The sequence below is a fragment of the Ahaetulla prasina genome, chromosome 14, assembly GCF_028640845.1.
Source record: "Ahaetulla prasina isolate Xishuangbanna chromosome 14, ASM2864084v1, whole genome shotgun sequence".
NCBI lineage: Eukaryota > Metazoa > Chordata > Lepidosauria > Squamata > Colubridae > Ahaetulla > Ahaetulla prasina.
In genome coordinates, this window is record NC_080552.1 from 2,668,314 (window position 1) to 2,728,521 (window position 60,208).

Here is a 60,208-nt window from a genome sequence, read left to right on the forward strand (position 1 = left end):
ACCAAACTACCAAAAATGCTCTTGAGGAAGTGGAGGGAAAGGTTCGGTTTAACTGGGAAAGTGAAAGGGGGGGATGCCCACCCTCTTGGCAGACTGGAAGCTGGCATGGAGTTTGGTAAAGGCCCCGTCCCAAGCTGGAAGAGTGGTTAATGCAGAGGGCAGATGAGGGCCCCAATCAAGAACTAAAAAGCCACACACAACCAAGCACTACACCAATACCACACACAGAACAGCCCAAAGCACACACTCTGCTAGAGAGAACTTCCCCGAGGATGGGCTCCAGCATGACTGAAAGCTTGGAAGACGAAACCTCTGGTCCAGGGGACTGACTCAATTGAAGGGGCAGCAGTTTGCCCTTGCCCTCCAGCTCCATTGCCCAGGGAGAGGCTTTCCTCTGCTGGCAGCACAGGCTGGCAGCTGCTCTGCCCCGAGTGCCAGGTCTTCAAAAGAGCCACCTTGCTTGCAGGCGTACCGTCACCTTCTGATGTCAGATGTCCTACCTGTGTTGAGGATAGGAAAGCTGGGGACAGAAAGGCCAAACACCTCCCCCTCCCCTCAGACGGAAGAGTCACAAAAATCCCCCAAGCAATTTTGGCCCAGCTCCTGTCAAGGCTGCCCCACAGAAGTTTCAAGTGAGGAAAATCAGAGGGTGTGTGTGTGTTCCCGTGCATTGCCTTGAGCTCCCGGAGGAAAGATAAGGAAGTAAAAGTAAAAGAAATAAAGTTACTAAAGAAGTAAGTTTACTGGAAGTTTGATGAGATCATCCGTCACCATGGACTGAGGTGTCATCAATATGCTGATGATACCCAGCCGTATGTCTGTCCATGTCTGTCTTGGCCGTGGTGAATTAAGTGATGCCATCTCCTCCCTCTCGCAGTGCCTAGGGGCTGGATGGGAAGAACGGGTTGAAACTAAACCCTGGCAAGACTGAGTAGCTCTGGGTTTGGGGCTCGTTGGCTCAGGGAGAATTGCCACCTTTGGTCTTGGATGGGATGGCACTACCCCAAACAGACCCTGTGCGTAATCTGGGGGTTCTCCTGGACTCATGACTCCTGCTCAAAGAGCAGGTGGCGGTTGCGGCCAGGAAGGCCTTTGCAGGTTATGCGTCAGTTATGCCCTTTCCTGGACCAACAATCCCTACTCACAGTCACTTATGCCCTAGTCACTTCCCGTCTTGACTATTGCAACACGCTCTACATGGGGCTGCCCTTGAAAAGCATCTGGAAGCTCCAGTTGGTGCGAAATGCAGCGGCCCGGATGGTTTTGTGCAGAGATCCCAGTGGGCATATGTATCACCTCTCCTGCAGGAGCTGCACTGGTTGCTGATTTGCTTCCGGGTGCAATTCAAGGTGCTGGTTGTCACCTTTAAAGCCCTTCATGGCTTGGGACCAGGTGAACTGAGGGACCGTCTCTTGCCGGTCACATCTACCCATTACAGCAGAGGCAGAGAATGCTGTGGGTCCCATCCCCGAGGGAGATACACCTGGTGGGACCCAGAAGAAGGGTCTTCTCCATGGTGGCTCCCTCTCTCTGGAACATCATCCCCCCCAGAGATTAGAATGGCCCCCACTCTAATTCTCTTCTGGAAGACGCTAAAGACCTGGGGAATTGAGAGCAGGATGGAGCCCATTAAATGGCTCGTGTGATCTGCTATTGCTGGGGTGGGGGTGGGGGGTGGCAGGTGATTTTATTACATTAATTTATTTGATCTTTTATTAATTTTGCTGTTTTTTAAATGTGGTTTTTATATTCTGTAAGCTGCCTTGAGTCGCCATGGGCGAATAGGCAGCAATATAAATTTAATAAATAAAATAAATAAGTAAAAAACCCGAATAGACGAATAAGGGGCATCAATAAGGGGAGGATTGCAGAGAAATTGCTTTGGGAAGCTAAAATGTCTTGGACTGGCCGATGCGGAGAAGTCACCAAGAGGAGGGGGGGCTCTTTCTGCCACTGCACAGCTGCCAGGATTAGCAGCTGAGGAGCCTCTCCCCCCCCCCCCCGCATAGGTTGGTCACCAAGATCTGCCACCAGGGCCACTGGCAGCTGGTGGTCGAAGCCTGGCTGGCCTGGAGCTTCCGTTCCTGGGTGAAAGGATAGTGAAGCCAGGAGGGGTTGCAGGGATGAGGCTCTCCAAGCGGGGTGGGGGGTCCAGTCTTGGACAACCACAAACTCTCCTGCCTAGATCTGAGCTGTGAGTAAGCTCATAAACCTGGCAGAAGGGAACAAGGGCCTGGCAAGGGAAGCTGTTCTGGGCAGCAGGATCCAGCTCAGGCAGCTTCTCCTGCAGCGCTGGGGCCCCTCCCCCGGGGCAAGAGGCTTTGGCCCACAAGCTGCACTTTGGGGAAGAATACAAGGTCTGCAGCCTGGGTCATCCCCCCCCCTCCCCAGGAGAGGAAAGCAGTTCTTCCCATGCCTGCTTGGGGGGCCCCACGAACAATGCCAGGCTCAGCCATGAAGGAGTGAAGGTCCAGGCTACACCTGGAGAAGCCCCAGAGGGACAACATCCCTTCTTTCCTTGGCTCTGAGCCCATAAGCTGGTCGTTCTCCCCAAATCTCCCCCTCCAAAGCTGCCTCTGGCCAGGTCAGGCTCAGTCCTTTCCCCTGAATTGCCTCACGGGTGGCCTTTCCTCGGCCTGGGCTGGCCACTGGCTTCACCGCCTTGCAGATGAGCAGCCAGGAGGGCAGAGGCAGGAGTTAATTAGGCTTTGGAGAACCCAGACCTGCACACCCAGCAAAGCTGGATTGCTCCGGAGGAAGGAAGGAAGGAAGGAAGGAGCACAACCGCTTGGCTGTACAGAGTTCACTCAGCCTCAGCCTCCCTCTCCTTGCATCACTTGGAGGCCAGGCAGGCTCTTGGCCCTTGAGCAAGGGCCCTTTTCTGGGCCCCTGGTGACCCCATGCTCTGAGGCCAGCCGGCCCCCAGGAGAAAAGGAGCAGCGGAGGAGCAACTGTCCACCCTTCCCCACAGCCATTCTTAAGTCCGGCCATTCTTAGCCAGCCTGGTCAACTTCCGCAGGACCCTGGTTGAACCCCAGTTCTGAGGCTGCCTCAGTCAGGACTCTCCCTCCCATCTTCCTGCCATTGGACTGGATTCCACAAGGAGGCCAGGCTCGCTGACCAGCTATCAGGAAGAGACACCTTTTTTAAAGAGATTTATTGAGTACTTACAAAACTTGTCTGAATACACCCGAGTTTTCTCTGGCCTCTTTCCTCTCTCCCAGGGAAGAGAGAACTCTACCATGGGGGGGAGGGGGGGAGAGGGACATCCCGGGGCCCTTACAGTGTATCTCTGGCCAGGTGCAGCAACGGGGGGCCCTCTTGGGCCAAGAAATCAACAGCTCAATAATCCAGGGCCCTCATGGCGGCAACTTTGCTAGCCAGGCGGCGGGGAAAATTTCTGGCTGCCTGCTTGTAATTGTCAGGCTTGGTCTTCAGGAGGGTCCCTGTGTTCTGCAAGGTCTTAGAAGGCTGGAGGCCCAAAGCGTCCATCACGTTGATTAGGTAATCTGCAAGAGAAACGAGCAGCATCTCGGCTCCCAAATATGAGATCCAGGGAGGCAGACCGGACAGAAAGAGCCCCCGGACCGTGGGGCCACTGAGCCAGTCAGCTGCCCCTCCACTGGAGATTCTCAACTGGAAGCTGGGTGGCCTAATGGCGAGGATGCAGGAATCTGGATTCTGAGCAGGGGAGGGGGCTGGGTGACCCTCAGGACCCCGTCCACATGCAGGACCTAACCTGGGTATCTCCCCCACACCCCAAGCAACCTTCCTCCTCACCAATATCCGTGGCCAGCTGCTTGGTGGAGTGCGGGGTGAGCTCGGGGATCTGCAGGATGACCTCGCAGTAAGTCTGCATCGTGGCCCTGGCAAGAGAGCCCAGCCAATAGTCCGCCATGTTGTCCAGCTCGGGGACCTCATCGCCTGGGAGAAAGAGGACCACAAAGTGATGATGCCCTGCACCTGCGGTGGGCTTCTTCCTTCAGAGAGAGAAATTGGGGCGCTGCCCACAGGAGCCTCCTTGCAGCTGCCTCTTCCTGGCCCCGGGTGCCCTTTCCCACCTGGCTCTGGAGGGAAGGGCAGCTTCCCAGCATGCAGGGCGAGTTCCAGCGCTGCGTCTTCCTGGGTCACGAAGGGCTCCAGGTGAAGAGGGAGGGACATGATGTATTGGCCGATCTAAGAGGGAGGGAGGAACAAGTGGTCAGGCAGCCCCAGCCTTTCACTGCAGAAAACGGGGTCTCTGCAGCCCTCCTGATTTCCTCCATTTCTCCAGATGTGACCAGTGCATTCCTCCCCAGGGCACATCCTGAAGCCCAAGCCCTGCTGCGGCCTCTGGGTCACCACAGGTCCCCAAGATTTTTCCTCTCCCTTCGGCCTTTCGGTAGCTCAAACCTCCCAGAAGGACCCCCTCATCCATCCAAGGCCAGATCTCAGAGGCTGCTCTGCTCTGGTTCTCCAAAGGAATCCATCAGGACTCCCAAGGGACTCAGACCGGAACCCCGAGGGGCCACAACTCAGGGACCAAGGAAGTCCCTACCCCTTCCAGGCTTCCCAGGTCTGCCAATCACCCTTTTCTCAGCCGAATCAGGCCGCTGTCGGATGGAGAGCAGCCTCCTCTGAGGACGACTGGAGTCCCAGAGCCCCGGCAGCACCTGCCTTTCCTGGGGGAGCCCTCCACCTACATTGCTGATGTACTCCAGAGGCGTCAGGCTGAAGTTGGGCAGGTCATCGGTGAGGATCTCGCCCGCACTACTTGCACTCCAGCTCTAAGTCAAGGATGAGCAGAAAAGCAGAGGATGACTTGTCAGGCAGAGCGACCTTCCCTCTTTCTTCTCCCCAGTCCTCGTTCAAGGACTCGGTGGGGACCCCCCATGCCCACCTGGCTACTCACCTCCATCTTGGCCACCAAGAGGAGCTGCTGCTTGATGCGAAGGAAGACCGAGTCGAAGGCCAGCTGGTGGGCAAGCTGGTTGAGGCGGGTGAAGGCAGAACGCGATGCTGAGAGCAGATTGTGGCTTGTCCCCTTCTCCTGCAGTGGGGAAGGAGGAGGCAGTCAAGCCGGGCTCCTCTTGCTCCCCTCCACTCCCGGCAAGGAGTCCTCTCCCTCCACAGCAGCTGCAAACCCCTCCCCCTCAGCACCAGCAGGAGAGCAAGGGCAACCCTGAGAACGAAAGGGACACCAGCACAACTGATGTGGCCTCGAAGCTCAGAGAAGCCACAGGCAATGGCTCTGACCGCCATGCTCCTGGGCTGCTTCTCCCCTGAAGGGACCCCCCAGGAGCAGCCAACGGGCGACCCAGCCTGAGGCCATCAAGCCTTTTCATTTCCACAGGAGGCAGAGCCTGGAGGAGGATAATAAAGCTCTGGGGGAAATCACAATCCTCTGCAGGATCAGGCCTCCTCATCCGAGGCTCAGCTGGGTCTCGGGGGCAGGAGGCTTTGGCTGAGAAGCTGCCTGCAAACCGCCCTGGGATACCATATTCCGGAGAAGGCGACCAGGCACATGGTTTTCCTGAGGCTCCACCCGTGTGGTGGGACCCACCAAGGGAAGAGAGTAGTAGTGGGTTTCAAATCCCGTTCCTACTGGTTTGCTTGTGGGCGTGCATGCACTCGGAGGGGTCCAGGTGGGTGGGCGGAGCCTCCCACCACCGCCATTACCGGTTCGACCGAACCGGGGAGCAACCCACCACTGGAAGAGAGGGCAAATTCTGGGTATTTGGCTTTGGCAGAAGCCTGATGCCTGCATTTGGGATTTCTGAGCCCTCCATTCTGCAAGCCTTTCAGAACGGGGCCCCACCTTCTACTTCTATCGGCCTTATGGTACCCAACCTGTTTTTAGAAAAGAGGCGGGGGGTGGGCGGGTCCTGCAAGAGTCCTTGTGAAAGGCAGCGTCCACTGTGGAAAAGAGGGAAGGCCCTCCAGGGCAACTGGACCAAAACTTCTGTGCTTCCATCCTGCCACTTCCAGCCCCACATCCATCTGAGGCGCTGCCTTCTCACCCACCTGTCAGCTGAGCAAGAGCAGCCTGGATCTGTCTCTCTGGCAAATGCTCAGACGGCCAAGAGCCTCTTGCCGACAGTAGCCAGAGGGGGAGGAAGAGGAGGGGTCCAACTCAACCTGCCCCATGCAATTCTTCCTCCCCCCCCCCACTTCTCTAAGACTGCCTGACAAACCAAACTGGCTCAGGCTGAGGAGTCTGCCTGGGAATGGAAGCCCCCCCCCCTCCCCCATGCTGGAAAAAGCAAGCAAGGCGACAGGAGCACTGAAGGGCCCAGGAAGAGCAAACACTCGCAGGGAGGGACCGTCACCTCCAGCCCCTGCCAGAGGCACACTCAGAAAGCTGTTTTTTGGGGAGAGGGTTAAGCAAATGCTCAGGCCAAGGTTGCTCCTCTGCCAACTCCTTCGCGCCCACCTTGAGCGTGTAGAGGGTCTCCAGCAGGGCAGCGTACTCTGCCGGGCTCTCCTGCTGCAGGTAGCAGTACTCCTGCCAGGGGTTCTTGACGTGGCTCTGCTTCTCCGGGCTGCGTTCCTGGAAGCCACTCAGGCTGCAGGGACGGTAGGACTCTGAGAGGAACTTCCCTGCCGTGGAGAGGATCCTGCAACCGGCACCGGCGGCAGAAAAAACGGCCTGAGCACTGAGGGTGCCCCAGACCCTCAACCCTCAAAGCTTCAGGGGTGGAAGAAGGACCGGAAAGGAGTGCCAGGCGCTGGTGGGAGATGGGCCGGGCCCTGCCCCACCCCCCCGAAGAGCAGTCCAGCGAGCCCACCTGTTGGCCAGTTGCTGCTCAAGGTCTCCACACTGTCGCAGGAGCTCCCCACAGGTGGTGATTATTCTGCAGGGAAAGAGATGCTGGTGGAATCGCTGCCCCCAAAGCCCCCACCCTCCCACCCCCCACGACAGCAGTGGGAGAGCATAGGCAGCGGGTGTCTCTTCTCCTGCAGTGAAAAGCCACCGTCTGGGATGGAAAGGCCCAGTCTCTCTAGGAAGAATCTCATGGTTACTCCAATACAGGCAGTCCTCAACATACAACTGTTCATTTAATGACAGTCCAGAATTATGACACCCTTGGAAAGGGTGCTCTGCAACCTTAAAACACTTCAGGCTGTTGCAAAACTCTGCGCTGCCTCCCCCCACAACACTCCAGTAATAGGGTGGAAATCGGAGCTGAAGAATTCAGTTCTGTTGCTGCACCCACCAAAGGAGCTCTCTCCCCTGCACGGAGGAGCAGAGCCCACCTCCTCCTGCAAGCAACACTTTGAGCCAGCCCAGAGTTGAGAGGAAGCCAAAATCCAGGCAGAGAGCAGCAGAAGGTGTGCACTGGGTGCCTTAGGCCAGCAGGGGTGGGGTTGGGGTTTGAGAGGTCTGGCACAGGCAACACGCACTCTCTGCTCAGGGACTGAAAACCCCGAGCTACCTAAAGTGCACCTGAGGGCCTGAGACTACATAAGGGAAAGCCTGGGCCTGCAGCTGTTTTACAGCACCCGGCATGGCTCACTTTCTTGAGGAATCCATTATTGTTTGTGCACAATGCTGAGCTCTCTCCAGAAACGCTTCCCCTTCCGCCCTGCTCGCCTTTTGCACGAGGTCTTTTTCTCACCGAATTGCATTCTGAAAAGCAGTCCAGTCTTCCTGGAAGTGGGAATCTGAAGGGAGGTCATCCAGCCGGCATTTCTTCCTGATTGACTGCAGGGCATTACTGAAGTCCGAGACGTATCTACGGAAGGGTCAGAGATAAGAGCCGGACGGCAGCTGGGGCTCCTGTGGCTGAAGGCTGCCCAGGTGGGGAGGGAAGAGCCAAGGGGACAAAGCCAATTCTTCCCTTCGGCATTGGGGAACCCCTGAGGACCCGGGAGGGTGGGGAAGGGGCAGCAGAGGGTACTGGTCATTTCCTCCTGTGGCCATGGGGAGCAGAAGGAACTCCACGGGGCACCCGAGTCCCACTCATCTCTCAACCTGTCCTTCTTGGAGCAAAATTCTCTGCTCACAACCCTCTCAGGGGTGGGGATGCTTAGAAAGCCCCCCCTGCCCTGGCCCAGAGGCTGGATGCAAAGAGTTTTCTTCACGGCCCAGGACTTACTTGCTGAAAAGGGCTTGCAAGGCTCCAAGGAGTCCACCCACGCCCAGCCCGTCGGTCAGCGTGAGGCAGTTGTCCACTGCCGCCAAGGCCAAGCCAAAGAGCTTGTTCACCGAATGGCTCAGCTCCTGGACACAGTCCATCACTTCCCCATGTTCCTGCCAGACACAAGATCTCAGCTCATTCTGGAGCGGCAGGGCAGCCGGTCCGAATTAGGCGGAATTGGGAACAAGGCGGCCATTCCCACTGGGGCCCTGCAGGGCCTTTGAAAGGGCCCTTTGGGAGCCTGGAGCTGCCAGCGAAGTCCTCTGAAAGCCCCCTCCCCAATTGTCTGCCAGTGCCCAGAGAACCTCCTGCCCAGCTGGAGCACTGAGGGAGCTTTCAAAGCCTGGGGCTGCTCTGAGGCTTTACAGAGGGAATATTCTGCTAACAGGCCCAATTTCTATGGGGAAATCTGGGGTTCCAAGACCCCCGAGAGCACCAGGTGTCGATGCCAGAAGTGACCTTTTGGGATGGAAAACTCTTCCTAAAACAAAAGTCTTTAACAGGGTTAAAAAGAGGCGGTAAAGACCCCCAACTTCAGAGAATAAAGTAAGAAATCCCGATGCCCCCCACATGTGGAACTCAGTCCAGCCTGTCAGTCACCTTCCTCTCATAATAACAAGGGCTGGGGTGGGGGGGGGGGAAGGCAGATTTTCTTTGCACTCCCTAAATTTAAATTTCCTTTAGAAAGAGAAGCTAAGCTTCCCTCTCCATGAGGCAGTTCCAGGCCCATCCTCCAGAAAAAAACAGGCCTCCCCTTCCCTCTCAAGGCATTCCAGGATGCCCCTGCTGAAGGAACCTCCCAGGCTGAGCTCAGCTTGGGGGCTTCTCCCATGAACAAAGCCCACCAGCCTGGGGGACAGTCCCGCCTCGGCCAAACTTCCTTTTCCTTGCTGTGTATTTTTGCTTACAAAGGCACCTCCCTGTCAGTGCTTCTTCCATTTCAAGCCCACCACACACAGAACCAACAATTAAGCCAATGAATGACAGTTTTCACAAGCTTAGAAAAATGCTAAAGGGAAGCCAAGCACCGCAGACCCCTGGGAAGAGGCTCTCCCATCCAGGAAGGCTGAGAGTGGGGCCGCTCGGCTGCAGAATCTGCCCTTTCAAAGGGATTCAGAAGCTCTGCCCATCACTTCAGAGGTCACAAAACCGGATGGCCGATCAACAATTGTGCCTGCAGGATTCCTTGGGGCAGCGGAGAAAGGATCTTACCAGAGGGACAGCACTCATCTGGATGAGGAGATTCTCTTCCTCCAGGGCCCGGTACTGCAGCTGGAAGGGCTTGTAAGGGCTGAAGACGGCCTCCACCAATTCGGCCACCTTCACCAGGTTGCACTCCCCTGGAAGCACAGGAGCGGCCTCACAGCAGGAGGGCCACGGCGGGGGGGCTCCCCACATGGCCCGCATCTCCCCCTGCTTTGCCCGTTATTTCTATGCTAAAATTAAATCTGGGGCAAGAGGCAAGAAGTTAAAAGAGCCATAAAATTCTCCACCCTGAAACTCTCCTGCAAACCCAAAGGCGCCTCTCTGCTCCCCAAACTCTCCAAGGATCCTTCGCCGGAAGGAAGGAAGGAAGGAAGGAAGGAAGGAAGGAAGGAAGGAAGGAAGGATGGATGAGGCCACAAAGCAAGGCAGGGGATGCTAAGCTTTTTTCTAAAAAAAATAAAATAAAGGCCACTTACTGAAGAACACAAAGAAAGAGCTTTAAGTGTTGACCCTGGAAAACGTGTATTTTAGAATTAAATCCTTCCACCCCTCTATACGTTTACTGCTGTGTTGCTTTTTATTTAATTAGCTGGGAGGGGGAGAACTGAGACATCACCCCCCCCATGCAGCCTATACGGACCCCCCGTCTCTTCCAGGAAAGGCCTGCAGGCAGCCTGGGAGGGCTCACCTTTCTTTCTAATGGGGGGGAGGGGGGAGAGCATCATTCACCTGCCCTCTGTGGCCGTGAGAAGAGAACTAAGGTGGGAAGAAGGGTAGCGCAGGGGAATCTCCCGAGGCCTCCAGGGTGGTTGGGTGGGAAGGAGAACAGCTCAACTTTACAGAAACCAAAAGTGCCAGGGAGTATTTACTCACAATAGAATGCAAATTGTTCTGCTTTGGCAAACACTTTAAACACTGTGTCAATACTGCTCACTCAAGTCAAACACAGTTTGGTACAAGTATTATGTAACAACTGTAATAAAGACCGTCAACGCGATACTAACAAATTGTGTTCTTATAAAACTCCCCTGTAGAAAAAAGGACAAAAAACACCCCAGAACCATTTGGGCAGGGTGTCTAAGTACCAAGGACTTACTCAGGCTGGGCAGCATCGCGGCCTCCAGCCCGTGTGCAAAGTAGACGGTGGTGCCGTAGAGCCCCAGGAGCTGGCTCAGCTTGCTCTCGGGGCTGCAGCGGTCCATGGCAGCAGTGAGGCAGGCGGGCAGGGAGGGCGTCAGTGCACCCAGCACCTGGAGCAGCAGGACGGTCACCACCTGGTGGGGGTTCTGGAAAACCTGCGGGAGGAAGGGAGGGAGGTAGGAGCAGGCCAGGAGGCTTGGCTGGAGCCCCGGAACTGAGGCCCAGGTGAAAGCGAAAGGCTGGGGAAACATGGAGACCACCGACTGCTGCCAGCAGACTCGCGAGGGGCTTCTAGAACTGGGCGCCAGTCTCTTTTTTCAACTTTTCATGTGGTTTTGGAATATGTTCTGAATATAGAAGGCAACTGGAATAGCTTCATATAGCTATAAAAAGATGTCGAGACTCTAGAAAGAGTGCAGAGAAAAGCAACCAGGATGATGAGGGGACTGGAGACTTAAAACATACGATGAACGGTTGCAGGAACTGGGCCTGGCTTGTCTAGTGAAGAGAAGGACCAGGGGAGACAGGATAGCAGTCTTCCAATATCTGAGGGGCTGCCACAGAGAGGAGGGGGAGAAGCTATTCTCCAAAGCACCTGAAGGCCAAACTAGGAATTATGGATGGAAACTGACCAAAGAGAGATTCAACCTGGAAATAAGGAGAAATTTTCTGACAGTGAGAACAATCAAGTAATGGAACAGAAGTTGCCTTTGGAAATTGTGGGAGCTCCATCACTGGAGGCTTTCAAGAAGAGACTGGACTGCCGTCTGTCAGAAATGGTGTAGGCAGGGTCTCCTGCTGGGGTGGACGGGGTGGACTAGATGACCTCCAAGGTCCCTTCCAACTCTGTTAATCTATGTCTAAGCTTTGAATAGTTCTAGTCTGCAAATTTATTCAGCTGACCCTTGTCTGGAAAACCTCTGCCAGCATCTCCTCCTGTAAGTGCAGCATCCCAGAAGCGACTCTGGCCCTCTGAGCCGCCACAGGCTGAGACCTCAGGTCTGGCAGAGGAACAGGCCCCCCGGGACTCCCCGGCTCTGCCACAGACGGTGATAGGAAGAGGGTTGCAGGGGATGACGGCACCGCTGGACGGGATTGCTCTCCGGACCTTAGAGAGCCAGCAAACCCCAGGCCCATGATTTTTCTGCCCCTCTCCTTCATCGGCAGGAGTCAGCAAGGAGAGTCCTCCAGGCCAGGGGTCGCCAACCTTGGTCCCTTTAAGACTTGTGGACTTCAACTCCCAGAGTCCCTCAGCCAGCAAAGCTATATATATTTGTTTTCGTAGGTTTTCACGGGTATAGGTATGTAGGTCTTGGCATATTCAGGTCTTTTCCCGTGTAAGGTTGAGATTATCTTGGCCAAGATACTCTCAACCTCACACGGGAAAAGACCCGAATATGCCAAGACCTACATACACACACACACACACATATACATATGTCATATATCCCCATACTGCTTTACTGGCTGAGGGACTCTGGGAGTTAGTCCACAAGTCTTAAAGGGACCAAGATTGGAGACCCCTGCTCCAGGCCACAGGCTCCATGCAGGGCCCCGGTATGGCCTAGGAATCAGGAAGCTTGCAAGGCAAGAGGGAAGAAGCTTCTCTTAAAGGAAACCGGGCAAAGGCCATGCTTTAAAACTGCAATGCCCAATTATACCAAAAAGAGGGGCTGAGCCTCTAACCTCCCCCGTATATTCTTCTGGTCAGTCAAGATTGGATCCCAAAGCAGCTGTCAATTAAAATCTGCTCAGAAGGCATGCCAGGTAGAGAAGAAGGGGGAGCCACTGGGGATGCACCCCTCTTTTCTTCTTGTGGAGTTTGAGGCACAACTAATTCCTTAATTGTGTTGTTGAAAAACATAATCAAATCCTGAAACACCTCTCGGAGCTATGGAAGCCTCCTGCCTGCCTACCTTCTTGCAACTCCCTTCTGCCCAAAGAGGGTTAGGGTCCCCTTAAAGCAGCCAGCCCCGGCCCAAGCCTCTTCTGCTCCTTCTCCCAATGAGCCGGACACGAGATGGCTACGCTGCAGCTAAGTCCCTAGTTCACCAAGACAGGGGTCAAGGATGGGGCTTGCAGGCAGTAGGCCAAATTCCACAACAGGGGGAAGCAATGGGTGTAATCCTTATCATTGAGTCCTCTCTGTTTGTTGACTTGTGCATTTCAGACAGTAATCTTCAAAACTATAAAGATGGACACCCAATAACTGAGATAACAGGAATTGTTTTACGGGAGCTTGGATTATTTGTTGCATTTTGCAGTGCTCCAATTCGAACATTGCTATAATTAAGGTTAAAACCAAACCAAACGAAAGACACATGGGCTCTGTCCGGGGAGAAAGCCAATTGCCCTAACTGCTTTGCTTGCAGGAAGAGAAAGACCCCGGCACATTTTAGGGAAGATTTTACATCAGATCATTTCAAGGAGGGATCTAGTCAGGGAGACTTAAAAGCCATTGCCTCTTGATCCTACCTGTGCAGCACTGAAAACAGTAATGAAAAACGTTTCTGCAATTCTGTAACTTTTCCTGATTGACTGCAAAGGTGCATCTGAATCACAGAAATTTAAGGTGTTTATTGCAGACTTTGGACCTTGTAAAATTCCATCAACTAGGCAAGCCGATTTTACCATAAAAAGCTCATTAGGCCCATGCTTCAGGGTGACTTGTCAGCAAGAAAGATGATAAAAATTGATAAGCCCACTGTACATTACCGCACTGGTCCCGGAATATCCTTGTTCTGAAGCTACCAATTCCTTTTTTGAAATTAGCAAATTTTGAAACGAAGCTCTGATTTCCATACTGAGCTTCAGGGCAGAATAGAAAAGGAGGAGGAGGCAAAAGGAGAAAATGTGCTAGGTGTGTCAAGGAAGCAACAGACTACCCAAAGCCCTACCGAATTTCAAAAACTCCACTTTTAATGTCGATGTTTCTGTCATCATTAATCTTTAAAGTATGTAATGAACTTGTCAGCCTTACAGGATAGATGGACCAGGAAACTGACTCTACAGAACAACTAGAGCTACTCTCTTTGGGGTAACAGAATTTTGTAAGCCTCCCATTGTTTCCCTCCTCTCCACCTTATGCCCCCATTGAGCTGGGGGCGAGGGGAGGAGCCAGCCTGAGCCTCTTCCTCAGACCCTCCTGCCCTCCTGAGCTCAATGCAGCTTCTTCTGCACCTGCAACCTTTAAGATGGTGGACTTCCATGGCTGGCGATTCTGGGAATGGTAGTCCATACATCTTCAAGTTGCTGAGGTTAAAAGGAACACTGCCCTAATGGTTTCTGAGTGCCTTCTGCAAGGTGATTTCCAGGGCTCCCTACAGCACTACATCAAACTCCCTTGGCATTTATATTTAGCCATATTCCTGTGCAAATCCCCCGATAAGAAATCTAAACAATCATTATGTCCCATCTAGTATTTTTACAGTGCTTCCGTCTTTCCCATGGTTAATGAAGAATGCTGGTAGATGCTGAGCAGTTGCTGCAGCCAATTTCACCCTGTAGGGCTGGACTTGGTTAATAGTCTCTAAATACAGGTTTAGATTATGTTAGGGGGGAAAAGCAGAATGAGTTGTCCCAAAGGTGCTTTTTCAGGAGGCAACTGAACTTTGTTTTTCTTTGAAGACATTTCGCTTCTCATCCAAGAAGCTTCTTCAGGTCTGACTGGATGGCAGGGAATGAAAGGATTTATATTACTTGTAGACAGCCTGTCATTTGCATTCTTTTTAGAGAGTCATTGAGGCCACTTGGAGGTCTCTGTGTCCTCAGGGTCACCTGACTGGTGCAAATGGGTGTGGAGCCTTCTTAGAACTGCTAAATGGCTGTATTGCAGACTGGAGATAGATGATGTCATATCCCTCCCTCTCTGTTGAGAGCGAGCTGTTAAATTTTGACATAGATGCCTCTTTGACACCCCCTTTCTTTCTCCAGTCTACAACACAGTCCTTTCAGCATGTGACCCTGAGGACACAGATAAACCTCCAAGTGGCCTTAACGACTCTCTAAAAGGATGCAAATGACCAGCTGTCTACAAGGAATATAAATCCTTCCGTTCCCCACCATTCAGAATTGAAGAAGCTTCTTGGTTGAGAAGCAAAATGTCTTCAAAGAAAAGCAAGAAAGTCCAGTTGCCTCTTTAGAAAAGCACCTTTGGGATAACCATGACCTGGTTGACTGAGAATCTCCACAGACAGATTGAGCTGTCAGTGTTAGAGAAGCAGATGTGGTGAGAGAGAAAAGTGGGTGATCACCAATGAGTCCCCACACTTCCCGCAGAAGATCCGGATGAGCAGCCTGTCCCTCAGAAAACAATCCTGCTTTTGGGGATCCTTTCGAGATGGGGTGGACAGCAGCTCTGGCAGAAGGAAACAGTGGGAGAAACAAAGATGGCCAGATCCCAAACCAGCAGGGACACCCTCCGGTCACTGTCCGAGCAGTACCAGGCTTCTTAATGAGGGATGAGCTTCATTTAAATCTTGCACTAAAGAATTTCTGTTTTCTTGGAAGGAGGAGCTGCTCCATGCCTGTTTGTGGCTTTATCCGCAGTTGAGGCTGCCTCATTGGCCACAAGGAGACCGAAGGGTTCTTGGGAAAGGGCCCAGGGGCAGCTCGGTCTGTCAAGGGAGCAAGATCAGCCCAAGATGGCAGGTGAGCTCCTTCCAGGCCTCCCCAGAGATAAGCATCAGTTCTCCCCTTCACGGGTGAAAGCCTCAGGACCTTATCGACCAAACTGGCCGCTGCTTCCCCAAACTCCAGCAAACCAGTTTGCCAGCAGGGAAACCAGTTCCTTTCTGCTGCTAGGGGGTGGGAGAGGCAACAGATCCTGAGCTGCAGTCTGGAACAGGCCAGGGATACACAGCTCCTCTGCCACCAGGGTTATATTGGGTGTCTTCCCACCAGTTCTGGTCACACAAACACACACAAACACTGCAGAAAAGGCACCAGAGTTAAAGGGCAGACACAAGAAAGCTCCATTCCGACACAGAAATCAAACAAGGTTAAAGCGAGACATCGGGTCATTTGCAGTGAGTTGCCAAAGATTCAGCTGAGCATTTTCAAGTCATTCAGGGATCCAGAGGGATTACCACCTATGATCTAGGACCAGCAACAATGACTGGGCCTCCCAACTGCCCTAGTTCAATGTCCTGATGCGGCAGTCTTTGGAATCTCAAAGAACAGCGGAGCTATTACAGCATAAGCTTCTATGGATCAAACACTGCCAATAATAATCAAGTATTAATTTAATGAGACGTCAGCTCCGGGCAGAAACCTGCCTACAACTACCTACCAGGAGATGGTGACGTGGATATCTAATTCTGTATCACACTTCAAGTTCATCTGTTTGGGGAATGGGGAGTATAAGGCAAGCGGTTTGCCAATAATTAGTTTACGTGCAAGCCCTTTTTATGTAAAGAGACGTAAACGGTTTAATCTTGCAAGGAAAGTTCCCGAGGCACTAAATCCAGTTGAGCTACAATGGTTGTTAAGGAAACCCTCAGGGTGATAGGGGCACAACATCAGGTGAGGCCGGAATCTGGAGCTTTGCAGGTCCTGGTCAGGTTGACTGAGCAAGATCAATCTGGCCACATTTCAAGGAGATGGAGGAAGAGATAGAGCTGCAGGGATGCCTGAGGAGGGAAACAGCACCTGCTGGCCTCCGCTGCCTGTGCGGGGAAGAGGCTGGACTCCTCCTGAGCACCAGCATAGGAGGCTCCGGACCCCACGGACCCCTCCCTGGCACAGATGTACCTGCGTGGCCCACTGCAGCTGCGAGTGCCACGTCCCCAGCAGCACTTCGTAGAGCTCTGCCAACTGCCGATCCAGGAAGAGGTCTGACTGGCACAGATCCTGCCACGCTGCCATTAGCTGCACCTGAGAGCAAGGAAGAGGGTCAGGATTATAGCCAGGGTAAAGTCATTTAGGGCGGCACTGAGAGGATGTTTGTTCTTGCCAATAAGCATAGAAAACAGGGGAGGGGGGGACTGGAGGAAACTGACCTCACTGTCAGAGAGGCTCCTGACCTGTGTTCATTTAACTCCCCAGGGGCCAAGTCACAGGGATGCCATAAGGACTGGAGGCCTAATGTCTTTAAGAAGAAGTTGATAAACCACGTCCAACAACAACATCATCTACATTACAACCTCTGTCCTCATAAATCCCTGGGGATTAAGCAGCATCCTCAGAAGCCGACTGTGAACACATCACAGCAGCTCTTGGGCACCCAAGGATTCCTGAAGTCAACAGCTGCCTGGAGCAGCCCCTGAGACTTCTCCTGCAGCCCCACCTGACCAATGGAGAAGAGTGAAGAGGGCCAGGCTGGGTTGGGCCACAGGGGACCAGCGTTCTGCCGGAACACACCTCTTGCCTGGCCGGGAGTGTTGCTTAAGTTATAAAATGGGCAAAGGCCCAAAGTGCCTGGCAAGACTCAAGGTCTGAAAAGGAAGGAGGGGGAGAGGAGGAAGAAGAGAGGTTGCTCAATCTGCTTCTTTCCAAACTTACAGTTTTAGGGCTTAAAAGGAAGAGGTGCCAAATTCGCTCTCTTTCCATTTGCATCATCCAGTGCCCACACAGGCTTGGAAGGACCCCTGGTGGCTCCCAGCGGAACTGAGCAGGAGAGCAAGGGAGCTGGGCCTGAAGACCCGTCTCAGAGGCTGAACCGGCCTTTTAAACCACACTGAATGCTGCTCAACTTGGGAGGGGGGGGGCACACGGAAAAAGACACCCACCTGCACCCCACATTCGCTTGGCATGAAGCACTCCAGCACCCCATTCTCCTGTGTGGGCCTGACGACTGGTGGGATGTGGTGGGCTAAACCAACCCTCGCCCATTGAAGGCATCACGATCATCACCAGCCAGGGGCAGTTTCAGAAACGGTGCCCACGTTTCTCTCCTACAGCCCACATGTTGGGGGGGGGGACTGATTAAAGCAGGCAACCCGCTTCAGCAGCGGCGAGGGGCCCCAATACCTTGTGGCACTTGTAGTAGTAAGCCAGCAGCTGGGGCATCCGGTCAATTTCCGTGAAGACTTTCACAAACAACTGGGCCTGATCTAAAAGTATAGATTTCCTCCATTAGTCTGGCTTGGACAAAAGTCGTTTCAGCCTCTGTTCGACTCCATCCTGATCCTCCTGCACCCACCCAAATGCCTGAAAACCTGAACAGGGAGGCCCCGACCCCCCACCTCTACCCACGTTCCTGTCCCAAGCAGCACCCCTCCTCCAGGGGGAGGGCGTCTCATAGGGAGCATCTGAACAGAGGAGAAAGCAAGCTCTGCTCTACCTGCCAACTTTACGTCCTCCCTCCAACCTCATTTCTTCTGCCCAAAGCCCCGGAGAGCAAGAAGTCAGCCAGGGTATGCTCTTCCATTTGGTGGGGAGAATAGTAAAGGAAAGGAAATAAATAAATAAACAAACAAACAAATAAATACATGGCTCCCACAAATAGGGGTCCACGTTGGGACATGGTCCAAGCACATGACAAACGCTGCTGTGCGGCCTGTCATTTGCAATCCTGGCAACCCCTATTGGAGGGCGAGGAGAGAGGGCCACACTCCAGGCAGGGCCAGCCACAACCAGTGCTTGGCACAAGGCTGCCTCCACCTGGTAGCTCAGTGGCACAACTCCAAGAGACCCCATGGTAATCACAGAAGGCAATCAAAGGACGGCCTTGCCCCTCAAGAAATCCAAGAAGGGGCAAATTCACACCCCCAGCAGGCCTGGAAATACATATCACAAGAAACAGATCTTCAAAAGATACAGAACCCCTTTAAGATGTTTAAGTATGGAACTGCCCATCCCCAAAGAAGGCCTCTCTCCAGCCTCAAATGCTCCAACTCTGCCGGTGGTCCTCGGTCCGTTTCTCCTTCAGAGGCTCTAAAGACCAAGGCGAGAAGGCCCTCGCCAACATCCTGTGCCCCAAAAGGGCCACCATCCACTGCAGGCAGTGCCCGTGTGGGAGCTCCATTGTTCTCTTCAGTGACAGAGAGCTATGACCAAATCACCTCGTGTGACAGAAGAAAAAGAGAGCCCAGAGGCTCTCCATAGGCCATTGATATGGAGTTTTGAGAAAGTACTGAGGGATGCTAGAGCAGGGGTCTCCAACCTTGGTAACGTTATGCCTGGCGGACTTCAACAAAGCTGAAGCGGACTTCAGAAAAGCTGCCTGGGGAATTTTGGGAGTTGAAGTCCGCCAGGCTTAAAGTTACCAAGGTTGGAAACCCCCGTGCTAGAGAACAGACTGCGATAAAGAGTTTCCAGCTACCCCTTTACCCCCAAGAGGGCCAAATGAGGGGGCTCTTGCAAGACATTCCTGAAGTTGAATGGCAGCACCTGAGCTGCATTGCCCAAACGGCAAGATGTGGGTTTGGAAGGCAGCGGGACCAAGGCAGCCATGGGCTCCCTTTCCTGGGTCACCCCAGGTGAATCAATGTCCTTGCCTGCTGAGCCCCAACCCCTTGTCCCACCTGCCACCCGGCATTTGGACTCGACCTACGACCATAATGGAGCTTGCCTATTACGGTCATAAATTGTGATGTTCATAAAGTGGGTCTTCATGTGAACAATCTGATTTGGGAAACTTTTTTTCCCCAACGGCATTAAATGACCATAAAGTAAACACCGCCATCATTAAGAGAACCCATTGACTACTCTGGGACATTTTGCTGAAAACGAAAAGTGAAGTTGCTTGCTGTAAGCCACTCAGGCATCTTGAAACAGGAGATGGATGGCAAATAAATTTGATAAATAAAAATAATGAATAAAAAAGAATGCCAAGTTTTGGTAAAGAAGTTGTACATCATGGCTACATGACCGCAGGATGCTGCAAACGGTCATAAATGTGAGTCTGTTACTGAGCACCCAAAAAGCAGTCACATGACCAAAAGGGAGGGGCCCCTGGAATTTCAAAACCCGACTTTTTTTTTCTTGGTGGGGGGGGGGTCCTTTGTAACTTCAAATGTTTGCTAAGCAACTGGTCATAAGTCAAGGCCCACCTGTTCTGCCTAATCCTCCAAGCACAACAAACTTTAGGTAAGAGACCAAAACCTCCTCTCTTATTTTCTTGGTTGGGTGAGCGATATTGACTTGCGTGAATAGTCTGCAGCATGAGACCAAATTCCTAACCGTGTTATTAGAGGGGCACGTTGAACTTACGTGGCCTCATTGAGTGCAAGAAGACATCCTTGCCAGGACCCTTGACTGCCAAGGTTCCAACATCCCTCTCAAGGCCTGGCTCAGGTGCAGCTTTCTCCAGAAACCTTACGCACAGGAGCCCCGTTCTTTTTTGCAAAGACTTGCTACACCCGCAACCTGCGCTCCACGGGACACTTTCAGGTAGGCTGGCTTAAGCCTTCGAGTCCCAGTGATTTTGGTTCAGCCCAGGGTCCAAGTTATTTTGTGATGACATATCCGAACCTAGTCTGAACTTCCCTCTACACCTGAGCAACAATCCTGTTCCCTGGCAAGCGCCTTGTGTGCAGTTCTGGGCTGGATCTGCAGGGAAAGGCCACAAGGCCTCTCTGCTTTCTAGCCCCCTCCCTTGAAACCCCCCCCCACACACACACACGCACGCTCTCTTACCAACGGACTGGGTGCTGAAGGCAGAGACAATCTGGGGACTAGCCAAGGCTTCCAGGCGGTTCTTGAGCGCCTCCAGATGCACACACTTCTCTGAATAGTCCGGCGTGTCCACCAACACAGCCAGGCTGTTCTGCATGCTGGTCAGCTTGTTAGAGATGAGAGACACGTCCTGGCCCAGGCAGGGGAGGAAGGCCGACTGGTTAGGCTTGGAGCTCCTGAGAGAGACCCTTCCCACTCCCTTCCCCAACCATTCCTGGATATCCTTCCTCCCGAAGAGCAGAAAAGGTGGCCTTCTCTTTCTCCTTATTTTTTATGGGCCTTAGAGTCGGGGGCAACCCAAAAATAAATAAATGAATAAAATATAATTATTAAAAAAAATAACATTTCAGAAGTTAAACTAGAAATCCTGAGGACATAAATTGAAATCATGTGCCAACCATCTTGTAGTCACAATTCCCAGCCAAATGACCCTTCAGTACAGGTAGTCCTCGATTTATGACCATAATTTCTGTTGCTGCCACAGTTGTTAAGTGAATCATTGTGGTTGTTAAGTTAGTAGCATGGTTCTTAAGTGAACCTGTCTTCCTCATTGACTTTGCTCATTAGGTCGCAAAAGGGGATTGCATGACCCTGGGACTCTGCCATCGTCACAAATACGAGCCAGTTGCCAAGCATCTGAATTCTGGTCAGGTGCAACAGTTGTAAGAGTGAAAACGATCGTAAGTCACTTTTTTCAAGGCCATTGTAACTGAACGGTCACTAAATGAGCTGTTGTAAGTCAAGGACTACCTGTATTTTAATGAAATATATACAGCATCATAGTTTTATTCGAAGTTTATTTTGGATCACTCAAAATATTCTAATGGTGACATGGAACGTTTGAGAGAGGAGGAAAAACAACTTTCCTATTTCTGCTTCATGTTTTCTTAAAATGTTCAATAAAAACAATTTTAAAAAGTGAAGCAGAAAACTCCACGGTGACTTTAATTTAAAAACCAAAGAAAAAAAAATAAATCAATAAATTTTCATGTTAAGAAAAAGGCCAAAACATAGAGAATCAATGCAGGTCCTAAACCTCTCCCTGTTTTTTGTTACATTTATTCTCTTTAGTGGTCTTGTTTTTTTGGCTGTTTTGATTGATTGATTTGTTGATGTTGTCGTTCTTTTAACTGCTTATGCCTCCCAGAGTCACATACAATGTATGAGATGGGCGTCAATTCAAGCAAGCGAGCACCTTCACAAGCGCCACCAATGAAGAATTCCAAAAGACCACAGATTGCAGAGGAAACCAAGAGGGAATTGCAATAGCCGATGATCCCTTCCGGCTTCTTGTTCATTTGGGGGCACTTTCCACAAGGCAGAAGCAGCAATTCCGCAGCTGCTTTTGGGGCACGGCCTTCCCGGCTGCTTTTCGGACTATACTGTAGGAACTCCCCAACCCCCAGTCAGGCCTATCTGGCCAGGCAGAGGCCACCTGCTCATCAGAGAAGAAGCCCCCAAAGAGGCCAATTGGCTCTGATAGCAACAGCCCCAGACTGCAGCAGGGCAGGATGGGCAGGAGCTGGAACCAGCCTGGCTGCTCCTGGGGAAGCTGAAGAAAGGTCAGGACCTCTGACCATGCAGGTGGGGGGGGGGAGAGTGACCCCTTTCATTTTCTTCTCTTTTGTTATTGTAATCCGCCAAGAGTAGCCCCACGGGGAGATAAACAGATAGATAGAGTGGCTACAGAGGGCTGGAGGAAGGGCATGGGGGGGGGAGACCTGCCCCACCAACCTGCAACCTTCCCTGCCAGCTTCCCTATTGGCTTTCTGTGGAAGTCGGCAGGGAAAGTTGCAAATGGCAATTGTGCGGCTGTGGATGCTGCAACTTGTTGACAAGCACACAACTTGTGACCACGTGACCATAGAGGTGCTGGGATGGCTGAAACTCCAAGGACCAGTTTTAACCACCATTCATTCAGCATTGTCATAACTTTGAATGACTGCTAAACGAATGGTCATAAGTCAAGGAGTATCTTATATTGCAGGGGTCCCCAACCCCCGGCTCGCAGCCTACTACCAGGCCATGGCCTATTTGGAACCAGGCCATGCGCTGGCCCGCTGCTCACGCAGCCTGGTTCCCCTCTCTCCCCCAGCCGGGCCATCAAGCTGCAAAGGTAGGGAATCACTGTTATATTGTATTTCTGATTTCTGAAACCCATCGTAATTAATAATACCTCCAGCTTCATAGGATGGAATAAATGCAGTTATTCTCCAAGGCAGAAATAAAACAACAGGGAAGAAGATTCAGGCTAGACCACAGGAGGAACTTTCTGACTTTCTGATGAGCTGTCAGCCAGTGAAACAAGAACTAGTGTGCTATCTTTTGTTGGAGGTTTTGAAACAGAAATGAGATGATCAGCTGTCAGAGATACGCCGGTGGATGCCAGACTAAACGAATTGTTGAATTAGATCATCTCTAACATCCCTTCCAATACTAGGTTTCTATCAAATTGTCACAAATTAGCTGGTTTACCTGATCTCTGAGCAGCCTTTAAGCCATTCTAATCTGTTAACAGGATATTGTTTGCAAGTTGTAAACACTGAAATACCTGTGTTTTAAACGTCTCTTCAATGTCTGCACTGAGAGTGCTCCACTTGTCTGCTTCCTGGAGTGAATCAACAGCCAGTTGCATTCGGGATTTCACATGATCGAGTTTGACTAAGACCTGAAACCAAGAGAAGAGAATCCCTGTAGCTCAGGATTGACCTGAGGAATCTCTGTTGCTCTCTGAGCTGGCTTGTTCACCGGCAGCCATTTCATTGCCTGACTAGGTAATTGCCAGTTGCCAGTTACCTAACCGCACCAGTGCCAGGAATGGGGGTTTTGCTCCCTGTTTATAAGATCTGAAAACATAAGAGTCCATATCACAGGAACTGATTTCCCAGGCTCCTCCGCTTTGGACAGGGTAGAAAAGGCCACTTGAAAGACTGTAAATTTCTGGTCATAACAGCCTAAAATGGCATCAACAAACTGAAGCTCAGAGAAGCCGCCCTGAGTCTTCGGAGAAGGGCGGGGTATAAATGTAAACAAAAAAAAAAAAGGGCTACCTGGATGGTGTAAGGCAGTGTTTCTCAACTGTGGCAACTTTAGGCTACGGGGGGCCTCAACTTCTAGAATTCCCATAGCTGGCTGAAGAATTCTGGGCGTTGAAGTCCACACACCTTATAGTTGCCAAGGTTGTGAAACTCTGGTGTAGGGACTAAAAACAAAATCCTCTGAGTGGGGTCAAGAGGAAGTGGGAATATTTAGCCTGCGGGAGAGAATAACGGTCTTCAGACAGTTAAAGAGTAATGGAGTCTTCTCCAGAGACGGGACTAAAATCAATGGAAGCAGATTCAGCTTAGATATGAAATGGGCTGCCTCAGAAGTGCTATGTTCTGCCTCACTGGAGGTTTTGGACAAGCCAGAAAAATCATTTGTCAGAAATGCTTTAGCAAGTCCTAAACTGAGCACAGTATTAGAAGATTTCTGAGGCTCCTTCCTGATGCAGGATTTTATGTGGTCTAAACCGAAGCGTCGACCGACACTGATGACAGCAAAACCACATCGGAGTCCGACGAAGACTTTCTGGTGAGTTGGGCACGGGGGCCCTTGGACATTCCAGTCAACCTGCATGTTCCCTCCTCGGGCAACAAGGGGGAAATGTTAGCATTATTAGATTCGGGATGTACTAGGTGCATGATCAGTCCCGAACTAGTAGAAAAAATGGAACTAAGGTTGAGAACCCTAAGCAGGCCCATAGCATTTGCCCAGTTGGATGGCAGTGTGGCAGGGGGAGGACCCGCCCATTTTGTAACAGAGCCCATAGAAATGGAAATTGGAGACCATCGCGAGATTTTAAACTTCATAGTAGCCCCTGGAATGGACCAACCTTTGGTACTAGGACTGTCGTGGTTATGAAATGGAACCCCATATTAACTGGAGAACGGAGTCTTACGGTTCCGCTCAAAAGCGTTAAAAGTACAAAAAGGGGGTTCCAAGAAGAGTCAGACTATGGCCATGCTCCAAGATAAATGGGGGGCAATGGTTGAACGGATAGATGGGGAGGAAAGGATACCTAAGGAGTACTGGGACCTGCGAGAAGTCTTTAGTGAGAAAGCATCAGACGTGTTACCTCCCCATAGGCCTATTGATTGTGCCATCGACATCCTACCGGGGGTAAAACTTCCAAAACCAAAAGCTTACCCCATGACCCAAAAAGAATTGGGAGAGCTGCGAAAGTTCATAGACAAAAACCTAGAGCGGGGCTTTATCCAACCAGCTAGGCCTCGCGTGGCCGCACCTGTGATGTTCCGCGAAAAGAAAGATGGCTCATTTCGTCTTATAGTTGACTATAGAAATTTGAACGCTGTGTGCGCCGAAAACATATACCCCATGCCGCTCATGAAAGATATGTTAGCACACTTAGCGAAGGGGAAGTTCTTCACCAAATTGGACCTGCGAGAAGCTTATTACAGAGTCCGTATAAAGGAGGGGGATGAATGGAAAACCGCTTTCAACTGTCCACTAGGGTGTTTCCAGTTTCGAGTACTGCCTTTTGGTCTGCAGGGGGCGCCTGCAGTTTTTATGCAGCTGATAAATGAAATACTCCATCAGCATTTGTTCAAAGGAGTTCTTGTCTACCTTGACGACATACTCATCTATACAGAAACTATGGAAGAACACATTAAACTAGTAAGAGCAGTTCTCAAAAAGTTATTATCTGCTGAACTGTATTGCAAGCTATCCAAATGTGATTTCCATCAAACCAAAATAGACTACCTAGGATATCGCATCTCGGCTGACGGGTTAGAAATGGATCCAGGAAAAGTGAAAGCTGTCTTGGAATGGGCCCCCCCACGCACACGAAAACAGCTCCAAAGTTTTTTGGGATTTGCAAATTTCTATCGTCAATTCATCCCCTCCTTTGCTCAAATTGCTTTACCAATCACTAACCTCTTAAAACTAAAGGAGACACGAAACCCAAACCATCATTACCCCTCGAATGGACAATGGAATGTCAAGCAGCATTTGAAAAATTGAAACGACTCTTTGCCGCCGAACCTATTTTAAAGCACCCTGACATGGATGTTCCTTTTGTAATACAAGCTGATGCAAGTGATGTAGCAGTCGGAGCCGTCTTGCTCCAAAACAATGCTGATGGTAATTTACAACCCTGTGCTTTCACTTCTCGAAAATTGACTGAAACCGAAAGACGATGGGCTATTTGGGAAAAAGAAGCGTTTGCAGTTCATTGGGGTCTGGACATGGAGACAATTCTTAGAAGGTTCAAATCATCCTTTTGAAGTTTGGACTGATCACAAAAATCTGGAAGCGCTAAAGACTCCTAGAAAACTTTCGCCTAAACAAGCCCGTTGGACTCAATATTTTAACCGCTTTAATTTTACTTTACAGTATATTCCTGGAGGGAAAAACTTCTTAGCAGATGCTCTTTCACGTTTACCCCAATACAATTGCACTCGCTCCGAGTGGTTCAACCAATACTTCCGTGCAACAGTTGGCGGCCCCAGCAATAACTAGAAGCCACTCAAAGCTGACCCTCACTCCCAGATGAACTAACCAAATCGTTTAAAGAAGCTTTAAACACCGATGACTGGTACTTAACGCATTCCATGAATGCACACTGCGTGATGGACTAGCTTGGATTGGAACAAAACTATATGTTCCTCTATCACTCAGAGAAACCATCCTACAACGATGCCATGATGCCAAGATGGCAGGGCATTTTGGATTTGTGAAAACTTTGCATCTTCTTAAAAGACAATTTTGGTGGCCAAGTCTTAAAAAAGACATTCAAGCATATGTGGCAAGTTGCCCGATCTGTGCATCATCCAAAAGACCTCCGGGAAAACCTCCTGGACTACTACAAACCGTAGCCAGACCAGGAACCCCATGGAAAGAAATATCCATGGATTTCATAGTGGAATTACCTGAAAGTTCCGGCAATACTGTTATATGGGTAGTGACTGACCTTTTCTCCAAACAAGTGCATTTTATTCCATGTTCAAAATACCCTCCTCAAAGACTCTAGCAAAGTTGTTTGTACAACACATTTATAGACTTCACGGAGTGCCTGATCGCATCATTTCAGATCGAGGAGTTCAATTCACTTCTAAATTTTGGAAAGAATTTTACGACTCATTGGTTCCGCCAAGGATTAAGCTCCTCCCATCATCCTCAAACTAATGGAAGCTGTGAACGTTCGAACTCTGTACTAGAACAATATCTCCGATGTTATGTTAACTACCAGCAAGATAATTGGGCTGATCTCTTACCTTTTGCTGAAGTTGCCTACAACAACTCAATTCATAGTAGCACGGCATTTACTCCTTTAAAATAGCTTCAGGCCAAGATTTTGTTCCTATCTCGAACTCCCACAGGAAGAAACTACTGTTTCCTCTTTATCAGAATGGATAGATCAAATACAAAGCACATGGAAAATGACTCAAGGCGATCGACGACGCCACCGTGCGCATAAAAACAAGCAGACAAAAAGGTCCCTGAGAACAATATCAAGTGGGCGATAAAGTTTATCTTTCCACCAAATATCTTCAAACCACTCAGAAATCTAAAAAACTTGGACCCAAATATGTGGGACCTTTCCCAATAGTAAAAATCATCAACCCTGTGACGGTACAACTAGATTTACCAAAAACACTTAGGAGAATCCACCCTGTTTTCCATGTGAGTTTACTGAAACCTGAACACACATCTACTTTCCGTCCTAACCATACACCCCTCCTATACCAATTCTCATAGAGGAGAACAACACTTTGAAATAAAAGAAATTTTAGATTCAAGAAAACATAGAAATAAAATTCAATATCTTATTTCTTGGAAACACTTCCGTTATCCCAAGCTGAATGGGTGAACAAAGAAGATGTTCATGCCTCGGAAAAATAGCACAATTCTATAAAAATATCCTGACAAACCCTAACTTCTCTTTTTCTTTCTAGGACTGACGTCCTTGTTGCAGGAGGGCGAATGTCAGCCTCCACTCCACTCTTCATTTACTTTTAAATGATTATATCAGTAGATAGAATGTAAAATGTTTATTTCTGTATTATAACCTTTTAGGATCATGAGGTGAATCATACCACCGTCCGGGGTAAGGGAAAAGAGCTTATTATTAGTGTCGGCTGACATAACTGGGAGGAGGGGTGATTAATGATTGAATGTTATCAGCGCGCGCTTTCCTAACCGACACTGCATTCCTGAGTTGACTGACATCCAGAGACCTGTGGAAGAAGATTACCACGAGGGGCCGTGAAGGAGTTGGCATTGGACCAGACCAGCCTGACCTCCTGGAGGAGGAGGGACAATTGGGGGGATATGATATGTTTGCCATATTTTGTCTCAGTTCCAGCTTTGCTTGGCTGCTAACCAGACTGTAAAAGTAAAAGTACTTGTTTCCAATCCAAATGGAGTCAAGGTGAATTCTTTCCTATTTGCCGTCGGGGGTAGCCTGACATTGACTTTTACAGTATATAGTTCATTTCCTTCAAATGAAAAACAGAAATAAATAACCAGGCTTAACTGCTAGGTAGCTTGTAGGGTACCAATGTAAGAGTTAGGGTTAGGGTTAGGGTTCAAGATCAAAGATCAATTTTTAAGGTTGTATCATTTTTCAGGGATGCTCATTTTTATCCATTCTGCCACAGGTGTCCAGAAAGACAACCCATCAGCCTGGAGAAGTACCTGCATGGACTGTGCGGTGTCTTCCTCCAGTTTCTTAATGTCTTCCCTCACTAGGACCATCTGCTCCTTCAGGAACGCCGCCTCCTGCTTCAAGGCTTCCACTTCCCGCAGAACTCTAGGCATGCTCTGGAGAGCCTGGTGGCTCGTCTCTGTAGGAAAATGAGAAGCAGGAGGTCAGGAGGTCTGGGAAGAATGGAACTGTGCCACAAGAGCAGAAGGGTCTCCAGAGAAGGGCCTTCTCTGTGGGGGCTCCCGCCCTCTGGAATGACCTCCCCCCAGGACTTCGTCAACTTCCGGACCTCCGAACCTTTCGCCGCGAGCTTAAAACTTACCTATTTATTTGCGCTGGCCTGGGTTAGTTTTTTAAATTTATGGGTTTTTAAATGGGTTTTAGTTTTAAATTTTAATTATGGCCAATTTTAATAAGTTTTTTAAGTGTATTTTAAATTGTATTTATATATTGTCTATTTTACTTGGCTGTGAACCGCCCTGAGTCCTTCGGGAGAAGGGCGGTATACAAATTTAATAAATAAATAAATAAATAATAAATGAGGAAAAGGTGGGGTGGTTATGTGTTAGAAAGTGGTATCACCTGTTCAGCACAGAAACAAGAAGCTTACAAATTGAATTGATCGGTCAATTCAAAATCAATGAGTGAAAAAAGGCCACCACTGACCAAGAGTTACGCAGTTTCAATTAGTGTCCATTCCTGCTTACTTTCCTATATTAGGAACAGCACTGGCGCAGTTGTTAAAATGCGGTATTGCAGGCTAACTCTGCCCAGAGCCAGGAGTTTGATCCTGACCTGCTCAAGGTTGACTCAGCGTTCCATCCATTTGAAGTTAGTAAAATGAGGACCCAGATTGTTGACTCTGTGAACCGCTTAGAGAGGGGCTGTGAAGCACTGTAAAACAGTATAAGTCTAAGTGCTATTCCTGTGTGACTCCTATATTCTCCTCCTCTTCCTTCTCCATCATCATCATGTTTTTAATTAATTGGACATTCAATGAAACTCTATTATTTCAACTTTACCCTGAGATAAGCTCAGTGTGAAAATAAACCACCAGTTTTCTAAACCCCCGTGGCACATAAGAAACTTCTGGAAAGTTATGTCACCAAACTGGATGACAATTTCCCCTTCCCAAAAACTATTTTGCCAACCAAAAAGGTTAATAAATGGGGAGAGGAAAGTTAAGACAGCGGACTTTTCCTAGGGCTACTTGCACAAAGCAGCAAAGGGATTATATCAGATAATGACAGAAGGATCCTGTCATTATTCATGATATCTAGCAAAAAAATTCATTATTACAGACTATAAAAATATTAATCTTATTACTACTGTAAAATTTCATTCTCTTCTCACTTTCACTACCTGTCCATATGACAATATAAATGCTGCTCTACATTTCAATTTTTTTTTTAAATTTACATTTATATCCTACCCTTCTCCGAAGACTCAGGGCGGCTTACATTGTGTAAGGCAATAGTCTCATCCTATTTGTATATTTATATACAAAGTTAATAAGTTATTGCCCCCCCCCCAACAATCTGGGTCCTCATTTTACCTACCTTATAAAGGATGGAAGGCTGAGTCAACCTTGGGCCTGGTGGGACTCGAGCCTGCAGTAATTGCAAGCAGCTGTGTTTAATAACAAGCTTCTTACAGCCTGAGCCACACCGCAGAAATTTGTGTTCCTCATTTCAGATATCTCAAAAGTAAATTTCTGGTAAAAGAGCAGAGAAAACCATCTTCAAAATTTAGAAGTGGGAAAACTATTGCCAAAAGAAGAAAAACAAGCTCAGGTTAACCACTTATTTTTAAAGGCAGATACTTATATATACATAATATATTACAACATAATATATAATATATATATTATATATATATAAATACAGATATTTATGTATACAAATATTTATATTTTAATATAAAGTTTTAAATACATAATATCTATAATTTATATCTATGTTATATTAACCACTGTACCACATAATATGTCTTGATTAAACTGTGTAATGTTCACAGAGCAACATTAACAAATGGCTTCAGATCAGATAGGAACATCTGCAGTGGAAAAATAATCTGAGCTGCCCAAAGCAGCTGCCCAAAGGACCAGGAGTGGTCCTTGAAACTTCCAAAGCGAATTCCCTTCAATGACAGCAGCATCACCTTCCACAGCATTGTTGACCTCCTGGATAAAAAGCTGTAACTTCATCACCAAGGTAGCTGCGTGAGCATCTACTTTGCCAGGGGCCTCCTGCTGCACAGCCCGGAAGGCCCCGTTCACCCAGGCCTTGACCTCAAAGTCATCAGCCAGGAACTTGGAGAAATCCATGGTGGCTACCACACCTTCACCCTCGCCTGGACCTGGTCAGCAACTGCGGCACCTGGATGATACAAGGGACACAGAACGGAGCAGAAGCCATATTTCAGCAAATCAGCAGTGGGTTTCAATTTAGTTTACTACCGGTTCGCTTGTGCATGTTCATTTGCGTGTGCAATGCTTCTGCACATGCACAGAAGTATCCTGGTGGGTGGGCGGAGCCTCTCACCACCGCTTCAACCGATCCAGGGCAAATCGGTAGCAACCCACCACTGCAAACAATGCTTTGTCTTCAGAATGTCTTAAATTTTTAAAAAAAGGAATATAAGGGGTTAGCATTACTGTGCATGCCATTTGTCGGAGGACCTCTGCCCATGCAACGGTTTGGTGTCATGGTCAAAGCACCAGGCCAGAAACCAGGAGACAGCATGCTTTATAGCAGGGTCTCCAACCTTGGATAGGATAGAGCAGTGGTTCCCAACCAGTGTGCCGCGGCACTAAGGGGTGCCGTGAGATCTTTTGAGGGTGCCGGGAACTTTTGAGCTACGGAGATTTTAAATATCTATTTCCTTATAAGGGTGCCGGGAACTTTTGAAAGGCTTTCCAAGGGTGCCTCAAACAAGAAAAGGTTGTGCCTCAAACAAGAAAAGGTTGGGAACCACTGGGATAGAGGATTGAATTGTAAGACACACACAAAAATCAGAATCCTAGGATTCTATGAATTTGGCAAGCAATGATCACCTGTGAAGTCCTTGGTATTCTCTAAGCTTGGCTGTTCTCTTGCAGCAGTCTCATTACCCAACTAGGCAACATCATCAATACTGAATGTGATGTTTGCTCCCTGTTTATGTATTTATCCCTTTATTATTTTTATAAGTAACTCAAAGTGGTGAACTATTCTCCAACAGTTTCCTCCTCCTATTTTCCACAATGGGTTGAGCTGAGACAGAGTGAATGGTCCCAAATCACCCAGCTGCTTTCATGCCTACGGCAGGATTAGAACTAAGGCCGCCAAGATAAAAGGCAGGCAGATTGTTGTCCCCAGATGAGGGTTGTTTCAAACTATATTCCATGGACTTCTTTGAAAACTTAATGGGATTACAAATAAAAAAAAAGAGCAAAGAAAAAAGTTCACTCAGGCACTACCATTTTTTTTTAGTGTTTAGCTTCTTGATTAGGGTTCTGTTTTGTTTTTTTTTAATTAACAGGTTCCAATGCCTGAAAAAGTTTGAAATCCTCTGCTCTAGTCCTGCCAGGAGAGCTGTCACCAGAAAGATCTGGAAAGATCAAGGTTACCTACCCGGTCTCTGAATTTATGAAAAAAAATTGCACCCCAAAGGACAATTTTAAAGAAAATGTTGCATCTTTATTATTTGAAATCTGTAATTAAAAGAAATGTAGAATCATAGGGCTGTAAGAGACCTTGGAAGTTTTCTAGTCCAATCCCCTGCCCAAGGATATTTACCCTTGAATGTCATGACTGTCATTCTTTAGCTTTAATGGAGCGGTGTTAAATGTAGCAAACTGCTGTTTCTCTAGATGTTATGCCTCAAAGGATTACTCACAGGACAGATTTGAAACTGGAGTATTTGCTAAAGTGAAAATAGATACAACATTCTGGAATGTGTACAAACGAGGCAATATAATACAATACTTTTATTTTATTTTAATGAATAAATCTAAATCTCTCTAAAGTGAGAAAGTCACTTTGGAGTAATGGTTAAATGCACCAACCAGGCTAGAAATCAGGAGACCCTGAGTTCTAGTCCCATCTTAGAGACGAAGCCAGCTGGGTGGTCCTGGGCCTGTGACTCCCAAGGAGACAAAGACAAACCCCTTCCAAGAAAGCATCACAAAGAAAACTGTAGAGACCAGTGCAGGCAGCCACCCACCCACCCACCAGGACCAAGACTGATGCAACGGCACCAAAACAAAAACAGTTTATAGAGATTATGGGGAGGATACAGTTTACAATGGCAGCTTGGAAAGAACTTGGTTTAATGTGACACAAGGTTTATAGCAGGGGTAGTCAACCTTTTTATACCTACCTCCCACTTTTGTATCCCTGTTAGTGGTAAAATTTTCTAACCGCCCACCGGTTCGTGGCAGTTGCACTATAGCGCCATTTAGTTTCACTTATGTAATGTGAACAAAACTTATGCACGGGCGGAGACGACTTCCGGTATCCAGCGGCAACGGACGTCTGGAAGGTTTCTCCTGCCTCCAGCGCCCGAATCCGGCCGCCGCCGAGGCCCTCAGGGGCCAGGTGTTCCGAAAAGGACACCTGCCGTACGGACGGCTCGCCAGGGGTCTCCCAGCCGATATACAGGACTGTGGGGACCGATGCTGGCGCGTCCTAGGCTTGGCGGGGTTCGGAGGCCACAGGCCGCGGCCATTATTTTGGTCGTCGCCTGGGCCGCTGTGCCCGGTGATACCGGGGCATTGGATTTATAACTGCAGCAGCCTGGTGGTGAACAGGGCACGGAGAAGAATTGAGGAGGAGAAGGGAAGGGAATATCGGTAAACGTGAGTGGAGTGCGGTTGGAAGGAGCACGAGTTATTCTGGAGAGAGGAGAACTTAAAATAAGAAGATTACCGGTTTTGTGGAGCTCTGGAGAGAAGAGGTGATGGAGAAATTTAGGAGGGAAGGTTTGAGGCCCCCCCTCCTTCTGGGGAACAGTGGTGGCGTCCAGCTTCCGCCTTCACTATGAGAATTTTGATGACATCACTTCCCTTCGGCTTCCTGGTTGACTAACTGTACTCTGGACTCGTTGCTCCTGTGAGTGCCCCCTGGTGGATCCGGAGGAAATTACAAGGATACTGTGCTTGCCTGAGGATTTTGAATACTTTTTTTTTCAAATGGTAAAAGGTCAGAGACCAACTGCTGGAGAGATGGAGAGAAATCTGGAAATGATATCTAATATGGACAAGAAATTGGATGATGAAATAAGAGCAGAAATTGTGACTATCCAAAAGGATTTAAAGGATACTCAACAAGTTTCAGCAGAAAACAAGCAGAAAGTGGAAGGTCTGGAGGGTGATATGCGGGCAGTGCAGAAAAGAGAGGAGACGACAGGCAATGCTGTGCTTGGACTACAGATGGATAAAATGTCTTATTTCCTTAGGTTTCAAAATTTGGAAGAAGTGGACCAAGAAGATTTGAGAGATGTTGTGACTAAATTGTTGGGAGAATTTCTTGGGAGAGGTGTTGATTTCATGAATTGGGATGTGGATCGAGTTTATAGAGTTAATTCGCAATATGCACGCACGCATGCAGTTCCCAGAGAGGTTCATGTCAAATTTGTGAGAAGAGAGACGAGATGAAATTCTTAGAAAACATAGGAGTGGGGCACTGATTTACAGGGGCAGGAGATAGCCATTCTGAGGCAGATTCCCAGACAGGTACGTGAAAAAGAAAGAAATATTATTTTTGTCAAGCAAATTGTACCAGAAGGAGTGGGCTTCAGATGGCTGATGCCAGAGGATTGATGATTTTCCGGGAGGGCATTACGAAAAAAATCAGTACAATTGTGGAGGCTACGGCCTATGTGGAGGAACACAAAGCCTTCCTGGAATCAGATGATCCAGGAATTGAAGAAGGGGAGGTTATAGATCATGGGGCTGAAGCGGCTGCCGCTGTTGCGGCCCTGGAGTTGGGTCAGGCTGAACCCAGAGTTCTGAGATCCAAAACTAGGAAGTGATAAAGATATTTGGGATTGTGTTGGTTTTCCTTATTCTCTTTTGTACGATATTCTGATTATTCTTGACTCTTCTCTATTACGTATTTAAAATTTGCAAACTTAGCTACTTCGTGTCACCTGCTTGCCTTATGGCTGTTGTATGTGTTAAAAAATTTGAGTAAAATTCTTATTTTAGATAAGAAAAATGAAAATTTACCATACCTGATATGTATTTGTATAAACCTTTTTTGACTAATAAAAACTTTTTGAATATAAAAAAAAAAAAAACTTATGCACGGGCGATATAAATAGTATATTTTCAGAAATTTAAATAGTCACGGGGAATTTTATGAAAACCTAATGAAAATGTTTTTAAATAATGCTATGAAATTTTTTAAAAAAGTCAATTAAATTAAAAAAAAAAGGAAAGTGCTTCAGTATTGGACAAAACCTCTACCGCCCACCATGAAAGCTGGAATACCCACTAGTGGGCTGTAGGGACCAGATTGACTACCACTGGTTTATAGGGTGCAATGGTTTGGTGTCATGGTCAAAGCACCAGGCCAGAAACCGGGAGACAGCAAGCTCCAACCTTGCAGGGGCCTCCAACCTTGGCAACTTTAAGCCTGGAGGACTTCAACTCCCAGAATTCCCCAGCCAGCTTTGCTTGGAGGTTGGAGGTTGGAGGTTGGAGACCCCTGCTTTATAGTCCTCCCTTAGGTATGAAGCCGGCTGGGTGGGCTTGGGCCAGTCACTCCCTCTCAGCCCCAAGAAGTGGGCAATGGCAAATCACTCCCCAAAAACCTGGCCAAGAGGGACCGTTCCAGCCACAAATCAGCATTGATTGGAAGACCCCCATTTAGACCAGGGGTCTCCAACCTTGGCCACTTTTAAGACTTGTGGACTTCATCTCCCAGAATCCCTCAGCCAGCAAAGCAAAGCAAAGCAGCAAAGCTGGCAGAGGAACTCTGGGAGTTGAAGTCCACAAGTCTTAAAGGGACCAAGGTTGGAGACCCCTGATTTAGACAACTGACTTTCACAGCTCTGACACCACAGAAATCTGGGCCCTGAAGTCCGCAAAGTCTTAAAAGCGGCCAAGTTCAGAGGCCGAGAGCCACGTGTCTCCAGGGGGGGGGGGGGGAGTGGAAGATAGGCGGACTTCAATTCCCAGAATCCCCCAGCGGCTGAAGCCCATCTCCCTTCCAGCCGCCACGTTCAAAAAAGGGAGCGAGAAAACTCAGCCGGAGGGGGCCGCTCGATGCGTCCGGCCGTCCAGGCAGAACTGACAAGCGAGGCCCCCGAAGCGGGAGGAGCGGCCGCCGCCATGAGGAGATTCGAGCAAGGAGACCCAGCCAGGCCCGGGAACGAGGCCTTGCGAAGCCCCGCGGAGAGGTTCGGGCTCTGCCCCATCGCGGGGCGGAGGGGGGGCCGCGCCCCTCACCTGCTGGCCCCTTCGACGGGACGCCCCCAACTCACCTGCGCGCCTGCGCACTGGACCTCCGCGCCCCCGCGGGTCCAAGGCGTTCGGCCACCATCTTGGTGTCGGGCCTGCGGCTTCACCCCTCTCCGGGATTTCCGGGAAGTCCGCTCCCTTGGCTGATTGGCTGGCGGCCGACACTCGCGCCCCAGGATTGGGCAGGCCCTCCGCCAACTCAGCACACCCAGCGAGGAGGCGGGCACTCTTCCCAGCCCCGCTTGCCTCGCAGAAAGGCGCAGATCCAAGCGGGGCGGCCGCTTCCCTCGCTGTCCCTGCAGCCCCCGGCGAATCCCTGCAGGCAGCTTTCCTGGGAGGGGCCGCCGCTGCCCGTTTCCCCTCCGCCGGTCAACCCTCACTTGCTGATGGGCCTTTGCAGCGCCTCCTCCTCTCCCCGGCACTTTCGAATCACAAAGGCGGCCCCGCTTTTGCATTGGGGATCAAGCAGTCGCTGGTCTCCAAGCGCAGAGAGGCGAGGGGGGGATGGGGGCTGTGCCACAGAAGAGGATGCACAATCCAGAGTAGCCAGGCTGGGACTTGTCCGAATATTGTTTATTCTGGAATGCTGCCTCTGTCCCAGCAGAGAAGGTGTGGAGTCCTTTTGGGGGCAAAGGCTCCAGAAGCACCCAGCCTAAGTTGCCAGGAAGGGACGACATGCTGCCAGGATTGGGGGGGAGGCCACGTCTGTCTCTTGATCGCTTTTTACCTATTCCAGGGAAAGATCCAGGCAAGAACGAACACCAGCTGCCCCCTGCTCCTGCAGCCAGCCCAGGTTTGTCTGAATGCACCCTAGGCACCTGCTAGAAATAGGCTGATTGGTTGCACCACTCGCCTTTCACTTGTTAACCATAATTTAGGTCTGCAAATATTGTGTGAGCCAGACTCTTCGGATCCAGGAGTCTCTGGAATGTGCTGGATCTTTAAATGGCCCTGCCTGTCACCAAAAAGCTGCCAAACTGCTGGCTACCTCAAGGTGCTCAGCACTGGCTCTCCTCAAGGCTGTGCGCTCAGTCCCTACCTGTATTCATTGTACACATACAGTTGTGTACCTTCTGACCCATCTAATGTGATTAACAAGTTTGCAGATGATACCACTGTATTGGGCCTTATTACAGGTGACAAATTAGCATACAGAGAAGATGTTCAGAAGTTATCCACATGATGCTCAGGAAACAACTTGCTCCTGGTGCTAGACTGCCAGAAGAAGAGAGAGGAACCTGCTCCACTTTACATTAAGGGGGGCTGTGTGGAGAGGGTCTCCTCTTTCAAATTCCTGGGAGTCCATCTTAGTGAAGATCTCACCTGGAAAAATAATATGATCCAGGTGGGCAGGAAGGCTCAACAGAGACTCCATTTCCTTAGGATCTTGCAGAAAAACAAGGTGGAACAATGACTGATGACCTCCTACCGGTCTACCATAGAAAGCGCCCTCACATACAGTATGGTATGCTGGCTTGACAGCCACGGATAAAAACATTACAAAGGGTGACGAGTACAGCACAAAATAGCATGGGCTGACCCCTGACCTCACTAGATGAACTTGCTAGGACTCGATATCTTAGCAGAGTGAGGAAAATCCTTAGGGACAACTGACACTCTGGTCAGCACTTTACTCTCCTACCATTGGGCAGGAGATATAGAAGCATAGCCAGCCAAACAAACAGGCTGAAAAAATAGCTTCTCTCCGTGGACTGTCAGGCTTCTGAATGCAACGTAACGCCAAAACCATTTAGTATGATAGACTTGCAGGGGCAGCACAATATGTAACATGTGGTGCAACATAATGCAATGTAATGTTCTGCACGTATATGTGTATAGGATTGTGTGTTTGTTAGTAAGATCTATTGGGTTAGGATTTTTTTCCCCTTTCTTTCACTTATGAGTTATTAAGATGTATTTTGTGTTTGGGGGGCTGCACTAAGGGAGTCTCATCCAATCTCATTGTACACATGTGCATTAACAATAAAGGTTTGAATTGAATTGAATTGAGACTTTAGCCTGAGTATTCCAGCAGGTTCTACTTTTTTTTGGGAAGATACAGTCCGTGCTTAGTGCCCATACAAAGTTAGACAGAACTCCCCAGATGACCCATTTCTAAGTTCCAATGGCTGCAACCCCCATATAATCAATGGCTCACATTTATAGCTGTTTGCAGCATCACAACTGCTATTTTCAATGTTTTTTACTAGTTTGCTTCTGGTTTCTGGCAAAACGAGCACTTGAGTATAATAGATTAACTTGTCCACTGCATCTGCTTAATGACCATTGCAAAAAAAAGGTCATAAAATTGGGCATGATCATGTGGTGACCTGCTTAACAGGCACCATAACTTACAACTGTAATTCCAGTGATAAACTGAGGACTACACCTGTATATAGCAGAAGCAGCTCTGCATTTGGTGAGCTGCCAAAAACTCCAGTTTTGGCCCCACACACTTCCTGCATCAACATGAGTCATGCCACAGAGTCACAATGTGAAAGTCTTTATTGATTAAAGCTCAGAGTTCGGGATTTAATCTCACCTTGCACAGATGAGGAAGGAAGGAGGAAAAACTTAACGAGGTTCAGATGTAGAAAGAACTTTTGGGTGCCAAGAGTCTCAGCACTAAGAAGCTCCCTGCCCCTAGAAAACTAGCAAATCAGGGAGGAGGAGGAGGGATCCAGCCTGGTAAGCTAATTGTTCTTGGAAAAGACATGCAACCTAAAGTGCTGAGCTTGGACTTTTATCTGGATTAGGAAAATTTGGGCTTAACTAAAATAAGAGGGTTGATCCTAATTTCCTAACTCCCATACCATTTTCCAGTGGTGGGACGCAAGCGGTTTAACAACCGGTTCAGTGAGTGCGCACTTTGCACGCGTGCCTAAGGCGCTTGCGTGCAGCATTCAAAATACAGCAATTTGAAGCTCAGCTGCTTACCTTCTAAGGCAACCCTGGTAAGTAGAGCAACGGAGTCGTGGAAATCAGCTGTGCCGAATCAGCTGAGCCAGAAAGAAGGAAATATAGGACAGGATAGTGCAGGGGTGGGTGGGTGGGGCCAGTTGATCGTTAGAACTACCAGTTTACCTGAACCGGCTGAATCCCACCCCTGAATTTTTCAAATATTGATCCTTGATCCTTTTCCCCAGAGCTACAAAAGAGGAATGCCAAACAGGACGCTAGGGCTCATCCGTATCTAATTTCAAGATCCAGCTAATATTTTCTCCTTTTCTATTTAATTTGAACCCAGCATTCATCAACACCAGACCATGCTGCTATAAAACCAGAAAACGTTCTCTGTGCATTGCCCCCAAGCCCAGGAAGTATTTTCCCAAGCTCCACTACACTTGGAAGTCCTTCTTTTGCCCCTTTCCCTCATCGAGCAGGTTGGCTGCACAGAACCCCCTGAATGCGAACGCTGGACTCCTTGGGTCCCAACAGGATCATCATCTCGGCAACGCTGGGCCCGTCCTGAAACAGAAGGGGCGGTTACCGCACAGGGAGGGGCAACCCAGTGCAGTTCTCCCCAGCCACACCCAGAACAAGGGAGGGAAGGAAGGAGACTTGCCTGCAGGCCGCTGAGGGAGAGGCGGAGGAGCTTCATCATGCTGCTGTACTTGGTGCCACTTATCTGCTTCTGCAGCTGCCTCAGTTGCTGGCCAAGTTCTTCAGGTCTCTGAGTCACTGGCCCTTCCAGCAGCCTTCAGGAGGAGGAGGAGGAGGAGACGACACAGTCAAACCAGAGCAGGCCGAGGACTGGACCAGAAGAGAAGCTGGCCCAACTGGCCAACCCCATTCCTGAGAATCTGGCCTTTCAATGGAGCGACGGGACCTTTTCAGGAAGCCTTGGACAAAGAGCAGAAATGCTTACTGATGGATCCCATCTGACACACCACCGAGTGCCAAAGTGACTAAATCTGAATCCAGCAGGCATCTGGAGACCAATCGCGTGGCACAAACTCAAGCTGCATCCTTACCTGCCACTGTTCTGGCAGTTAGCGAACCTTTCATTTCATTACAATAATCACCAGAGAGATGTCATCACAACAGTTTGAATTTCTTTCACATGGTTTTTGTACTCCAATGGCAGACACAAGGAAATTTACCCAGGAGGGAAACTGCTCAGTTTCACATGAAGATGTTTATGAAAAAGGCAAGTAGGTATTTCTTCCCCAAAATAGAGCAAGATTCCCCACCAAGACAGTGGCCAGTTTACCTGAGGACCACCCTTCCTATCTGGTCTGCCTCAGTGGAGAAAGTCTGCAGCTTCTCAGAAGGCACCGAGGGTCGGATCCACAGGAAAGCATAGCTGGGGGACACCAAGTCCTTCAGGCGGCTAATGTGGCCCTGAGGAAGGAGGAGTTCTGAGAAGCAGAGCCCGGGGGGGGGGGAGCCCCAGCCGCCTTCTCCCCGCCATGTCCTGTTCCCCTGGGCAGTGGCCTTCAGCTGGTGCTCTGCTCAACTTGCCAAAAAAGCATCATAGCCATGTGGCCAAACAGGCCTGACTTGCCAGTCAGGAAAGGAATTAAAAGCCCCTTTATCCAAACTGCCCTTAGTTTAGTATAGGACCAGCATGCACCCTCCCCACTCTGCCCAGACTTCACATCTATGGGGCCACTGTCGCTTGGTAGGCATCCAGAGACCCCTCTGAGAACAAACTGCTTCCAACTTACCCTCCTCAGCAGAAGCACCTGCTCTATGTAACCCTTTTCAAGGACCTCCCTCTCCGGAAGCTGCTCGCCATAGACTTCCTCCACAGATGCCTGAACCTCTGCCACAAGCTTCTGCCGTAGCCTCTCGTCTCCAATCCACTGGGCCAGGTGAACCCTAAGCAAAAGGTACCGAATGCAGGCAGAGGCGGAACGAAGCAACCCTTCACAAGGACACGCCTCACTAAAATGGCCCACTACTCCAAACATCCACCCCCAGCACAACCCTCTTGTAATGCAGCACCAATTTGGCCAAGTCGTTTTCTGGATATGCTGACATCTTGGGAAAGTTTAGGAAAAGAAATTGCGATTTCCCCCATTACCCCTAGTCAACTTCAAACAGGAGGGGAAACGAATGACAATGGGAGCAAGGGGGCCAGCCTCCAAAACACTGAAGAGGGAGCTAGAGAGCAACAGATGTCTGCCTGCCCCTTCATTTGCTCTACCTGTTGAATTCTGGCAGTTTCTTCAAATCCAGGAGGGCCGAGTGCCTTTCAATCCTGCTCAGATCAAATTCATCAATCAGCTCCTTTAGTGTTCGTCCTATTCTATTCTCTGCAAAACAGATCAAGAAGTTTCTGGCCTTCTCCTCCTAGGCACCTTCACATCAAAGGGGGTTATAGAAATCAGGTATCACATTGATTCCTCCTACTTTGTCCACAGCCTCTTCTACCCACCCATCCCTTAATCTCCAATTAAGGCGAAGACAACCATTCCCACCTCACAGGCCTTTGTGGGACCGATAGTCAGCAAGTAGACCACCAGAATGGAGCCCAGGTAACCATTTAGTTGAGCGGCAGTGGCTAAGGAGAAGTGGCCAAGAGCAGGCCAGAAAGAGGGAGAATACAAAGGGCTTGCTGCGGGAATAGGATAATATACCAGCTCCTGCGACAGTCCCTGCCACAGTTAAAAAGTAAGACACAAATGGTTCTGAAAATTCACACATTCACCTTCCCTCTCGTGGGAGGTGACTACATTACCTGCAAACCCTGAGCCACAGTGTGTCATGAGATCCAGGAGGGTGGTCGGCAAATAGCCATCTTGCGCAAACTCCTCCACAAAAACATGCCCTTGTCTCTTGGAGAGTTTGCTGCCATCTTCGTTCAGGAGCAGTGGAAGGTGCCCAAAATGTGGCGGCTCCCAGCCAAAGGCCTTGTAGAGGAGGAGGTGTTTGGAAGTGGAGGTGAGCCATTCAACTCCACGCAGAACATGGCTGATCTCCATCAGGTGATCGTCCACCACGTTGGCCAAGTGATAGGTTGGAAAGCCATCACTCTTCAAAATCACTGGATCGCCTTCCACACTGGCCACCTCGTGCCTGCTCCACCCGTGGATTAGATCGCAAAAAGGGTCGGACTGCTCTTCCAGGCAAAAACGCACCGCATAGTCAACACCTTGAGATATCTTCTCAGCAACCTCCTTCGGGTTTAAGTGACGACACCTGTTGTCATACCTATTGAGGAAAAAAACATCAATTCTGCAAAACTAAAGTTACTCCTGTTTATTTAAATTAACTTCCTCTTCCAACCACAGGTAAAAAAGGGGTCCCTGCGGATTTTACTCCGCTAATTGCTGACATTAAAGGACAGAATTCATCTCTGTTTCACCAATCACAGGAGAAAGCAAGAATTTAAGAGTCTGATGCTAAAGTTTAGCCTCACTACATCAACAGTTCTCACCGTGGAGTTTGCTGACTTCGCAGTGCTTCTTTCTTTAATAATTCCAGGCGCTGGGGTGTGCAGAAACAGCGGTAGGCAGCCCCTTTCTCAAGAAGCAGGTCTGTGTATTTCTTATATAGGTCGCATCGTAGGGATTGTTGGTAAGGGGCAGCAGGGCCTCCCCGGCGAGGGCTCTCATCTGGTGCCAGGCCTGCAGGCAGGCAACAACTATGAGCAAGACAAAGTGACAACAAAAACCACAGTCCTGCCCAATCCATTGGCAACACAGGTTCTGCCCTCCACCCTCAAGGTAAACTACAGAAGGACTCCAATTGGTGGCACATCCGCTGGCATGCTAAAAGTTCCCACATTTCATTCTCAGGAGGCTGAGGGACTAAAGGCTGATCACACTCCTAAGGTCTCTTTACCCAAAGAATTACAGAGACCCTGGAAGCAGCCACAAATATCAAGTAATGACAAGACTTCAAGGAAGGCTGCAAGTGTCCCGCAGGAATCTTCCCAACACCAAACAGGCTGAATAACAGCAGGAAAGATATCTCTGTACTCCGGACATCACTGCATAGTGTTGAAAAATGCACCAAGAGAATTTAGGAAGCTGTACAATTCCTATTGCTGATATGGGAGTTAAACCTGCAACAGGACTAGAAACAGGGACTGGAAGGACTATTACTGCAGGCTCTGGCCCTTACCTGCCCACTCCAATGCATCTTCTATGCTTTCAGAGGCTGCCGGTACCACACGGCTTTGGTCAGTGTCTTCCAGTCGAAGGATAAAGCAGCCTCGGTGTTTTCGGGCAAAAATATAGTTGTACAGAGCAGTCCGGAGCCCCCCCAAATGCAGAAACCCTGTTCAAAATAGACAGCAGGGCTCAGAGGAAATGGGCAGAACAGCATAATAATCCCTGTGAGGGGAGGCTGAGCAGACAGTCAGTGACTGAGAGCTGGTGAGAAGAAGCACAGCTTAGATTCCAAGAAAAGCACCCTTTTTCTCGAATCCCAGGGGAAGCCATCTTGGCCCTGGGATTTGAAAGGAACCTGCACTGAGGGCAGCGAAGCTCCTCTACTCTCTTATGCACGCATGCAGCCAGAGAGCTGGGGAGGTTTTTTTTTTGGTTTTTTGGAGAAAATTAGGCTCTATTAGGAGCTTTTGTGAAAAGGAGTAAAGGGAACCAGCCCCCCAACAATTGGCCCAGGTGCAAAGCCTAAAATTATAAAGGGCAGGTGTGGGAAGGTAAACGGCCTGCAAAATGGGCTTCTGATGCTCTGTCCCTTTAAGAGGTCTCCTGAGCCAGCCCAGCCACTATAAAAGCTGCCAGAGAAGCAGCCGGTGGGGTGTCCAGTTGTGCAGCTGAAACAGCCTGAAGGGGCCGAAAGCAAACTGAAGAGTTACTGTCCCCCAAAGGAAGGTCGTGGGGGAGGACAGGAATTGCAGGAGAACTGGATAAGAGCGGTGCAGTCAACAGTGAGTCCCAGCCTTTGCATACCCTGAGGGGGTGTCCCTTAGAGCAGGGGTCTCCGACCTTGGCCACTTTTAAGAGTTGTGGACTTCAACTCCCAGAATTCCTCAGCCGACAAAGCCAAAGCAAAGCTGGCTGAGGGACTCTGGGAGTTGAAGTCCACAAGTCTTAAAGGGACCAAGGTCGGAGACCCCCGGCTGGGTGTCAAAGGAAGCGGTCAGTGAACTGTTCGGCGGAGGTGGGGGGGAGGCCAGGACGGAGAACGCCGGAAGAAAACTGGGCCTCCATGGCAACAGACCATTTATCTGCCTCAGCCCCCCCCCCGCAGGAAGACCAGTTGCCGGGGGGGAGGGGTTTCCCCAGGGAGGCGCTGCTGGACCGCTGTGCGTGCGTGCAGCCTCCCAAAGCCGCTCCGGCTGTTCCCCGCGGGGAAGGGCCCACCGGAGGCCCGGCCGACTCCCGCGCCCAGAGCCCCGAGTGCAGGCGGGGCTGGAAGGCCAGAGACTCACCGGTCGGGCTGGGCGCAAATCTCACCCGGATTGCGCGCGCCGCCATCAGCGGAAGCCCCGCCCCCACGCGGGGGCCCAGCCTATCGGAGCCGACGTGGGAGGGGCGAACTGCCCCGGGTTGCTTCCTCCACGTTTCCGCTTTCCCCTCGCCCCGTGGAACTCGCGGCCTCCCCAAGCGCAGGAGAGGGAAGTCCCCGAGGCAGACTTCGGCCAGGGCGTGGCGCGGCGCGGCCGACTAAGACGAGGGACGCCCAGAAAATTCGGCGCGCTCCTGGTGCCCAAGCGGCTCCCAGGGGGAGACTCCGCCCCCTGGTAGGCGGGGCTCTCCTGCGGAGCCCGCCCCTCGGCCGGAAGGCGCGGCCACGGTGGCCGTTGAGGGCCAATCGCGGCGCCCTTCCCGACTCGCCCCGCGGCCGGGCTGTACACAATCATCATGGCCGCCACCTCAGCCTCCCCCGGTGCGCGTGAGAGAGAGAAGAGAGAGAGAGAGAGAGAGAGAGAGGCCGCGGCCGCCTTGTCCCGGCGGCGCGCGAGGCGGGGGCCCGGGCGGGTGGGGGCTGCGGCTACGGCGCCTCGGAGGAGACCGCCCGTCCCCGAGCCCGGCCGTGCCGCCGGCGGGGAGCCTCCGGCCTGCAGCGGCTTTGTGCGGTGCAGCGCCTTGCCCGGCTGCGAGGGGGCGGCGCGAGGGGGGGCCGGGCCGGGCCGCGCAGGGAGGAGCCCCGCGGGCGTGGGCGAGGCCGGGCCGCGCAGGTGCCGCCTGGGTCGCGGGTCTATCCCCGTTTGCCTTGCCTTTTCGCAGACTCGGAGGAAGCCGGCATGGACGCGGAAGTGCGGAACCCGCCCCTGGGCTGCCAAGGCGAAGAGGAGAACGGCGCGCTCGCTGCCGAGAAAGCCTCGGAGGCCGAGGAGCCCCAGCGCGAGGCCCCCGACCTGGAGGCCTCCGTGAGCAACGGGGGCGAAGCCGAGATGGAAAAGGAGCTGGTGGAGCTGAAGATTATCTGGAACAAGAACAAGTACGACCTCAAGTTCCCCCTGGACAGCACAGGAGCAGACCTGAAGCTGAAGATCCACTCGCTGACAGGTGAGAAGCCGCCTCTTGCCCCCTGGAGAAGTCGCTCGGCCTGAGCCCCGGGAGTGCTAAGCCTCCCTCTTGGTTTCCCCTTTGGTAGGCCTTCCACCCGCCATGCAAAAGGTCATGTTTAAAGGACTGCTCCCGGAGGAAAAAACCTTACGAGAAATCAAAGTGATCAGTGGAGCAAAAATAATGGTGGTGGGCTCGACTATCAATGACGTCTTGGCAGTCAACACGCCAAAAGATGCGACCCAGCAGGAAGTGAAGTCCGAAGAGGCCAAGAAGGAGCCCCTCTGCAGACAAAAGGTCAGTCGGAGCCACCAGCTGGGATGGAGGGGTTTGAACCTGCTTTTAACTTCCCAGAAAAGGTAAACTCTTTTGAACCGGGAGACTGTTGGAAGAAGGACTCTTTATGTTTTGTTAAACTAAAGCTTTGTACTTTGATCTTCCTTGTTTTACATTAACGCACCAATTTTAAGAGGGGTGGAAGCAGTCTTTACAGCCAATTCATTGCCTGCCAGCCTGTTCATGGACAAGGCACTCTAACTTTTAGAAAATCTACAGATTGGCAAATCTAATTCAGTTATTGCTTCTTGGTCACCAAATGTGCTGCTCCTTTTTTTTAATTATGCAGGAGGCATGAGATGTTTTTGCTCAGTGGTTCTGACATTTAGTAGACTTTGAACTGGGGATGTTTTGAGGAAGATAGCCCAAGCTTATGCCTCATCCTTTATAGGTAGATGGTGGCAGGTGCTTTGTTCACCATATTCCAAAAGTGTAAGGCAACATTCCTTTTCTGAAATTCTCCTGTTAATTTTGCCAGCAATGAGCAAAACAGCCCAGATAAAGCATTTTCTTGTAAGCCTATCTTTTCCCCCTTGCTGTTATTTTTTGCCATCTCACTGACTTGTTTACAGGTGGTATACAAATTTTCATTTTTTTTAACTATTAAGCAATTGAGCATGCACAGGCAGATTATTTTAAACTTTCTAAAGCCTTTGGATGGTTCACCATAAGTTATTTATAGCTGCTCTACTTATTTTTCTTGGCTCCTGTTATTGCCTCGGATTTTTGTCAGTGCTGGCACTGCTAATATTTCCCATGATTTATCTATCACCTCTTGGTATTACCTCCTTCCCACTTGCTGTTCTTGTGATTGAGTTTAGCTGTTCTTGCCGCCACCATTCAATGGCTGGTTTTTGTTTGTTTCTGCAAATCCAACCACCTTGATCCTACAATGATAGAACTCTGTAGCTGCAATAAACCAGAGTGCATTTAGGCAGATGTTCCAAATGTTTTGGTCTTCCCATTCAGAGGTTCTGTGAGCACCTACATCAAGACTGTTGTACAGTGCAACAACTTGCAGAATTTTGAGAGTAGAGATTACCACTTGGTTTGCAGTCTCCAGCCTGTGAGCGCATAGAGCGGTATGCATTGACTGAAGTAAGAGCACATTCCTTTAACTCATCCTTTGAATTTGAAAAAGTTGCCTGTCCCATCTAGATTTGGCTGTGTAACTTCAGCCAGATTGTTTGTGGGGGAAATGTGAATTCTGCTCCCTAGGAAAGAAATGCTGATACGATAAGAATGTGTCTTTTAATTAGCACCTGTTTGCAGCTTATTTGTAGGGTGCTATTTTCTGAGTGAAGGTTGTGCATCACAGACGTTTTAGATTTCTCATTAATATGCTGGCAAGTCAACAAAGTGGAAATCTGGCAAGACTTCTATCGTTCTTTTGTTAATTTATATTTCTGCTTTACAGCAACATAGGAAAGTCTTGGATAAAGGGAAGCCTGAAGATGTCATGCCTTCTGTCAAGGGTGTCCAGGTAAGAAACAAGAGTCAAAGGGCCAGAAATTGGCAAGTCTGGCTGTTCTGTTCTTACTGATAGACGGTGGGAAGAGAATGTTGTGTTTTTCCTTGTACTGTAAGTTGCTTTGTTCATAGAAAGCTTGTGTCTCAATCTCTTTAGGAGCGTCTGCCGACCGTCCCTTTATCAGGCATGTACAACAAGTCAGGTGGAAAAGTACGGCTAACCTTTAAACTTGAACAAGATCAGCTCTGGATTGGCACTAAAGGTGCGTGCCCAAGTTGTGTCGTCGTTCTAATCTTGAAAGCTTAGCTTGGTGCGATAACAGTACTTTGTGATTTCTGGGTTATTGTATCTGAGCTGGTGAGCTTCACTGAATCCAATTCACCTGTAAATTAAGCCAATTTAAGTTGCTCGTTTTGATGTGTGAGCAATGTGTGAAGCTTAAAGAGCCAAAACATTAATAAGAGGGTCTTTAGCTGTCCTTCGACTGGATGCTTTTAGGGCAAAAACAGAACAGGAGAGCAGCCTCAAGACAGGATGGAGCCCCTCTGACCCTGCCGTGTGGCACTTGAAGTCTGTAGCATCAGTTGGCTGAAAGACCTGGCAAGCTAAATGAGATGTAATGGTGAAGCTTCCATGTAAGATGGAGTTTATGGGGCTGTTTTTCACTCTTGATATTTCACTGTAAACAATTTACAAAATAGTCCAGAAGTATCATTTTACTTATATATTTTTTACTTTCTGGTGCTGTTAAGCATTACTGCTCTTGCTGATCTTTTTTAACAGCAAATACTGTTAATCTTAAATGCTTCTAAAATAATTATGCAAGCTTAATTTTGGTTTGGTAGCATATATTGTGCAGTACAGGTAATCCTCCACTTAAGACCACAATTGAGCTCAAAGTTTATATTGTTAGGTGAGGCATTTAAGTGACTTTTCCACCATTTTACCACTTACTTTGCCACAGTTGTTAAGTGAATCACTGGAGGTGTTAAGTTAGCAACACGGTTGTTAAGTGAATCTGTCTTCCACATTGACTTTACTTGTCAGAAGGTTGCAAAAGGTGATCACATGACCCCGGGACACTGCAACCGTCATAAATGTGAGTCAATTGCCAAGCATCTGAATTTCGATCACCTGACCATGGGGATGCTGCAACAGTCATAAGTTTGAAAACTGGTCATAAGTCTTTTTTTTTCAGTGCTGTTGTAATTTCAGATGGTCACTGAATGAACTGTTGTAGGTCGAGGACTACCTATATTTAAGTATATGTTTTAGGTCCTTGGAGCCTTGTTGAATTGAGTTGAATATAAATTATAGTAAATAAATATCTCATAATGGGATCAATGGGCACAGAATGCTTTGCTCCACCAAGTTCAAAATATTTGTACTTTTTTCATACTACAAAAGCAACTCAAATCTTTTGTGTGTGGCATAGTTTATTTTTTGTTAATGTTATATTGAGCATAGTTCAGTAATTTTGTCTGCTTACTGACATCTCTTTTGAAGCAATATTTTTGCTTTAAATAAATAAACGGAGAATGCTTTTCTCCAGTAAATGCACAATTTGATAATTTTATTGTTAATTAATGTTTGTTTAGAGCTAAGCAGCTGATAATTTAGGTTCTTGTTGAACTCTGGGCCTGGTTGTTCCTGCATTGATTTCTGTTAACCAGTGTAGATAACATCCTCAGGACAAGGGAGAGTGAAGTCTGTGGGTGGATTATTTAAAGAGTATTTCTTGTTTAGCATTCATTTATTCAGTGACTGGTCCCTGAAGTTCTGGACATTGTAGTACGCCTATGATGGTCATGTGAACAAAATCCACCCCATCTAGGACTGCCGTTTGGCCAGCCTCTTATCTGGTATCATCAGCTGCCCCGCCACACCATGTACGGCACGGCTGCTGTGCCAGCCAGGGCCTTCTTTCTCACCAGGCTTCTTTAGCAGCAAGGCTTCTTTTTGCAAAAGACAGCTCTGGGCAGGGCACCAGCGGAGATCCTGGTCAGGGTGTGAGAGAATCCCTGGCTGCACCAGCACAAAAGAAGGACCCAATTGGTACGTAGTGGTGTACAGTGTAACAGCCAGGCGAGGTGGCAGACAGCTGGTGGCAATGGGAAGGCAGGCAGCCAAAAGGCAGAGATAGCAATAGCACTTAGACTTATATGCTGCTTCTCTATAGTGCTTTGCAGCACTCCCTGTGGTTTACAATGCCAGCACATTGCCCCCGGCAATTTGCATTCTCATTTTACAAATCTTGGAAGGTTGAGTTGACTTTGAGCTGGTCAGGATCGATCTACAGGCTGAGAGCAGAGTTTTCCTGCAATCTACATTCTAACCAGTGCCCCACCATGGCGGGGTAGCTCAAGGGAAGGCAGTCCCTTATCATACCAAAGGTCAAAGCTGGGAGGGACCAAGCCGGTAATGGTGAGTCCTCACCTAACAACCTGTGGGATTTGGATAATGACGGTAAAGCAGACTGCCGTTGCTAAGCAGTGCAGTCACATGACATCATGGTTTTACGACTGCATTGCTTAGCAATGGAAGTTCCTGTCCCAATTACCATTGTTAACTGAGGGCTAACTGTAGTAGCTTACCTTGACAGCCTTAGTTGGGGTGTTCCACTGTCAAGGAAGAAATCACTGAGCAAGGCCAGTTGGTAAACACTGACTTTCCATGCATTGAAGATGATACTGGCAGCAGGGAAGTTTCCAGCCTAGTATGGCTTCGAAAAACTTGGGAGTTTTTACTTGCGGAGGGGGTTTTCTGGAAGGCTGACAGATACTTAGCCTGGTGATAAATGTTGGGAAAATTACTAAGACCAGAATATGTAAAGTTTGATGCAGATACCAGTTCCTATTGGAGTTGATCCTTTATCCAACCATAGGCCGTGTATCCAGTAAGACAAGAAGGAGTAAAAGATTTAATGATGGTATTCTTACCTTGTCCTTTTAAGATAAGCTTGGTGGGTGGGAGGGAGGGGAGAATATGGGGCAATGTGGACATAGTTATCCAAACTTCTTCTATCTTTCAATGTAGAAAGAACAGAAAAGTTACCCATGGGATCCATCAAGAATGTGGTGAGCGAACCCATTGAAGGCCATGAAGATTATCATATGATGGTAAGTGTCTTCGACTGAGAATTGCTGCCTCTCCAGAGGCAAAGACAGTCGGCTTTAGGGATAAAGAGTTTAGGCAGCAGAGTTTATCCATGGAGGCAGCAGCAGCTCTTTATCACAGGGGTGGCTTGGTCCCTCAACAAGTCAGGATATTAACCACTTTAAAACCTTCCTATCAGTCAGGATTGTTGCTCTAGTCTTGGCTGCCTACTATTCTGCAGCTTCCCTGCTCAAGGCTAGGCTGCTGGTGGAGTCTCCTGAATCATGGAGACCAAGCGACTTGTCTCCACTCAGGGGAGGGGAGTGCCCCAGGAATTCATGGCTAGCATGATAACCATGAATGGAACACAGATCATGAAGCACTCAGCACACTGGTGGGCACCCCTTGGATTTTTATTTATTTATTTTGTCTCGGAGCAATTGCAACATGATTTGCTGAAGAAGTAATGTAATGTAATACCTGCTCTTGGTTGTGGTCAGACCGTTGTCTGGAAGCTTTTTGAATCTTCAGGTGCTGGATGCATCCAGTTAATATCCTGAATGTGTTTGGGGTGTTTTCTGAGGTTCTGAGGGGCAGTTTGACCACAGCCTGATTCCTTACTTGAAATGAGGTGACAAAATGTGGGATTGGATTGACCCTAAGTGGCCTTCTCTTATATGCCTGTCTTAGGGCTCCCTTGGCTTTCTGAGCAGCTCCAGAAAATGAGCAGCAGCAGGATACCAAGGATGCTGCTGGGAAGAGACTAGGACCAAACCAGACTGGAACCTGTATTAAGGTCTCCATAAGAGTAGCAGAACTTGATTGTTTTCCTGCTCCTCTTGTGTCCACCGAGTGCCATTTAGCAGTCCGGCTGAGGGTGAGCAGAACTTCTCTGGGAAGAGGAAGCCAGAGCAGGACCTTGTGGGCCACTGTGAGCATCATGATTGGCAGCTGAGAGAGAAAATTCCTCAGTTCTGCTCCAAACCGGACTCCAGCCAGGCAGGTTCTTTTGGACTTGCCCTTTATCTGGGAGGAGTTTTGTCCCGTGAGCCTTGAGGAACAGGTTCTCAGAGTTGTTAGTGCAGCTGCCTGTATGGCAGATCCACATCCCTCTTGCCTGGCAAGGCCATCGGAAGGAAATGTGTTGCCGTAGGCCACAGGTCTCAAACTCACCGCGTCACGTTGCCGTCATGTGATGTTTCACAGCGTTTTCCCTATTCGCGGAGCTGGGGTGGCCGTGGCCAGTGCATGACACATCCGGCCTGCAGGCTGCCAGTTTGACAACCCTGCTGTAATAATAATAATAATAATAATAATAATAATAATAATAATAATAATAATAATAATAATAATAATAATAATAATAATAATAATAATAATAATAATAATAAAAAATGTTTTAATTTGTATACCGCCCTTCTCCCGAAGGACTCAGGGCGGTGCACAGCCAAAATAAAATACAAAAAGAACAACACATACAATACTAAGAACAACCCTTAAAAAACGTATTCAATTGGCCAAATTTAAAATACAGTAACACCCTATAAAATTTACAAAAATTTAAAAACCCATAAAAGCAAATTAAAATTTTAAAAATCAAGCCAGTCCAGCAAGACGGAATAAATAGGTTTTAAGTTCGCGGCGAAAGGTCCCAAGGTCGGATAGTTGTCAAAGTCCAGGGGGAAGTTCGTTCCACAGGGTAGGAGCCCCCACAGAGAAGGCCCTCCCCCTGGGGGCCGCCAGTCGACATTGCTTGGCTGACGGCACCCTAAGGAGTCCCTCTCTGTGAGAACGCACTGGTCGCTGGGAGATAGAAGATGGCAGTAGACGGTCCCGTAAATACCCTGGTCCTAAGCCATGGAGCGCTTTGAAGGTAGTCACCAATACCTTGAAGCGCACCCGGAAAACAACAGGCAGCCATGAGAGTTCCGGACAGCTCCCTCTATTACTGCTGCATTCTGGACTAACTGGAGCCTCCAGGTGCTCTTCAAGGGGAGGCCCATATAGAGAGCATTGCAATAGTCCAAGCGAGAGGTAACAAGAGCATGAGTGACCGTGCATAGGGCATCCCAGTCCAGGAAGGGACGCAACTGGCGAATCAGGCGAACCTGATAAAAAGCTCTCCTGGAGACGGTCGTCAAATGGTCTTCGAAAGACAACCACCCATCCAGGAGAACGCCTAAGTTGCGCACCCTTTCCATCGGGGCCAATGACTCGCCTCCAGCAGTCAGCCGCAGCTGCAGCTGACTGTACCGGGGTGCCGGCATCCACAGCCACTCCGTCTTGGAGGGATTAAGCTTGAGCCTGTTCCTCCCCATCCAGACCCGTACGGCTTCCAGACACCGGGACAGTACTTCGATAGCTTCGTTGGGGTGGCCTAGGGTGGAAAAGTACAGCTGCGTATCATCAGCGTACAGTTGGTATCTCACCCCAAAAACACTGATGATCTCACCCAGCGGCTTCATATAGATGTTGAACAGGAGAGGCGAGAGAATCGATCCCTGCGGCACCCCACAAGTGAGGCGCCTCGGGGTCGACCTCTGCCCCCCTGTCAACACCGTCTGCGTCCGGTCAGAGAGGTAGGAGGAGAACCACCGATAAACGGTGCCTCCCACTCCCAACCCCTCCAACCGGCGCAGCAGGATACCATGGTCGATGGTATCAAAAGCCGTTGAGAGGTCTAATAGGACCAGGGCAGAGGAGTAACCCTTATCCCTGGCCCTCCAGAGATCATCAACCAACGCGACCAAAGCTGTCTCCGTACTGTATCCAGGCCGGAAGCCGGACTGGAACGGGTCTAGATAGACGGTTTCATCCAGGTACTGGGGTAATTGACATGCCACCGCACTCTCTACAACCTTCGCCGTAAAACGAAGGTTGGAGACTGGACGGTAATTTCCTAAAACAGCTGGGTCCAGGGAAGGCTTCTTGAGGAGAGGTCTCACCACCGCCTCTTTCAAGGCAGCGGGAAAGACCCCCTCCTGCAAAGAAGCATTTGTAATCCCCCGGAGCCAGCCTCGTGTCACCTCCTGCGTGGCCAGCACCAACCAGGAGGGGCACGGGTCCAGTAAACATGTGGTGGCATTCAACCTGTCCATGTCCTTGGGAGTCACAGGGTCAAAACTATCCCAAACAGTCTCAACAAGACGAGTCTCGAAACTCTCGCCTGGATCTACCCAATTTTGATCCAATCCATCCCGAAGCTGAACGATTTTATCGTTCAGGCTTCTTCCTTGAAGTCCTGTAGGGGCTTCTTCCTTGAAGTCCTGTAGGGGCTTCTTCCTTGAGTGAAGGGGTAGTGCGTGCCCCCTCCTGAAGAAGCTGTCGGTGGATACAGAGACGGTGGACAGTTTCCATCTACTCTCTCACTTCCTCTTTTGAGGAAAGGTGGTGGAGGAGAAGGTTGAGCTGAAGTTCCAGAGAATCTTGGAAGAAAAAAATCACCTGCAATCTGTTCAGCATTGATTGCACGTGCAGCTGATCTCTGGTGAAGCCAGGAGAAAGGCAGTGCGACTCTTCCGGATGTCTTGGGAGCCTTGATTGTGACAGCCGTCTGGACCGACTTCAGGGTTTGGGGAGGGGAGCTGTTTTGCAGTGGCTTTTCTTCTGTCTCCTAGGTTGGTGCGTGGAAGCGATAGAAGCAAGAGAGCGAACCTTAAGCCTCCTCAGAGATCAGTGTCTCTTGTTTAAGATCTACATGGGATTGCTGGGAGAGGTTATCCAGAGGCCCAGGTCGTCCAAAATACACTGATGAATCCCAGTTATCCACCTTGACCCCCGGCTGAGAGAGAGTCGCAGGGGCTGCGGGCTGTTTGGGGCGGCTTTGAGTTGGGGGATCGGCTGTGTCAGATTTCGTTCTCAAGGGGGCTGTGCTTCCCCAGGAGAAACTGCACAATTGGGGTTCCTCTTGCACACTTGACAGAGCAGATTTTGCCCAGATCCATCTTATCAGTGTCATTCATAACAAAGTCACCTCCTATTTGGACTATAGGTAATCCTCAACTTACAACCACAATTGAAACCAGACTGTTGGGTGGTTGAGTGAAGCAGTCATTTTACTTTTTTTACTTTTAAAAGCATTTTTCGGGCAAAGAAAAAGTGCTTTTAAAAGTAAAAAAAAACACCAACACCTGATGATCGCATGGCTTGGCGGAGTTGGGGGGGGGAGGGATTTTTGCTTCCAGATCTCTGAACCACCCGCCACCATCGCTACTGGATCAGGCGATCCGGTCCGAACCGCAGGAGCATTTCACCCCTGGGCCAGGGCCTTCTGGCAGGCAGCCCTTTTGCTCTTGGAGAGGCTGGCTGAAAAAGCAGAATCGTTTCAAGAAGTGTTTGCCTCATAGGGCGTTTGCAGGCAGCCCCCAGAAACGAGGGCTCCTTCTGGGTTATGGTGATGGCAGCAGGTTCTCCCTTGCTGAAGATGCTCCCTGCCAAAATCCTGCTCCAGGCAGCCCCCGGGAACCAGCCAGCTGGCATCAATTTGCCGACTTCCCTCTCGGCTCCCACACTGAATTTCTGGGAAAGCCAGTTGGGAAGTTTGCAGCTGGCAATCACACAACCGCAAGGCACTTGGCAACCCATAGTGAGAAAGAACAGGCTGCCAAGAGCTCAGAATCATTGCAGTCACATGATCGTAACTTCAGGGTCATCAATCCCTTCGTTCAGCGTCATCATCATTTTGAATGATCGCTAAACAAATAGTTGCTCAGCAAGGTCAGCCTGTACTGGAGTTGCTCTACAGCAGGGATCTCCAACCTTGGCAACTGTAGGACTCTTGGACTTCAGCTCCCAGAATTCCTCAGCCAGCAAAGCTTTGCCCAGGTTGGAGTCCCCTGCTCTATAGGGACTGCTTGGCCCTTCCAGTTGATCTGGAACGCAGCTGCACAGGTAGTTATGGGGGCATCTCTACATTGCAAAGGTCTTGCTCTCAATTGGTTTCTGGGCTCTTCAGGGTACCAGTTGTCGTCTACAAAGCCCAGTGTTGCACTCTGGATACTTTTTGGGGTTCTCTAATTGTCTGCCTTTCCTAGAAGGGTGGGTAGGGTTGGGTGTGATTGGGTCCCATCTACGGAACAATAGCATTTTGGGTGACTTCTCTGTGTTGCTGCTCCTGCTCCTAAGAATAGCTTCCTCCCTGAGATCAGTTTGTTTCCAACTCTGTTGACCTTCAGGAAAGCATTAAAATTTTGCTTTTTGAAGCAAGCACTAGGCTGGTCAATTTATGAACGATGATTACTATATGATTTTTTGTTTTTTCTCAGTGCACTGCAGTTGTTGTATTTGTTCCTGTATTACTAGCAGGGTTTTCCATGCTGCTTTTAATCCATTGTATCCTGCTTTGAGTTACTTCAGTTAGATAACTCTATAAATCAAAGAAATGAATCCATTTATAGAAAATGACTACCTGGTTCTGGGTCTCTTGGCATTATTAACATCCCCTTTAATGCATTTTCTGCCATCCCTCTGTCCTGTTCTATGGAGGACCAGAACTTCATCTCAGGGGGCTGTTTACCCGATAAGCCCTCCCCTCCCCCAGTAGTGCTGATGGATGGTCTTGCATCTGGGGGAACCTGAGCCTTGCAATTGCCGCTTTCTCTTCATTGCACATCAGTGGTAACTACTTTGGTTCCAAATCTGGTTTGTTAAGGCAGCTAGATTGCAAACCAGCTTCAGCCTGTGGATGCAGCCCCAGTTTGAAGAGCCAAGCTTAGTTCCCTAGTCAACCAGTTCAGACGAAACAGTGGCCCCTGATTTGTGGCCTGGAGGAATCGGCAACCGGACTGCCGGATCGAAGAGGAGGAGAAAGCCGCTTTTTCAGGGCTCCTTGTGGGGTAGCTGAAAGTCCACCAGCCTTGCTGAATAGGAAAAATTGGAGGGGGGGGCCTCAAACTTTCCAGGAGGGGACCTGGAACTGAGATTGTTATTTTACTGCTGTAATGTTTGGCTTACATCACTGGACTCCAGGTAAGAGTTTCTGACATAAAACCCTTGATTCTAAAACTGGAAGTAAGTACAGATCTTCTCTAGGAGGGACCTGACTCTGACTGATTGTGGCTCATGGGTTTTCAAACCTTCCCCTCCTCCTCCCCCCATAGGCTTTCCAGTTGGGTCCCACAGAAGCTTCTTACTACTGGGTCTACTGGGTGCCCACTCAGTACGTGGACGCAATCAAGGACACGGTGCTAGGGAAGTGGCAGTACTTTTGAAGGCACGCTCACCTCTGGCAAGGAGACGGACTTGGATCTTAAGGACACTGCTGGAAGAGGCCCGGATGGGTTAGGCTCCTAGAACTTCTTCATCAACGCCATCTCGGAGAGGCCTGGGAGAACGCCAGAGGTGGGGATCTCTCGCCATTAGTTCATTTTTAACTTAAAGCAGTGCAGCAGCAGCAGGAGCTCTTGTTCTGCGGCAGCTTCAACCGTATTTAAAAAAAAAAGCAAATACAATGGAAATCAATAAATCTTAATTTACAAACCACTGCGTGTAAATACACTTCAGCTCTGCAGCTCTTCAGATGTCAGCAAAACCAAACCAAAACAATACATCACTGTGGATTTTCTACATGGCTTGGACAAGAAGCGGATATTTTCATAATTCTTCATATATAAATACCATTGTTTGGGCTTGTAATTGGGCGTCGAAGAAATAGGTTTTACTCCTCTCTTCTCTTGGAACATGAATGAAAACTTTTCAACTGTACGTAAACTTGGGGGCAGGGGGTTCCTAAGCCATTCTCTTTCTTGTCCGTAGGCTTTTGTAACCTTTCTGGTATCAGTAGGGTACAGTTTCCACTCTGAACCCAAAGGGGATGAGCTCTTCTTAAATTTTGTGGTGAATCGTTTCATATCTGTCATTGGACAGGAGGGAGGGAGGGAGGGAGGGAGAGGTTATTTGGGAAATGTGCCATCAAACCGACATGTTGCTTAGTTGAGTGTGTTTTCCCAAGTTTCCCCTCCCCCACTACTGTTGCCATAACTGGGGGAGCCTAGTTGCCTTAAGAAGCTTTCTTTGGCCGTTTCTCTTAATAATCCAAGAGCAATTTGCTCTGAAGGTGCTACTGTTGCTGCTTTGTGGACTTAGTATTTGGCGTTTTCTTTCCCACAGGGAGTTTTCTTAGAGCAGCGCATCCAAGGGTAAGAAATCCTGTCTTCCAAGCTAGCAGATGCAACCAAAGGCTTTTCGGAGCCGACCTGAGCACCAGGTCACCGCCATATTCTTCCTTGTAACCACCAGAGTGGCTTTGGTTCCAGGCCTGCTAGTTCTGGAATGCCAATAGTGAACTTTCATTTTAGTTTTCCTTTTCTGTTCCTTCCTTTGTTGAAAACCATGCTGGGGAATTACACTCACAGGCCTTTTGTGTTTCTTGCCAGACTGAAAGGGCCACCACCTGCTGCTGGTCCCATCTAGTGCCCTTGAATGGTAAATTTTAAAGAGGCTTGGGAATCGTAACAGTCCTATGTAGGCCGTTTTCTACAGATATCCAGGTTAGAGATTGGTTGTTATTTTGAAAACTTAAAAAGCCATGGAAGAGGAAAAGAATCCAGAAAAAAATAAGACATGTTGGTCTAGTTATTTGTGTCATTTATTCTGCATCATAAACAACTGAAGTATTTGGAGTAAATTTATGACAAAAACATAAAACTTTTTATTTTTGTGTTTATGTCTTAATTTTACTCAAACAATACCTACAAATATACCTAGTGTTAAAGATAGCCCTCCAAGCTGCTGTTATCCTAAGATATCTAACGGAGGATTTTTGTAAGACATACTGCAAATACTTATAATAATTTCCATTGAACTCAGTAGGATTTCCTTGGAGTAAGCTTTGCAAGTAGGAGAAAGTAGAATTTTCAAAAATAGGAACTTACCAAAATTGTAATAACTAAAGGAAGACTTTACTACCTGGAAAATTTTATGTAGATCATTATAAAACTTATCTTTTTAGAAAAGCTCACAGAAAATAAATATTCCTATAAATGAAATTAAGATGTGGTAATAAACTTGATCACATTGAACTCTTATCTTATTTGTATTTATCTTAGTCTAACTTGGTTAGATCAACAGCTGAAAATGTAGGAGCGATGCAGCGCTAAAGACGTTTCTCCACGACTGAGCCTCCCTGGGCTCAGCCAGCTTATTTGCCAGTCAACGTGCAGAGAGTTGCAGCCCAAATAGATTGTCACATACATTTAATCTGTGATCGGACTCCGTGGCCTGAATAGAGCCAAGGACCCAGAGAAACAAGGCAACAAATTTCAGAATCTTGTAGCTGGATTTTAATTCGTATCTCTTACATTTTTGGCTGCTAATTAGACCTTTGGTGATTCTTGCTTAATTCAAGTAAGCAGGAATTTCTGTTCTGGAACTCCAACCGCCAAGCCCTGTTGCTCTCCTGGAATGGGGAGGAGGGGTTGATGGGCCCCCACCTCTTCTGCCCTGCTGCTCCCCTCCTCCTTCATGGGCGAGGGTGCTGGAAGGCCTCTTGGGAAAGGAGGAGGCATGGAGCCGTTTTCTCTCTTGCACGTATGATGTGAGCACAGTCAGCTAATGCTCCAGCAGCAGCAGCACCACCGTGTCATGGGGCTGATGAGCAAAACAAGCGATGGGCCTGGAATTCCCCTGCATGGCTCACAAGAGTTACCTTGCTGGAGATAGAGCGCCTGATCACCTGCCTGAATTCCATTTGTCTCCTCCTGCCTAGCGTTGATTTTTCTCAGTGGCCTTTCAGCCTCAACTTTGCTTGGGCGGTTCCTTTTAAGTGAGGAGGGAGGGGAGAAGAGTAGGCATTTCTCTCTGCCAGCCTCTTGGCTGCATTTCAAATCAAAGCAATTGAAACTGGAAAGCCTGGGAGCATCCTTGAGCATGTGCAGAGAGCAGGCTCCTTCCCTTCCCCCACCTCCACCCATCTGGAGACCAGCTACAACTTGGATTTTGGTTCTGTTTCCCTGCCCCTTTGGGGGTTCTTTCTTAAAAGTTGTCTTGATCATGGGGGGGGGGGGGGAGGCTGGAATCCCCCTCCTTTCATTACTGAATAAAGCACTAGAACAGGGGTCTGCAAATTTGGCTCTTTTAAGACTTGTGGACTTTGCTGGCTGAGGAACTCTGGGAGTTGAAGTCCACAAGTCTTAAAAGAGCCAAGTTTGCAGGCTCTTGCACTAGAAGATCTTCCTTCCAGCTGCCGGTTCACAAAAGCCTCCAAACAAGGGGCTGTTCCCATCCAGCCGCAGCAGGCCCCCCTCTTCCTACTGGGTGTACCTTTCAGCGGCATGGCTGCTGCTGGGCAGGTCACGACATCTGTGGGCCACCAACTTCCTTTCCCAGGACTAGTTGGGGGCCCACAGTGGCTATTTTTGAAGGTGTGGATTCCTGTGTATTTTTTTCTCTTAGATGAACAGAGGAGAGAAACAGGCCACCACGACCCCGGAGGGGGGATTAGGAGTGGGGGGGGCGTTTGGTGATCTCCCCGGTGAGGGAGGGAAGGAAGTGAGAGCCTTGGACATGGTGGGGGAGGGGATGTGAGTCTTGCCTGTCAGCAGCCTTCCTTGTACATCTGCCTCTTCCCTCCAACAACCCAGAAGAGCAGCTGTTTTGAAGAAGAATTTACTGTATACACTGGGGAGTCTTCCTTACCTGTCCTTGCAGTCTCACTTCTTTCCTTCCTTCCTGAGAAATCAAGAAAATCCCCTGGTGTCTTGCTAATCTGTTCTGCCACCCTTGGGGAGCAAGTCTCCTCAGCCTCCTCCCCATTTCACCCTGAGACCGGAGTGAAAGCATCTCAGCATCCCAATTCTGGAAAGACTCCTGGTGTCAAAACTGTACCAAGTATGACTAGGAAACCTCAGTGGATCCAGGGGTTGGGAATGCTCTTCCGGACTTGGCCTTATCCTCACTGACTTCTGGGTCTTTCTTAGTGTCAGCAGGTCCAAAGAGCCAACACATGCCATTAATTTCAGAGGATATTTTCCCCATCCAAAATGCCTCACCCCGGGGCTCCTTCCTCCTGGCGGATGGGTGTTTCAAAAGACATCAACTCTTTTGCTCCCTACTTCTCGGGGCAACTTAGAGGCTCCCATCCTGCATTCCAAGGGTGTGAAAGAAGGCCTCCAGCTCTAACAGATCGACCTGGTGTTGATCCTGTACCCAAGTTTCATTGTGCAAGGACACCTGGAACTGAAAGTTTGGCAACTGTCAAGTCCTAATACCGTAGAAATGTCAGAGATTGGAGGGTGTTTTGGAGATCCTCTAGTCCATCCTCCTCTCACTGCAATATGGCCATCCACCTTGAGTTGATACATTCCAGCAAAGAGGACCGCTGCATTTCAAGGGAGCATCTCTTATTCCTCATTTCTGTCTTCTGGAACAACTGCTTCATCTTCTTTCTTTGGATGCCTGAAGAGAGTTGCCAGGTCTCTTCACAATCTTCTCTTAAAAGACACACCACCACCCAGAGTTCCTCGAGCATTCTGGCTATTGTTCTGTGGATAAGCTCTTTAGTATCTGGAATGTCTTTAGAGTGAAATACCCAGAATTGACAGCAATATTTCAGACAGGAGTAATGACTTTTTTGATCTTGATAAACTTTGGTTGATACAGCGCAGGACTGTGTTGGCTTGTTTTGCAGGTGCATCA

At 49.1% G+C, this 60,208-nt stretch overlaps 3 protein-coding genes across 8 annotated transcripts; 1 reads left to right on the forward strand and 2 right to left on the reverse strand.

Moving 5' to 3' along the window:
• Positions 1-3,233: 3,233 nt before the first annotated feature.
• On the reverse strand, positions 3,234-35,392 carry COG7 (component of oligomeric golgi complex 7). 4 transcript variants are annotated; one of them, XM_058156973.1, is made up of 18 exons: positions 35,266-35,392; positions 29,956-30,173; positions 27,786-27,934; positions 22,636-22,752; positions 20,046-20,214; positions 17,436-17,518; positions 16,218-16,340; positions 10,423-10,621; positions 9,333-9,460; positions 8,079-8,233; positions 7,599-7,715; positions 6,768-6,833; positions 6,413-6,596; positions 4,892-5,029; positions 4,683-4,766; positions 4,062-4,176; positions 3,781-3,924; positions 3,234-3,509 (listed from the first exon to the last, which is right to left on the reverse strand). In XM_058156973.1, the coding sequence occupies exons 2-18, from the start codon at positions 30,119-30,121 to the stop codon at positions 3,343-3,345; spliced, it is 2,304 nt and encodes a 767-aa protein (XP_058012956.1). In that variant the 5' UTR covers positions 30,122-30,173; positions 35,266-35,392; the 3' UTR covers positions 3,234-3,342. The 4 variants fall into 4 exon arrangements, with proteins under 4 accessions (XP_058012956.1, XP_058012958.1, XP_058012959.1 ...); XM_058156975.1 differs by lacking the exon at positions 35,266-35,392 and adding an exon at positions 31,575-31,597; XM_058156976.1 differs by lacking the exon at positions 35,266-35,392 and adding an exon at positions 29,355-29,509 and having other exon boundaries at positions 29,956-30,092.
• A 2,337-nt stretch (positions 35,393-37,729) lies between these two features.
• Positions 37,730-43,782, reverse strand: EARS2 (glutamyl-tRNA synthetase 2, mitochondrial). 3 transcript variants are annotated; one of them, XM_058156978.1, is made up of 9 exons: positions 43,593-43,782; positions 42,317-42,472; positions 41,628-41,817; positions 40,929-41,401; positions 40,395-40,503; positions 39,913-40,066; positions 39,456-39,586; positions 38,808-38,940; positions 37,730-38,710 (listed from the first exon to the last, which is right to left on the reverse strand). In XM_058156978.1, the coding sequence occupies exons 1-9, from the start codon at positions 43,636-43,638 to the stop codon at positions 38,615-38,617; spliced, it is 1,488 nt and encodes a 495-aa protein (XP_058012961.1). In that variant the 5' UTR covers positions 43,639-43,782; the 3' UTR covers positions 37,730-38,614. The 3 variants fall into 3 exon arrangements, with proteins under 3 accessions (XP_058012961.1, XP_058012963.1, XP_058012962.1); XM_058156979.1 differs by lacking the exon at positions 37,730-38,710 and having other exon boundaries at positions 38,809-39,084; XM_058156980.1 differs by lacking the exons at positions 39,456-39,586; positions 39,913-40,066.
• Positions 43,783-43,898: 116 nt separating this feature from the next.
• On the forward strand, positions 43,899-56,053 carry UBFD1 (ubiquitin family domain containing 1). Its single transcript, XM_058156981.1, has 7 exons — positions 43,899-44,050; positions 44,392-44,673; positions 44,762-44,970; positions 46,427-46,492; positions 46,637-46,742; positions 49,517-49,599; positions 55,675-56,053. The coding sequence occupies exons 1-7, from the start codon at positions 44,026-44,028 to the stop codon at positions 55,783-55,785; spliced, it is 882 nt and encodes a 293-aa protein (XP_058012964.1). The 5' UTR covers positions 43,899-44,025; the 3' UTR covers positions 55,786-56,053.
• The last annotated feature ends 4,155 nt before the right edge of the window (positions 56,054-60,208 follow it).

What these genes read in the sequence shown, in the direction of transcription:
- COG7 (XM_058156973.1), bottom strand. Translation starts at nt 30,121, where the DNA reads ATGGATTTCTCCAAGTTCCTGGCTGATGACTTTGAGGTCAAGGCCTGG. An exon ending in ACACCGCACAGTCCATGCAG is followed by an intron (nt 22,753 to 27,785) that starts GTACTTCTCCAG and finishes TCTTGGTTTCAG; the next exon opens with GTCTTAGTCAAACTCGATCA. An exon ending in AAGAGACGTTTAAAACACAG is followed by an intron (nt 20,215 to 22,635) that starts GTATTTCAGTGT and finishes TGCCTGGGCCAG; the next exon opens with GACGTGTCTCTCATCTCTAA.
- EARS2 (XM_058156978.1), bottom strand. Translation starts at nt 43,638, where the DNA reads ATGGCGGCGCGCGCAATCCGGGTGAGATTTGCGCCCAGCCCGACCG. An exon ending in CGAAGTCAGCAAACTCCACG is followed by an intron (nt 41,402 to 41,627) that starts GTGAGAACTGTT and finishes TTTCCTCAATAG; the next exon opens with GTATGACAACAGGTGTCGTC. An exon ending in AGGTGCTTCTGCTGAGGAGG is followed by an intron (nt 39,587 to 39,912) that starts GTAAGTTGGAAG and finishes CTCCTTCCTCAG; the next exon opens with GGCCACATTAGCCGCCTGAA.
- UBFD1 (XM_058156981.1), top strand. Translation starts at nt 44,026, where the DNA reads ATGGCCGCCACCTCAGCCTCCCCCG. An exon ending in CGCCACCTCAGCCTCCCCCG is followed by an intron (nt 44,051 to 44,391) that starts GTGCGCGTGAGA and finishes GCCTTTTCGCAG; the next exon opens with ACTCGGAGGAAGCCGGCATG. An exon ending in GAAGATCCACTCGCTGACAG is followed by an intron (nt 44,674 to 44,761) that starts GTGAGAAGCCGC and finishes CCCCTTTGGTAG; the next exon opens with GCCTTCCACCCGCCATGCAA.